At 40.0% G+C, this 62,386-nt stretch overlaps 4 protein-coding genes across 4 annotated transcripts; 2 read left to right on the top strand and 2 right to left on the bottom strand.

Moving 5' to 3' along the window:
- Positions 1-26,573: 26,573 nt before the first annotated feature.
- Positions 26,574-28,852, bottom strand: smim20 (small integral membrane protein 20). Its single transcript, XM_074662230.1, has 3 exons — positions 28,644-28,852; positions 27,196-27,252; positions 26,574-27,027 (listed from the first exon to the last, which is right to left on the bottom strand). Exons 1-3 carry the CDS (start codon positions 28,750-28,752, stop codon positions 26,984-26,986), a joined length of 210 nt encoding a protein of 69 aa, XP_074518331.1. The 5' UTR covers positions 28,753-28,852; the 3' UTR covers positions 26,574-26,983.
- A 33-nt stretch (positions 28,853-28,885) lies between these two features.
- On the top strand, positions 28,886-35,306 carry man2b2 (mannosidase, alpha, class 2B, member 2). Its single transcript, XM_074662231.1, has 19 exons — positions 28,886-29,131; positions 29,262-29,408; positions 29,606-29,711; positions 29,807-29,979; positions 30,117-30,232; positions 30,658-30,835; positions 30,916-31,114; positions 31,201-31,391; positions 31,494-31,665; positions 32,024-32,160; positions 32,452-32,729; positions 32,954-33,145; positions 33,229-33,472; positions 33,562-33,672; positions 33,743-33,935; positions 34,125-34,271; positions 34,368-34,480; positions 34,583-34,700; positions 34,795-35,306. The coding sequence occupies exons 1-19, from the start codon at positions 28,997-28,999 to the stop codon at positions 34,905-34,907; spliced, it is 3,063 nt and encodes a 1,020-aa protein (XP_074518332.1). The 5' UTR covers positions 28,886-28,996; the 3' UTR covers positions 34,908-35,306.
- Positions 35,307-36,242: 936 nt separating this feature from the next.
- On the top strand, positions 36,243-40,146 carry LOC141784318 (uncharacterized). The gene is made up of 8 exons (XM_074662132.1): positions 36,243-36,464; positions 36,767-36,838; positions 36,921-36,992; positions 37,144-37,343; positions 37,954-38,017; positions 38,113-38,278; positions 38,518-38,715; positions 38,893-40,146. Exons 1-8 carry the CDS (start codon positions 36,456-36,458, stop codon positions 39,012-39,014), a joined length of 903 nt encoding a protein of 300 aa, XP_074518233.1. The 5' UTR covers positions 36,243-36,455; the 3' UTR covers positions 39,015-40,146.
- On the bottom strand, positions 39,484-44,609 carry LOC141784319 (low density lipoprotein receptor adapter protein 1). Its single transcript, XM_074662133.1, has 3 exons — positions 44,299-44,609; positions 41,978-42,703; positions 39,484-41,042 (listed from the first exon to the last, which is right to left on the bottom strand). The coding sequence occupies exons 1-3, from the start codon at positions 44,312-44,314 to the stop codon at positions 40,957-40,959; spliced, it is 828 nt and encodes a 275-aa protein (XP_074518234.1). The 5' UTR covers positions 44,315-44,609; the 3' UTR covers positions 39,484-40,956.
- Positions 44,610-62,386: the final 17,777 nt, after the last annotated feature.

The raw sequence follows: 62,386 nt of genomic DNA, 5'->3' as shown, positions 1-62,386 counted from the left end.
AAGGAAAAATGTGTTCAGGAAGTAAAAAAAAAGTAGAAGAAATTAAAGAAAGGTGAAGGGGAGAGGATCGAGGGGAGAGGAGGGGAAAAATCAGGGGAACAGCTCGTACGAACAAGAAGTGAAGGAGTGAAATTTTGAAGGACAAATGGAAGAAGGGGTGAGAAAGGGGGAGATGGGGGAGGAAGGAGGGGAGCAGAAATCAGGATAGCAGGGGGAGGAGGGGGGAGAGAGGGGAGTTTTCTGCAGGCCTGTCTCAGACAATGTGACATGGCACACGCTATTAATTCTGGCTCAGCGGAGAGACCCTGCCTCGCCATCTGCTCAGGGTCAGGGGCATTCGAAGGGGTCGGCGTCATGTCCAACCCCCCACCCACACACACACACACACACACACACACACACACACACATTCGCAAACTCACACACACACTTGCACAGAAGATCCAGACCCCCCTTCTTCCCTCCTCTTCGTCCTCGCCTGGCAGACACCCGGCCCGGCCCGCGCGCATTTCCATAAAACAATTGCGGGCCAACCTGCTCCCGTGTCGGGTGGGCGGGGTTAAGAGGGGAGTGTAACGCCGGCTAGCCTTCCTTTAACAATGGCCTGTCACATGAAAAGGCCCCCGGTGAACTTGATATACATTACAAAAGAGCCACACCACGGCAGGCCGCGGCCCGGCCCCGACGACCTGCGGTTGAATTTGAGCTTGGCGTTTGTTCGTTCATTTGTTTGCAGTCCAGCCCCCTCAACCCCACCTCTCCCCCAACCAATTTCACACACACACAAAAGTGCGCGTGGCAGGCCAGTGTTGGGTTGAGGAGGCGGTGGGGCTCCTCCGGGAAAGGTTTGGATCAGTTAATTGGCAACAAGTTTTATTGCTGAGTAGGTCTTCGAGTAACCTGTCCTGCAAAAATATCACATATTCACCACTAAAATCACAAAAATTACAAGATTTTCTTTAGTTTTGGTTTAATATTTTGCTTTAAAACACTTTTCCAGACTTTTGCAGGTTGGCTCAAGGAAACAGAGACCTGAAGACATCTGATCCATCTTTCAGTTTTTACACATGACTTGTCTTTTTCTGTATTCACAGAAATCAAACATATTATTAATTTAAACACACTAAACATAAAAGAAAAATATTATTTACTTCATGTTTTAGCACAAAATACCATATTTTAACTAAATTTAAGACTCGCTGTTATTTGATATTTTAGTGGGCTCAATGTAAATCCCTAGGTTTGATGTTTAGGGCCTGTTTCCACTGGCAACATTTTTAAATTTTATTTATTTATTTATTTATTCATTTATTTCTTTTTTTTGTACTGGAAGTGCCTCTTTTTGATTCAAAAACAGATCATTAATTTTTTATTAATTTAATTAATTATTTATTTTAGCTTTTTTATCACTTTGCATCCAAAGTTATATAACAAGCCTTCAGGATTACTGAACCACATCACCAGCCGCTCAAATTAAAAAAAAATAATAATAATAATAATAATTAAAAAAAATTATAATAAAATCAACTTTGTCAGCAACCATAGTGCGCATCTCTCCAAAGGAGAAACTGACCACACTTGAGGTTTTCAGCTGTTGCTAATTCTATTATCATGTTTTAATCAAATGTTTATTCGTTTTCTTGTAAAAGGTCCATATGGTGGCCTATATGAGTGAAAAGTCTGCAACAGCTGCTTTTTTTTTTTATTTGAAGAACATTTCTGTTGTTTTGTTTGCTTCAGCTTTCTGCATTTGTTTTTGAAGTAAGATTAACATAACAGAAACCTGAAGTCGTGTACAAACTTCAACTAAAGCACACTAAAGAGAAAATTTCTGTTGTTGCGTTTGCTTTGGCTTTTTGCATTTGCATGTTTAGCATTGTTGGGCACTTGCAACAGGTTTCTTTTTAAGATTTACCAAACCGTTGGACAACACATTTGCTTGAACGCCACAATGTGACGTTGAAGGAAAGCAAATATGACGCATTACAGCATTTCAAAACAAACTTGAAGTGCCCTCTAATGTTGTGTCTGCTAGTGCCTCAAATGATGCCAGTGGACACAGGCCCTTAGACTGGAAGCAGATGTAACAAGGCATTAAAAACAGACAAGCAAAAGGAGACAGATACTTGACACAAATTTTATTAGCCAGCTTGGTTCGACAAGCGACCTCCATCTATTGCAGAATGGAAGGAGACCATTGGGGAGATTTATTGTATGGAGCACTTGAGATAAATTTGAAAGATACTGGGAGCCCTGGACCTTAAATGTGAACTTAAAGTGATGGAGGTGCTTGTTTTGTGGGTTTATTTGATTTTATTTCTTGTTAAAACTGTAGAGGAGGTGAATTAATTTGTTACTCAGTAACAGTGTTTTCTCTCTGAATACTCTTTTCTGAATTGCATCAGATGTTAATTTGATCCCATGAGATGTTGTCTGTTGAACCTGTAATGACCCTGCCAGCTGCTTATATTACTGTATTTTGTTTTATTGTATTGTCTATTTATGTTTTGTTCCATGAAAAAAATAAAAACAAAGTTAAAAGCCCTTCAAATTGGTTTCACCCCTCCAGGAGTGCCTCCTCATACGTTTCTGATGAGTCGTCTCGCTGTAGATAGTAAATTACACAGAAGCTTTAATGGATTGAACCTGAAAACGATTCTGTTGTGCTTTATTTGTAACCAACAGGTCTGTTGATGCAGATTAGTTAAAGTTAAAGTACGAGCTTTGTCAGGTCTGAGCTTAAGAGGATCATCGCCATGGATTGTGTCCTGCCTGCTTTTGCTCTTTTCTTTTTCAGCATACAACAAAGCTGGCTAATACATAAAGTGTTAATAAACATACGCACTTCCCAGTCCAGAATCCAAACAGACAACTTGTGTATTTTTATACCTGAGAATAGAAATTGACTGAAGTTTGTTTCACAGCCAGCACTTTGCAGAAAATGCACTTAACATGCGCTCCACAAGTCTGCTTTAGTTAAATCCCAAAATACACACATTAACTTGTGTAAGCACTGCAGCATTGAGGAGCTCCTGTTCTGTAAGCAGACCATCGCGTGCAAAACCTGGCAAAGCCACCAGCTCTGGGGTCTTTAATTCTGTTGATGCTTAAAGTTGGGATTAGCACTAAAACAAGAGAAGATCAGACGGCTGGAAGAGGTATCGACATGTCAACACACCACTTCCTTTTTTCTTTTACCTTCCACCATCACCTGCTCTGTTAGTCTGAAACCACGCTCACATCCAAACCCTTCTTTGCTGCCTGTGTTATCTTAAGCAGAAGGAAACGTCTTGATTTCTTTGTCCTCTTCATTGTGTGTGTGTGTGTGTGTGTGTGTGTGTGTGTGTGTGTGTGTGTGTGTGTGTGTGTGTGTGTGTGTGTGTGTGTGTGTGTGTGTGTGTGTGTGTGTGCTCACTAACCAGAGATGTAAATGGGTGAGGAGTTTAAGTCCCTCCTGTGCAGCCCCCCCAAAGCTAAATCCCTTAATCTGCTCTCGGACACGTCTGGAGGGCAAAACAAACAAATAGGATCCCCCTCGTCTTTCCTCCCTTCTACCGCCACTCCACACACACACACACACTTACACACACTCACACACACACATAAAACCCCCCATGAGTCTGAGCCCATCAGTGAACCTGACATCACTGGGAGGGGAAGTTGACATTAACCCTCTCAAGGTTAATGGAGTGAGGTCATGATCTCCAGGCTGGTGATTCAAATCATGATGGCCGATGTCACGGGAAAGTCCTCACAAGCAAAATTAGGGAAAAAAAAAAATTCTTCTTCCTTGTTGAGTCAGTGGAGGAACCAAAGATGAGCTGGCCATTTTTGTTCATCTTAACAAATCTTTTTAAAGACTTGGATATCAGCAACTAACAATCCCTTATGAATCAAAAATGCTTCAGATGCTTAAAATTCAGATTTCCCAGCGTCCTTGAATGCACCATAAATTTTTGGTCTAACCTCCATTCAAGTTCTTTTCTCCTCTTCTTTGTTCCCCTCCTCTCCTAAAGGCAAATCTTCCACTTTTACACTTTACAAAAGCTGATTTTAGCTAGCAAACCGTGACATTATTAGTAGGCGTGTCTTATTCTGTGTCGATAAAATGAGCAGGAAGTTGAGATGAAGTCCTCCCACTTTTGTTCCGAAATGTGAAAGTGTGAAAGCCCTCGGAGTCACATGCCCTCATTGGCCGTGCTCAAGCATCATAACAGGCCATGTTTACACAACGTTTCATCTGAAAACGCTAAAACGCAGTGAAAAAAATCTGCATTTACACAGAAACGCTGATGGACTGAAAATGCTGTAGTAAGCATGCCAGGCCTGTAGTCGGCGCTATAACTGTCTTGTCCAGAAGTTGCTTTTGGTAGATCTCCACAAAATTAGAGTTGAGCCGATCATCTGGTGTATTGGTGAATACTAAGTGTAGAAGTGGAGCAACAGATGCTTATTTTGTTGAAAGACAGTCAGCAATCCCACTGAAGCACCGACTTACTGATTACACAGCAACTGTGGTGGCAACATTTCAGAAAAAAATTCATTATGGAGGCAGTTTTAAAAAACTTTAGGTCGACTCAAATGCCATTTCCGTGTAAACTCAAGGCCTAACCAAGACAAAAATTTTGCGTTTCACTCTTAAACCGTTTTCGTGGAAACGGCCCCTTTGATCAGGATGCCTTCTCCCAAGGACCCCAACATGACTCAGCAGTTGTGTCCCACTCAGGCTAGCCCTTGAGCGGACTCTCACTCTGTTTCCTGCTCCATCCACTATCCCATCCTCTCTGAATTAAGGCAAAAAAGCTGAAAACATAACTCAAAAATAAACAACTACTTTGATTACATTAGAAATCTGAAGAGATCATCGATACAGTGATGGATATTTTTAGGGAACTGTTGTGTTTGAAATAGGTGAGAACAGAGGCGTCGAGCATGTCTGTTACTTATTTATTCATTTATTTTTTGCTTGCTGTCCTACAAAAGCACCACCTGTCAGGGAGACTAAAGACTGATCTATGAATTTCTGAATTATGAATGTGAAAATTTCTAATCTGCCGGACAGAGATGCGCGGACTTGATGGCCAAAGAACAGGGTCTCCTAGTGGTCAAGGTGCAGAAATAAAGGCATCTGTCTGACTCTTCACACAGAGATCACCGTGATAACCGAGTGGTAAATAATTTAAGGCGTGAAATTGTGGTCACTCTCGGCAGAGAAGAGAAATCAGTTTAAAAAACCTGGAAAAAGCTCCGGGACAGATATGTTATGTTGTAAACTGTCTTGTTAAGTACTCTGGAAGACGTACGTTACACCGCCCCCTGCAGTTTAGGAATGGACACCAATGAAAACTTGCCTCTTTTTCTGCTTTGTTGATAGTTTTGTTTCTCAAAAACGTACTACGGTGTTCCTCAGGGATCCATTCTAGGTCTTTTGTCTCTCTCTTTAAGGTGAAAAATTTTGCAGCCCAACAAATTTCCAAAACATAGCTTGGTGGGGAAAATACAACTTGATGTACAACAACTTCTTCTGAGTTTTGACTGACACTAAATGTAAATTAACCAACTTCCTCTGAATTTACAATATTTTCCATGATGTGGCTTTGTTTTATTAATTCAGGTAGACCTTTTCATATATTTCATTCACAAATGATATGGTGGTTATGTCTCTCACAATTGAACTGTTTTCTGCTTCTGTAAGATTTTATGTTTGCCACTCACATGTTGATCATATTTCCTTGTAAATGTGTGTCAGGTGGTCTGAATGAGGCTTGTTGGCCGTTAAATGGAAAGCAGGAGTAGGATGGTTTTAAAAAAAGGTCAAAGGGGAAAGGTGACCGCGACGCAGGGTCAGGAAAAGTGGCTGTTACATCAGCTGTCAATGTCGAGGGAACAGAAAGAACAGGGGAAGTGAGGCAGACAGACAGCAGAGGTTAAGATCAAAACAAATCCAGTCCAATAGACATTAAATGTCTGGAGGCACGGACGAATATATGGAGTCAAACTCTGTTTGAGCCAATAAGAAAATGTGTATCTTTTTATAAAAGTGTATTTGTGTCTCAGCTGTCTGTACTCAATCTGGCCTCACCCTTTACTCCCCCTTTCTGCCAATAAAATGTCTTTATTACCTTTAAATAAAAAACACATCCCCATCTTCTCCCCCTTTTCCATATTTCCTTTCTGCTCGTTTTAGCCTCTTCCTGCCTTCGCTGCGGGTTACCTCGGACTCCTGACTGGGTGGGAGCTTCGCTGGGCCAAAACAGTGATGTCACTGTTATTTTCAATATGGGTGAGCTCACTGGATGAAACCACAGAGGAGCTGGCATCCAAGTGTCAGGGAACAAGCAGCCAGGCCTCGCGCTAGCTTTCATTAGCATCACATCTGGGGAATGGATCTGGGACAAATCCTGGTAGCTCTCAATATTTAGCTCAGACATTTTATCAATGGAGTGCTCCTTTATTATATACTCTGAGGAGTGAGGGAGACAAATAGAAAATCTGAAGAGAGAAGTGCCTTTAAAAGATATACAAAGACAGAGAGGGAAGAGTTTGACTCAAAGGTGTCAAGAAACTGATATCAGCAAGCAGCAGCTACATGCTAGTTAACCTCAACATGCAAAGAGTAACACAGCCATGCAAGATGTGCCAGAGGACGGATGATTCCAGTTCAGAGACCAAGTCCTGTGACCTTTTTCTTAGATGATAGTGCAAAAGTGTAACACACTTTGAAGTTGTAGACTTTAGTTTTTCAGTAGGAGTTAAAGTTAAAAACATTCCCAAGTCGATTGGATTTCTAACTAAGCTAACATTAGCTAGCACCATACTAAAGACACAAAGCTCATCAAGTTTATAAACAAATATTGAAATGAAGAATTTGAGTTAAAAAAAAAACTGTGAAAAAAAAGGGATTTCTGCTGTAATATGTTTGTGTGCATGCATGTTTATACATATGTGTATAAATATATGAATATGTATGTGTATATATGTTTATATGTATGTATTTTTTTTCTTATAATTCTCTTTCTGTTCCTTTTTTCCCTTTTTTCCCTTTTACTTTCTATTTTCCCTTTTATTTTCTTTAAGATTTTTTTTTTTATTAATTCTTTTAATTTTTCCCTCTGCATAAATTCATGGATAAGTGAAAAAAGGAATCACTCTATTGTCAAATTACAAATGGATAATAAATGCTTGTGAATATGTGATTATAAATAAATTAAAGAAAAAAAATGGACAAAGAATCCAGATTTTGATCTTGACAAACAAACAAACAAAAAAAAGATATATCGAATAATGAATTTTTCTCCCACCATTAGTCAATATGAACAGTCTTATCCTGGATTTACACTAAAGCAATAAGAACAGTGTCAGCATGGAGGTGATTGAAAATAAAGATATCCAGTCTGAGCAATTGGACAATCCTAAAAACATTTTTTTTTGTTCCTTCTCGTGTGGCAGATGCAACCCCTTTTCTAAAACCAGTCAGGACTGTGGGACCTCTGCAGTTAAAGCGGCTTAAATTGGAAAGTAAGTCCTGGAAACCGCAAAGCCAAACAGAGCAGTGTTGTTTATTTTTCAGGAGGAATGTTCCTTTATTTTAAAGTAGAACCATTTCTTGTATACACAGTTTTAATCAAATGCAAACATCCTAAATTAAATGATATACACAGCAATTTGAGAAACAGGGGTCAGTGGAAGTGGGGCCCATTGTGTCTGTGTTACGTACAAACACACTGGGCTTCATGACAACACACACACACACGCATGGATAAAAGGAGAGAAATTATAGTACAGATGCATTTAAATACACTAAATAAAATAGAGATGAAGGGGAAGTGTTTTCGCTTTCGTGTGTGTGTGTGTGTGTGTGTGTGTGTGTGTGTGTGTGTGTGTGTGTGTGTGTGTGTGTGTGTGTGTGTGTGTGTGTGTGTGTGTGTGTGTGTGTGTGTATGTCATTTGGGCTATCTGTTCGTGAGAGTGTGTGTGTATACAAGGGTCAGTCTGGGCAGAAGTCCAGACGGCTCAGAAGAAAAGGAGTGAGTTTCACCACAGGAGGTGGGTCTGGGCACTGTGCCAATCAGCCTCACACACACACACACACACACACACACACGCACACACGCACACACACACACACACACACACACACACACACACACACACACACACAGAGAGCCCGAGGCAGTGGCCCTGTGTGCTGTGGATGCCCGCAGGCAGGCCTGACCACTCGCTGCCCCCGCAGACACACTGAGGACACAGAGCGAGGAGAGAGGAAGAGGAGAAGCGAGGGAAGAAGTGTGTGTGAGGAGTGTGTGTGAGGGGGGCAGTGAGGGGACGAGCTGATAAGGTGGTGGAGGAGGTGGGAGACAAAGAAGCTAATAAAGATGGATGGAGGTAAACAGAAAGATGAGGAAAACGGGAACGAAGGAAAATTGAAGAGGTGGAGGAAAGAGATGTTTGTGTTTGCTGTAGGGGTGCAGTGGGGGTGTTGAGATACGGGAAGAGGAAAAAAGATAAAGAAAGGAGTGGAAAAGCAGTGGAAAAGGAAAAGAGGGTGACAAGGACAGACGGAGGAAAAGAGATACGACGAAGAAGAGCAACATTCAAAGGTTAAATCTCCAGAATCCATTCACATTAAAACACAGTATCTGATAGCCTGTTAGCTACATCTAGCCACGTTAGCATTCAACAAAGTCCTGGCTAGCATTACCATGGAGGAAAAATCTCTATCTCATTGCACCATAAATCTCTAGTTCAGAGGCTAACGTTGGCATTCGGCCACACAGCTAATATTAGCATTTAATCACCTACAAGCAAACATTAGCTTGTGTTGCTGGATGCTAACATGCTTATGTCTGGGTAAGAGTCATTTAATGAGATGGGTTAATTTCCAAGCTCACATGAATGTTACAACGAGATGTTGGTTAACAACACAGTGAGCACTAAGTCTACTTTTTTTCACATCTAAAATCTCAAATAGGCTAGTTAAATAGGCTAACAGTAGCAATTGCCAACTGCTAGCATTCAACTTCTGTTTTAACTATTTTTTTCCCTGTGACTGGATGTTAACAGGAAAACTGTTCTGCTTAATGAAAATTGAACAAGTAAATCTATGAAGCAATGCTAACTCGGTAATTAGCCTATTGCTAATATAAGCCATGATTGAATATTACTGTTAGCTTCAATCTCATACCTTTCTTATCATATCAGATAAATCTTTTCTTAACAGCAACCAACTGTATTGTTCAACCACTTCCTAGCTTATGTTGGCAATTGTGGTTTGATGCTAACATTTAGCTTTACTCTGACAATAATTTAGCTTATATTTTATAACTCTCTTAATTCAGATGATTTTTTTTTCTAACAGCTATGTGACCAAGTTATGCCCTGCAAGCCAGGTCCTTGCTGGATCCTTGTTGGAACACCCACACCACCCCCAAGTTCCCAGTAAGAAATTCCGAGTTCAGGGGTTAACAGTAATTAAGCTCCTGTTATATTCTTTTTATTTAACAATTTCTGACTAGTGTTTGTTGAAATAAATCAGCCGTATATATAGTATTATTTATTGTTTATAAAGAGAAATACTGCTGTTAAGGCAAGTTTTTCCAACTTTTTGCCGACTGGAACGCTTAACTTGAAGATGACATCATCTCCACGCCCAACTTCCCAGTTTCAAGTACAAACTGAACGCTCCAACAGATCTGGTGGAAGTACAATGCTGCTACGATGCTCCCTGATTTTTTGAACTACGGAATGTGTTGAGGGTCATAATTATGGAACATATGTGCTCTAATCAGGGGTAAGAAAAAGTTGTACCAAATTCACATAAACTAGTTTACTTCAACAGCTCTAGTTTGGAGGGATTTGTTTTGAAATTGTTTCTGTTTTATGCATTTTTAACGTGATTAATTTTAACAAGTTTCAAATATTTAGGACGCATTAGTGCAAATAATAATAATAGTAATTTAAAAGAAAAAACAAATGTTTTGACATGAAATTATGTTGAGAGTGACTGCTGTTGCTCTCACCCTGCTATCTTTCAGAGGACAGAGAGGAAAGGCAGAACGAGAGGGGAGACAGCAGGGCTGAAAGAGAGAGGAAGAGAAAGAAAGAACGTCTGTGTTGGTGCCAGAGTGAGGTATAGAGTTTCCTGAGACTTGTTTTCCTGACTTAGCCGTTCTGTAAGCCCTCCATCCACTTCCCCTGCACTACACACTCACACTCACACTCACACACACTATCCTCACATCACACTACATATCGCAGGAGAAGATAGAGGCTTTCGGAAAACTGAGCCCAGTTCCCCTGGGCTATTCCCAAACCCGCGCTCCGGTTACACCACCACGTTCCAAAGCGCAATTCCTCAGTGTTGAGCTGCGTTTACTTAGGCAGACGCCTCGCTCTTCGAAAAACGCTGCACAATCACTCCCAGAGCACTTAATCTCTGTTATTGGAACTCGGCTCCTATCAGTCCTCTTCCATCTAAATATTATTGAAGGCAGAGACAATAAGAGATGCCATAAATATGCAGAATAACATCAGGAGTGCTGAGGAAGTCCATTTCCTTTTCATTCAGATTTCAGTGGAAGATGTAGTTAGATGTGACTGGCAGGAAAATTAAAGAGTCAATTGTGAGGCTTGTTCTTTGAATGTGTAGAGAGGGGGTATTCAGCTTTCTTATATCTTTAATGTGGATATAAAATAACAATGTTGGATGTTAGCATGAAATACACTGATTTTCAAACTATTACGTATTCACATGCTTTAAAAATCCATGAATCTGTTGATAAATTGACAAAAAAACAGCCCATTGTCAATGTAGAACGGGATCTTCACGTGATCTGAATGAGACTTGCTGAAATGATGAGGTCATCACATAAGTATGACCTCACTGGTTTATGACATATTGAAAGGGCAGGTATCAGCCACCAAGGTCTGCCCATAGCTCTGCCCTTAACAGGGCTCTAAAGTCCTGACCAATCAGAGAGAAGGGGGTTAGTGAAGTGGGAACCTTAAAGAGGCAGTTACTAAAATAAAGCATCTCAGACAGAGGGTGACATAAGGTTATTCTAAAATACCAGTTAGAGTAACATAGCAGCATTTTTGAGCTGTAGATCATGTGAAACTACTACAGGGGCACTGGAGGGACAAAATAAGGCAAAAGATGCATACTACTCTTCTTTAAGAAGTTACTTTTGTGTGGTCTTTGTTTTTGTAAGATTTGAAGCTTCAAATATGTAATGTCATTTATTTTGTTGGATAACTGTTCCTGAATGACTGTTTTGTATTTGCATTATTATATACGTAAATGAATAAATATTTTTTATGTATGTCTGAGAATTAACCACCTTATTTATACTTTTATATCTACATATATATTTATTTAAATCTTCCCTTTTCATTTATTTATTATTTCTATTATTATTTTTATTTTTTATTTATTTTATTATTATCATTATTATTATCATTATTTTTATTTATCTTATTTTATTTTATTATTATCATTATTATTATCATTATTTTTATTTATCTTATTTTATTTTTATTCTATTTTGTTTATTTTCAAAAATTTTGTTTAATTAATTAATTTATTTCATTTTATTTTATTTTATTTTTATGAAACAAGAGAAAGTGATTGGTAACATGACATGAACAGATAGAGTTACACATGATGTACCTGTTACAGAATGGTAAGAGTTTGAGAATGAGTGTGAGGGAAAATAGGGATTTTTTTTGCCTTGCATTAAGCTTAATTTATACGGAGTTACCAGTACGACAAGACAAAACTTGGAAAAAAAAACATCATACCCCCTCTTTAATCTCAGGTTTCTGTTGAAAAAGTTATGAAATACTCACACATAATTTGACAGCTTTAATAGGATGAGTTATTGCTTCTGGAGCTAGGGCTGGTTTCATCATCTTGAAAATTCAAAGACATATTTAATAAAGCCATCATGACTGGGATCTTGGAAATGTATTGCTCTTTGACACAGATGTGGACAAAGTCATTAAAGGTCCGATGGCTTTTAAGTTGGCAACAAAGTCCTGACTTTTCTGTGTCTTGGTTTAGAGGTTTAGGGAGGTTAATTAAAAGTTATAAATCACAGTTTGTCATTTAGTTGTCCTCTGAATGAGTTCCTCTAATTTGTTCTTGTCAGACTTTTTTTTGAGCAAAGCTGAAGCACTCACAAAGTTTCGGTTTGTGAGATAAAACCACATGACACCAAAGTTTATGTTTGGTAAATTGTTTTATCTTGGCACTACAGTGGAGTAGACATACTTTGGGTTATAACTTTTAATCCTGGCTGTCTGAGGTGCATCTGACATGTTCCACAACACCTATCGTAGGTACCAGGAGAGAGACGGACAGCGCTGTGCAGTAGTGCGCATTCGAAATCCAGAAACCACAAGTACAAGTTGGTTTTCTCTCCCTCCTGTCTTCCACCCCTCTCCCCAGAGCCAAACCGCTCTTTCTGATACCTCAACCTCTGTCCGAATGATTTATTCAACCATCCACCCACTAAAGAAACACTGAAACAAAGACTGAGCGCTGCTTAAAACAGCCTGTACTTTTCCGACCACATGCCGTCAAGTTTTGCGCACCCGCGGTCCAAAAACATAGAAGGACACGTATTTACTCATCCAGATACGAACATGCCAAATTACACTCTTATGCACCATATTCCACATCATTCCATCTCCATCTGGTTTTTCCTGAAGCCTTGAGGTAACACCATTCACTGTGTTTACATGGGGCCATTTCCCTCTGAGTGTTCACTGAGGGCTGGAAGCTCAACATCCATTCTACTGTCATACGTCTACGTCTCAGGCTCTGTGTGGGAAATGCAGTCTTAACATTAATACATAATAGTGTCTGTTAGCTACCACATGATATTTCAGCATTCAACAACAACCTAGCCAACATATTGTAGGGTAGGAAGAATCAGTATCTCTTGCTAATATTAGTATTATAGCAAATATTAGCTGTCGCTGCTGTATGCTAACATACTGTCTGGTAATGAGTTTTATGATATAATGAGATGAATGAAATTCCAAGCTAATATGACTACTGCTATAGAATGTTGGCTAACAACATAGTTAGCATGAAATGTATAGGGTTAACAGTAGCAATTGCCAACTGTTAGCATTAAACTTCTGCTATAACTATTTCAGTTCCTGTGACTGAATGCTAACAGGAAAGCAGTAATGCTATATATGATAAATAAACAAGTAAATCCATGAAAGCAATGCTAGTTTCTTGGAAAAATACCAACATTAGCCATGGTTTAATGCTACTGTTAGCTCAAATGTCAAACCACTCTTATCGTGTCGGATAACTCTGCCATAAAAATCATTTCAACAAGTCATAAAATTAGCTAATGGGTTGGTTGAACAATTTCCTAGCTTATGTTAGCAATTGTGGATTGATGCTAATATTTCTACTACGTTAGAGGTTAGCTTAAATTTTACAGCGTTCTCATAATTCAGATACTTTATCTTTTTTTTCTAACAGCTATGTTGGTATCCTGACGACAAAAAAAAATTAAGTCAGAAGTAGGTAGCGTTTAGCTTTGTCCGATTTCGCCGTTATCTTAAGATTTTGGCCTTTCTTATCACAATATATACTTTTTCAGTATGTTTTTTATCATGTCAGATAACTCTGCCATTAAAATTATTTCAACAAGTCATAAAATTAGCTAATGGATTGGTTATACCACTTCCTAGCTTATGTTAGCAATTGTGGTTTGATGCTAATATTTCTACAACAACAGAGGCTTTCATTACCTATGTTCTGACACTATGTTAGCTTAAATTTTAGGACTATATCATAACTCAGATACTTTATCTTTTTTTTCCAACAGCTATGTTGGTATCCTGACGACAAAAAAAAAATTAAGCAGAAGTAGGTAGCATTTAGCTTTGTCCAATTTCGCCGTTATCTTAAGATTTTGGCCTTTCTTATCACAACATATGATTTGTCAGCATATTTTTTAGCATTTAGGGACAACAGCTAAAATTCCCTGTAAACCATTCCCTAGCTTATGGTAGCTATTTTAGCTAGATGCTAATATGTCTCCTATTACAAGGTTGTGATTTCATAAGAAGGGTTGGATTAACTGTTTTAGCAGCCACAGTAGCTAATTTAAGCATCCATCAACATCCTATCTGATATTGGGATTGATCAATTGGCATCCAAGAGTAGTTTGTTTTTGTTTTGTTTGTTTGTTTGTTTGTTTTTTTGCGTAAAAAACCCTCTTCTTTTCTAGTTGTTGGTCTGTCAGTAGCAGTTTATACCAATAATTTGTCAGGTTTTTGACATTTAGATGACTTACAACCTGGAACACAGGATACAACATCATGAAGCTGATTGATCTTCAACCCTGTATGTAACTTAAGACAGTAATGGTCGACATGTTGAATGTGATGAATTCCTGCTGCTACAGGTCTCGGCTGACTTCCAGTGCCGACCTGACATGACATCACCCTCCTATCCCCCTTCGCTCCCTGTCTTTTTATCCCTCTGTACACGTTCCACTCCAACAAAGAGCAGCGTTCCAACACAAATCATCCAAGCCTGTCCTTAATGACAGGGTAGAGCTAAGTGATGCCAGGGGGGCAGGAGAGCTGGAGGTACTTTGGTCTGGGATGCTGCCCGTTTTGGATTCCTTCACTGAAACATGTGGTTTGCTCCCTCTCTTTTATGAATGGAGCAGCAATGGAGGGATGGATGGATGAGGAGAGCAGGAAAAACAGAGACCACAACGTAAGCTCCAAGCCCAAAGGGAGGGATATTGGTAGCTCAGGTGGGATATGACTCTTCTTTCATCTGGGGATGGTTTTCTTGTGCGGATGGCGTTAAATAGCAGACGCTTTGGACAGAATACGAGGATGAGGTTTATGCACGCAACTCAATCACTTTTGCAAATTTCCTACTGACATCAGTGCATATGGGTGCCATTTCATCCTGTGGTTAGGTTTAGGGTTATGCACACGACACGACCATGGTTTATTTTTGACCCTGCGTTGCACGTACAGCCGAGACGGCTGTACATAGAAAATAATGAAGCTCTGGAGTAGTTGTGGAAAGAAAATCCTTTCCAAGGTTTAAGGCTACTCAAATGGATACAATAATACAATTTCCACAATCTGTACTTGACTTTGTGCTGCCGTCCTCAGAGGCAGGAAGACTGTGAAAACCAGACAAGAAAGGAGCTGTTTTTAAGTTTTTTTCCAGTAACTTGAAGCTAAGCTGTCATTCCAGGTCAAATCCTATGTTATCTGCTATTAGGCTAAATCTCATCTAAAATCTTGTAATGGCGTCACAAGAAATCAAATTAATGTTAAAATCCATCAATTCAAATTACGGATAATTTGATACAAGTTGAAAGTTGTGCCTCAAACCTTGTTATGTTAAGTTTTAGGTTGTGACAAGTCAAGTGACATGTCATGTAGACGCATGTCTCTCAAGACAAGTTAAATTAGACTGCAAGTCATTTAAGATCTTGACTTGCACAGCCCAGTATCCAACTATATTGACTGCAGTTTGTCTGATTGGTCCATCCATGTTTCATACAGTCTATGGGTCATACTGGCCATCTGTACTGTGCCATACTCAAGCACAATTGCATTGTACAGAGCGATGACATTGGCCAAACAAACTGGACTTTAGGGTTAAAGCGTGCTTTGGCACGGTACGGATGGCCAGTGCAACTGTACCCTCAGTGATGGTTCAGAGTGCCATGTCCTTTACTGCTTGTGCAAGTCCACTGTGTTTTCTAAAGACCGGAATGGACAACGTCGTTTACCGGGAAACTTTATTGCCCCTTATTTTCCCTTCTGGAGATGGAGAGGCTAATTTCATTTTCTATCTGAAGTTGGCACCTGCCTACAGTGCCAAAATTACCAAGTGTTAGATTCATGACCATGGGATTACTGTGCTGATTTGACAGTTAATTTGCTGGACTTGAAGCTCGCAAAGAATCTACCATATGAAGGTCTGTCAAGAGTAAGATGAAAGACTCCAGATCCAGTGACACAGATGGGCTGAAGGCTAGCATCATGGCGATATGGCTAGGCACCACCCTGTTGATTGTGGCTGCCTGTTACTGCAGCTCTCTTCTTTGTCCGTTTCTTGTTATTGTGTCTTTTTTTTTTCATCATTTTTGTATTTGGAGTGGATCACTACTTTGTATGGTGAATAGATACCAAACTGTTTTTGTCTTCAGTGATATTTTACTACTATGGTTGCATTGTTTACATGTGAAATCAGCTGTTGGCTGTCTGTAGCATGTCAGTGCTAACTGGTGCAAGGCCTGATGTTTCCCACAAGGTGAGGAGAAGGAGGTGAGGACGACGTGCTGGTTCTCAGGTGTGAGCTAAGAAGTGACGACATGGACCTGTTCTTCCACCCATCGTTATTGGGAACGTAAGATCTATCTCCAATAAGATGGACAAGCTAGCTATGCTAACCCAGCAACAGAGGGAATACCAGAAGGCAGAGTAGCATCATGCTATTCACAGACATGGCTAATGGAGCTAACAGCAGACACCAACACCACATACACTTTCTTACTTTTGTTTTCTTGATTGTTGCTGTGACTCTTGAATTTCCCCTCAGGGATAAATAAAGTATTTTCTTTTCGATATGGGCCTCCAGAACACTTCAGTAGAGCTACAGGATGACTACCTTGGTGCCAAATCAAATTAATGAAAACAAAGCCTAGTTCCAAAGAATAGTTCCACAAAAACAGAAGTTGTTTTTTAAAATTTGTACCTTGCTGATGGTAAATTGAGGGTGTGAAGATAAATCAGCCTCTCAAAGCTGTGCCCATATTTACTTTGATCAAGCAATACCTTGTCTACTTTTCATGTTTTCTGATTTCACCAAGCCAAATCTCACTGTTTGAATGTTTTTGCATGGAAGAGAAGTCTTGCCAAGTCTTCATTTTTCACTTTAATTTGTCCTAATTCTCAAGCTCTGTAAGCAACAGTGGGAATCATATCAGTAAGTTTTATTGGGAGATATTCCAAAGGAGTTCTTGAAGCACATCCAATGTTGCTCAACGGCAAAAGAATTAAAGTTGTAGCTATTCCAAAATACATGGGACTGAGTGACTCTGTGCAGATTTTCCTCTTAGGAGGCCAAAAAGATTATGAATATAAGAGGAAGGTAAATGCGTTGAACAGATACAGTTGAAATCAAATAAACTGGACGACTCAGTTGTGTCAAATCTGCTGCAGCGCTCAGAACGATCCTGGTTTCTGTTTGATTCCAGCCACATGTGAGTCTGGCTGCCTGGTGCTGGTGCTGTAAACCTGTCATTGTTCTGGGTCAGCTCCCTACGGATGCCCCAAAGTCCTGACACCACCGCACGCTCACAAAAACACGCTGCGCACAAGAATTCCTCCTCCTCCTCCTCCTCCTCCTAAGTTAGTGGGGACGAGCCAAAAGCGGACAGCCTTTGTTCCGTCGAGGCGTCCAAAATTCCATGACTTTCCCAGAATTCCCTGCTTGGGCCAAGTCGTATATTCTGTTGTCATCCACTCAGCCTTAATGAAAACCCACGAGGAACCCGGAGGCACACGGTGTCTGATCACCCACATGAAGCCGAAGTAAAAACACACACGAAACGTGACTCATCCCATACGACGTATCCATCAGGAGCAGCTCTCTCTATACAGCTGTGGACATGGCGAAGGATATAGGTTTGACTTATTGAATTAACTTACTCCATGTTTAAACCACTAATGATAGGATACAGTTAATCTAGCTGCATGAAAATAGCAGGGTATTATGGGTATTTTCAACACTGTGAATCATTCAGCCCAGTGGTAGATCTCATCCAACGAAAACACAGCTCATATGTCTTATTAGCTCATAATATTACACATTTTTATCAATCTTTACTGCCCTGCCTGCTGTTTAAAAGCACTGTGAAATCGCATATCCTCTGTATTGTTCGCTTTAATATAATATTTAAGTGCCGCCTTGGGGTTAAAGTGTTTATTTTGATACAGTCCTTCAGACTGAGGGGAAATAACACACCGTGCCAGGAAATATGAATGAAAAGAGGCCTGCCGAGCATTGAAAAAAAGCTGTTTTTAAAGAGCTTTCCGCAGTATTTTTAATGTAAGAGACGGCTTTGATAGGCCGCAGACATATTTTCACGAATGAAAGTGTCAAGTATTAAGGTGCCTTGTAAATCACTCTCCCCCACTTGCTGCTTCGCTCTTTTCTTAGCCTTTCAGAGAGGTTTGGAGGAGCAGCGTGATTGCTTACAGCTCTGGCCCTCTCCGTCAGTAAGCGTGCCTAAAACAACAGCCGCCCTGCTATTTTAGTGCATATAAGAAATTTTTAAGGTTATAATGGGACTGTAAAACGGAAACCTGATATATAATGTGATTGACGGTCGAGGCGCAGACGGTAGTGGTGTAATGGCGTGCGTTTAGAATGGACGACAGTATTTTTTCAATCAGTGTGTGCTCACATGTGTGTGTGGTTTTGTGGGGCTCTGTTAATCAAACAGAAGATGTAATTGTGGTTTCGGTTCCATAGAATCAGTGGAACGTCGGACATAAGTGGAAAAGATGGTCTGGATGGTGAGGCAGGTCCATAACAAAGATTTTCCAACTCATTGAAGAAATACAAAATGGAGAAAATAACTTTTTTCCAATCTTTAAATCCAACTAATTGCCTTAACCTTTCCTCCAGCGTCCAGTTGTGGAGATGAGCCAAGCGACAGGCTGTTGGCAGTCCTGAAGCCATATTAAGAATTTCCTTCTCACTTCATTCAGGTGTTGTTTAAAGGTCCCATTTATGCAAAAATCACCTTATTAAGTCTTAGTGAAATTTGTTAGATCTTTGGCTTTCCCCCCCAGCCCACAAAAATGTGATATTTAATGACAAAACCTGTACTTAGTGGTGCTTGTGAGTGTAAAATCCTGACCTAAAACGAGCTGTTTGGATTTTGGGGATTTGCCGACGTCAGCGATTCCCTTATTTGACCAATCAGGAGCAAGTCTGACCTGATTGAACCTCCTCCCCATTCACTCCCCTGCCGAAGTTAAGAGCCATCACTGCTCTGTTTTTGGCTGTAAACAGCCACATAGTTCCATGCACAATCTTCCCATCTCGGAAGAAGACAAGACTACGTGGCTTGAGTTCATTTATCAAGGAAATGTGCCAGCTACAATCAGTGAAACTGTGCATGTGTGTGCTAGTCACTTCACAGCCGACTGCTTTTCCAACTTTGGACAGAACAACAGAGGGCTAGCCAATAGACTGGTCCTGAATCCAGGCGCATTACCAACCATCCACCAACAAACCTGGGATCCTGGAAATGTGAGTATTTTAAATGCTGTGGAGCAGATGTAAGAGCTTTTCCTCAGTGTCCCCATGTCTCTGTGTGAGCTTCAGGATGCTAACTTTAGCTGCAGTTAGCCTGTTGTTTTAGCCTGTAATGTTACGGTAAACGAGCTTCTCTGTTTTCTAAACATTGTGCACTCGGAGCTCGTGGCACCGCTCTCAGTGACGCTGAAGAGCGGGGCGGTATCAGCGGTGGCTCATTTACATATGAAGGCCACGCCCACTAAATCAGAGCGTTCTGAACAGAGGGGCTATGAGAGCCTGGAAACAATGCTGCTGTGCTTGATTTATTGGCTTTTTGGACCAAAACATGTTACTACAATTTCATGAAGACATCAATAATCCATATTAAACTGCAGAAAAGGGCAGAATATGGGACCTTTAATCACATCCTTTGGTCGCCTGAGGAGCTAAAGAGGAAGATCCTTCCACTTTGTTTTCCTCTAATGTCTTCTGCATGTCTCCGTGGTCTCTTTTGTGTTTATTTACTGTATATTACTGCATATTTCAACGCAGCATTAAAAGGAGCCATAAAAATGACTTAAAATAGGCCAACAGGGTTTGGGTTGAAGCAAAGTTCTGTGAATCAATCATTGTCTTGAACACATGCAAGCAAAAATAAAAAAAGACTTGTGGGCAATGACAAATAAAAAAAAGCATAATAATGAATGTCCTCCTGACATGAAACTTTTCTATTTGTCTTTGTGATTTACGCTCTTCCTGCCAAGTGATCTCAGCAAAATGTGGTAAACAAGACTAATAGTCTCCAGTCATGAAGCTCTGTGGGGCTGTATGAAGGCACAACAGTGCTATGTGCTATTTGCTAACTGCAGCATGCTAATTTCTGAACAAAAACAATGATAACATGCTAATTTAAGCATGTTAAAACACTACAACAATATGCTGCTGCAAAAGGCACAAAACCATACCAGGTCATGTACAGAGGCTTGTTTGAATGTTCTGTTCATCCCAAGGAGAATGTGAATGGATGTTATAATTTAAGAAAAAAAATGTGAATAATTTCTAAAAAATTTCAACAAATGTCTATAATGACGTGTTTGTTTGAGTGCTAGACAGAAAGTGAAGAAATGAGCATTATCTAATTGGATTCATCCTCTGGGGATCATAAATATTTGGGGAATTGCAGACTTTTGGTGGACAAACAAGGACATACAGGCAGTCCTCGAGTTACAAACCCAAAATTCTGCGCAAGTCGGGTTTATACCCTAAATACCCCCTAAATCCCCAAATACTGATCCAAATACATGTATTTTACTTTATACTCATGAGAAAACAGATCCTGCTGTCCTTTTTGTCTCCATGATGCTAAATAGGTGAGGATACCAAGAAAATTACAGAGCACAAGCACAGACAATCCACACTATGACGCAACTTGAAACAAAGTGGACGATGCTAATGACTGCGTAGCACTGTGTAGCTATGTACTCATACGCCTCAAAAACTAGTATGCATCGTAGGAGCTTATAAACTAAGCGGTGTAACTTTGAAACCTTCTCTATTTTCCTATGTACATATATTTATTGGCGTCGTAAAGACAAAACAATGTAAGTTGAGGACCTTATCCTGGTTAAAAGAAGAGATATTTTCCACAAACTTTAACAAAGTAGTGGAAAAAGAAAAGTTTGAGATGGTTGGGATTTATCCACCAGGAACCATAAGTATTTGGGGATTTACAGACCTTTGTTGGGCAAATCAGGGAAGATGTTTTCAACAACTTTAAAACAAAAAGTAATGCTAAAGCTAAGGGTTTTGAGTTTATTTGGATCTATCCTCTGGGGACCATAAATATTTCAGGAATTATAGAGTTTTGGTTGGTAGATCAAGAAAGGGTGATGTTTTTAAACTTACTCTAGGAAACACAACATAATTATCTTGCTTAGACAACCAGTTGGGGCGTGGGTCATCACCTTTATTGGTTATCAAAGAGTTCAAGAGAACATCCTCTGGAAACCATGAGTATCTGCTTATTTGTTGACAAAACAAACATCTAGGTTGTAAGATCATTTTAAAGACGTTCTGATTTACTGGGATTTACGGTTGATGGTTGATGGGAAATTGAAGGAGAACAGAATTCACTGGGTTCATCATCTTGGGATCATATTTTTTTGTGGGATTTACAGACTTTGGTATGGAAAACCAGGGAAGGCCAAATTTGCTGTAACAATCTGGAAAACCACAAATTAGCCTGGGAATCAGAGATATTTCTAACAACATGAGAATAAGAGATGGTGGAAAAAGTAAAGGTTTGACTTTATAGGGATACATCCTCTGGGGACCATAAAAATTGGGGGAACTACAGAAAATTTTGGTAGACGGATCAAGGAAGTGCTTTTTTTTCTAGATCTGGAAAACTGAAAATTTTGATGATTTTTCTGCTCAGACAACCAAGTAAAAGTGAGGCAGGGTTTATGATTAATACATCAGCCAGCCAGCAGGGGGTGCTCTACATCTTTTAGCTTCACAGACAGTCAGCCCCATAGCCTCATAAACTGTTTTTTTGGAGAAAAAATCACATAAATAGATCAAATAATGATGATTCTGAACTAGAAATCAGACATAACCAAAAACTGTCCATAATGCTACAAATTGTATAATTTTTTTGGCTTAATCGAAAATGCAGAAGAGGATCTGGAACAGCAGTGTCTGCGTCTGTGTCAGGATGATTGAGTTTACTGACAGCACTCTGCGTGCAGATCACTAAAGCAGTGACTACATTTCACCAAAGATGCAGCCAAAAGAGAAAACAAAACAAAGAATATCACAGATCATCTCTCAAAAACAAATTTTAGCCACAAGCACACAAGTGGTGCAAACACACACACTTGGGTTTTGTCCCACAAAACAAGCAAAAGTCTACATTTCACATCTCAAATACGCTGCTTAGCCTTGTAAAACAATGTACCGGAGCGCCGGCCACATTCTTGGGTCAGCAGGCGCACGGCTGTGGAAACAGATAGTATAAGGCTGTAGCAATGTCCAGGAAAAAAAGTCAGCAAGTACGTGTGCATGTGTGTGTGTGTGTGTTTAAGGGTATCACTCAGGAAAGAAAGCGAAGAAGTTCATCAAAGAGGAACTCAGTTTCCCCTGGAGGCTATGCTGTGGTTGTGGAACTTACTGGAACTCCAAACATCGTGTGTGTGCTTTTGTATTATGTTCATGTTTGCCTGAAGCAGCACCACAAATAGATAATTATGGTTTGTTTTAGGTTGCATCTCTGTTGCCCAGTCGTGAAGGCATTGCAGTTCATTACTGTGGTGTGTCAGCTTTTAGCTGGAGCTGTGAGTGTGAGTGTGTGTGTGTGTGTGTGTGTGTGTGCGTAAAGAGCTGATTCTTGATGGTCAATGATGTCATGATGTTGCACGTGCACTTGCACTCTTCTTCCTTGTTGGCTGTTATGACTTAAACTCACTCTGAAACTTTCAGTTGTTAAAAAGCAGAAAAGCTTTTTTTGCCAAAAGTCAATCCCTTGAGAATGTCACTGATTTTTTTAAGAGGGGGTATTGCGCTTTATCCAAATTTAAAACATGGATATCAAGGAAAAAATGCACATTCTTAAACCCCTATAAATTCATATGTTTTAAAAATCCCAAAATGTGACGGTAAACTAATCAAAACTATCCATTCTGAAAATAGCACAAGACTTTACCCAGCTCATCAGGAGGTCATGACAAAAGGATCTACCAACTTGGCAACTCATTAGAGGGGCGGACCTCAAACACCAAGGTCTACCCATAACTTTGCCTTACTCTGGCCAATCAGAAAAAAGGGAGAGTGCTGAGCAGGAAGTCTTAAAGAAACAGCAGCTAAAACAAATTGCAGATAGACACTGAAATAAGGGTTTTCTGAAACAACAGTGAGAGAAAAATAAGGATTTTTAACCAGCTATAAAGCATTTAGAGATGTTACCGAGCCTTAAAAAGAGCGCCCAGTGCCCCCTCTTTAACCCAAAGTTTCTGATCTATTTTTCTCAACATTCTGAATATACAGCCAGTATTGGACTTACAGAGCTATTAGGCCCTGTTTACACGACAACGTTTTATCTGAAAACGCTATAACGCAGTGAAAAAATCTACTTGAAATGCTTAAGGAACTGAAAACGCTGTAGTAAGCATGACAGGCCTGTAGGTGGCGCTATAACTGCCTCGTACAGAAGCAGCTGTTGGGAGAGCTCCACTGAAGTGGAGTTGAGCCGATCATCTGGTGTATTAGTGTCTACGTTTACACAGGGACTCCCTGCAAAGATTCTTCACAACGGTGTAGTGGCCATGCGGGGCCAGTAGTTGGCGATGTGGATATATGTGTGTAAACATGCAACTCATCAGCCATCATTGTTGTGGTTGTTCTTTCTTTTTCTGCCGGTGTATTGTGTGAGACGGTTGGCAATCCAACCTTGAGGCGCATTACCGCCACCAACTGGACTGGAGTGGCTTAATTGGAAGTTGTAGCTGCGCGCGCAGCCTTCACCCGAAACTGCAAGTGCGTATGCACTGTCGTCAGCGTTTCACCCTGAAACGCTCTGCTCTGTGTTTATGCAAGGCTGAATGGAGGAGCGTTTTGAAAACTCTCCACTCTGGAGAGCGTTTTCAAAAGTTTCCGTTGTCAGACAAAACACAACACGGTCTCAAGGCCAAAGTGCAACGAAATGTTATCGGATTTGACCATTTTTGGCGTCGCGTAAACATGGCGTAGGTGTAGAAGTGGAGCAATAGATGCACATTTTGTGAAAAGACAGTCACAGATTCAGTAGATTGAGCAGCACAAGCACAACACGGTAGTTTGCGACGATCGTAACGACGGTACTGTTGTCCTGTTGTGGAAGCGGAGTGTGACATCAGTGTTTCAGAAAAAAATTCACCCTGGTTTTCAAAAGTTTACCTTTTAGGTCAGCTAAAACGCTGTTTTCTGTGTAAACGCTAGGCTGAAATGCAACAATACTTTTGTGTTTTACCCAAGAAAAATGTTGTCGTGTAAACGGACCCTTAAAGTAATGTGAGATCTTCATAAGACTTGCTGAAATGATGAGGTCATCATATAAGGATCTCCTGAGTGGTTTACAACACATTAAAAGGGTGGGCCTCAAACACCAAGGTCGACCCATAGCTCCACCCCACTCTGGCCAATCAGAAGGATGGGGGGCCTTAAAGAGGCAGCAGCTGAATTCAATTTCTGATAGGAACTGAAATATGAGTTTTATAAAACACCAGTATTGGGGGGAAGTTTTTTTCTGAGGCCGTAAATAGTGTAAAGAACCTATAGCCAATACCCCCTCTTTAATTTCAAGTTTTGTTTTTTTTTTTCAGATTACAAAATGTATTTTTTGTTTGTTTGTTTACATTAAATGTGCTTTTGAATTGTATACTCTACCAGGTAAGACAGGTTACAGGCTTTTATTTTGAAGAGGCTAATGTGGAACCAATTATTCCATAAAAATAAAAACATAAATCTGCGACATGACTTAATGGGATGGTTTTTATGAGAGTAGACACCTCATTAATTAAGCGTGTCCTGGCATTAAATATAAAAAAGAGCAAGAATTCCCCTACAGTGTCACACTTCTTGAAATAGAAGTGAAGCCACGGCTCTGTCTTTAATTACAGCCTGTGTCATCAGAAGGCTCCTCAAAGCTCTCCAAACTTCTTGTTTTTCTTCACGTTATCTTGTTTACGTTCGACACACTTCACACAGAAAGGGAAAAGGCTGATTCCACCTTTAGTTTTATTGCTCCCTCCTGATCCTGACCTGTCTGTCAACCCTTTGTTCCCATGGTACTGAGTCAGAAACCTGTGCCAATTATCTGCTTTCTCTTGAACACACGCCTGGATCAACATCGTGCCACCACTCTTAGAAAAAAGACGCCTGAATGGCTGGGAGAGATTTGTGTGATGGGTTAATGGTCGGATAGTAAAAGTTCTGCAGAGGCGACATTGTGGAGTTCATGTCGGTTTATAGAGCGCTGTGACCCTATTGAGGGTTTTATAGTGATGGGTGTCTATCTGCGTTTCCAGCTGAATGGGACTGGACTGCACCAACAATGACGGCTTCTGAAAAGACAAACGTAAAGGGGGAAAATTGTGTTTGAAATGAGATGTCACACTGATTCAAACACAGCCAGGCGAGCCTGAAAAGCCGAGGGCCATGCTGCACAACCTGTTCCATACTTCGCCAGGCGAGCTAACAGAGATTGAGTGTCTCTCTATTCTGTGTGTAGGTGACGCGTCCCCTCAAGAATGTGCTTCTCTTCCTCTCTCCGTTCGCTTCAATTTCCCCTCTGGTTTGCTTACTTCACTCACACTGCCGAGAAGCCGTCGCTTGAGGAATCTGGAAAACACCAGCGGGAATGAGAGGAATTTTCGCCTTTTTTTGCCCCCCCACCTCTCCTCCCCTCAACCACCACCACAGCCCCCCTCATCCCTTTTGCTCTCTTTACTTTGGATCCCTCCTGCACGGCTGGGCTCTTGAGTTTCCTCTTGTTTCTGAATGCGGCCCAACAATAACAACCTCTCATAAACAATGGGGCTTGTTGATTGGGGGGTAGAGAGGGAGAGTGGCCGTTGTTGGCCCGTGCAGCCGGGTTTTGTTGGCAGCGAGCCTCGCAAACGCTCCTAAAAGTCCGAAAGTAGAGGCTAGATCGGGGGCTGTGAAAGATTTAAAGGCAGCTTTTAAAAAAATGCACCATCTCTGAAGGACCATAAACACATGCTTCAGCTTTTTCTTCATCTATCTTTCCCTCCAAACGGACTCTGACGGACCAAGCTCTGGAGGGGGGATGCTGGTCAATGTCAGGAAACCACAAAAGTACAGGGGAAAAATTGTACTTTTGGAATTCCCTGCTTTTACAGCACCCTTCGAGTCATAAAGGGAGTCTGGATCCCATCGAGTAGATTTCTGAACAACTGTGGAGCTCTGTCTCGTCCCATTCAGCCTATGGGCAAAACACAGCGAGAGTCACATGCCATTTAAAGAGCCGGGCAACAATTAAAGCCTGTGTCTGTGTCAGGGAGATGATAATACAGAGTGATGTGTCCTGGAATAACTCTGTCTCCACTGTTTCCATTTTGGAAGAGGACACCGCACATAACTGGACATTGTCCCTCATCTGCAGAACCGTTTTTTAAGACTCTCATACCAGCTAAATCAAAATAAAATGTCAAAACACATTCTTGTGAGTAGGACGGATAAACAAACCACTGTATTTTATTATAATTTCCCACAGGCTGCATACCAGAGCGAGGCTTTTGGAAATTCTTACGTTTTTCCAAAATATCTAAAATGCACAAACAAAAAAACGATCAAACTGAAAAACCTTTATACACATAAAAATGTGAGGAGCTCCCCCTAGTGGACAAATCGCAGAACTACAATCCCACATTTTTCTACAGTTTCCCCCCAAACTTTTGAGAAAAAGTCATTTAAAGAATCAATTTTAAGTTATAAGAGTTCAAAATTTTATTTTTAGACTTTTAAAGGGTCATTTCACACAAAATAAAACACATTCAAGCATTCACTCACGCTCACACTCAGCACTCATCAGAGGGTGTTCTCGCTAAAGTGTCCTCAGCAGCATCCCTTCAAGGGTTCCAGTGAAGGTTTGGCCGTCCCTGGTCTTCATTTCCCTGAAGTCTTGAATGGATCTGACCATATCTTCACACCTGTGGAAGAAAAACAAACACTGGATCATTACACAGAAGCTGAAGCTAACAGCTTTATTTTTTATCTGCTAATATGCAAACTTAATTCATGATTTACCGGTAATCAACCAGACTATAAATTATTTAAAAAATTATACAAATAATAACAAGCCTTATTTGTGCTCTTACCCACGGGTTGAATTTCTTCCTGGTTGATTCCTGTCCTGTTTATCTTCTGGACTTGTCCTAGTAAAGAAAGAACCGCTGAGTGAATGCAAACATCTTAAGCATCAAAATTATACAATTACATTGGGTTTTTGTTGTTTTTCTTTGTCTGCGCCTTTAATGTCTCTAAAAGTAAACCCGCCCATAGCTTTCCATCAACATTAGCCAGAGCTGGCTCACAATAAAAGAACAGCACGGTAATAATTGGACTGGCTGTAGAATACATACAGTAAAACCACAACCTTCATTTTAGGCAGTATGAATTTTCCTGGCATCACTCTCTTTGTCTGAGCTGATTTAGCATGTTGAAGATATTGGAAAACTGAACAGGACAACTGTACGCCCAGAAAGAAAGTAATAATTTTGTCTGTTAGCGTCAGCCACATTGAACTTGACAGTTAATTTAGACAGTCCCCCCTTTAGAGCGTCTACTGGGCAGACATAAAACCACTACAAGCCAACCTAGTTGTACTTTTTTTTTTATGCGGCTGAAAGAAATATTGCTAAATCAGGTTCTTTTATATAATTATTATTTTATTGATAAATCAGTACTTTCCACATCCTTTTGTAGTATGATGTTTTTGTTTTTCTGAAAAACATCTAGTTTTCACTAAACCCATAGACATTGTTGTATCACACCGCATTGATATCAAGATATCCGGCATTCAAAAAATATATCAATACGGTTTTCCCCTACTTTATATGACTTTTTATCAAAAGGTTTTTTTTTTGTTTTTTTTTGTCAGAGCAACCTGTCCGAGGAGTTCAAATTTACAATTTGTCCTTTTTTAAAAAACACATTTCTATTGATTTGCATGTAAAGGCAGGTTCTTCAATCTTTTTTTATCTTCAAGTTTTTATATTCTGATGTCTTATTTCCTTTAAATAGTGGTGGTTTCTATCTATGTGGTGGTTTTAATCATGTCCTCACATCATTTTTTGCTTCTCTTTTATCTATCCGTTTTATTTTATAAAGCACTGTGTAACTCAGTTTTGAAAAGTTCAGTATAAATAGAGCGTAATATCATTATTACCTTCTGAATCTTATATTTACCAAACAAAGTGAGACAGGGGGATAAGTAGCTCTTGTTGAGCTAACGCTTAGCTAGTGTTCAGTCTCACTTTGTTACCCTGTAGACTGCTGTCTTTGCACTGGCGGGTGTCGTAATTTGAATAGCTTTAACCTCACGCGCCGTGTAACTACGACAACCAACTCACTCGTCGCTGGGTGACCTGTTTAACCGAAACACCAGCTAGTTACTGTAGCTCAAACAAATAGCTTGCGATACATTTAACGTAGAAGTTAGTGTTTAGTGTCAAGAACCAGAAATGTTTCGTAAAAGACGAATAAGACTCGTTTCTAACGGTCATATTTTGTAACTGAAACATGACGAAGGCTGTTAGCTACTTACTGTATTCATCTTTGTGCGTCAGAGGGTAGAAAAATATGGGGTAGAACGCAGCGGCAACCGCCGTGGCAAAGCCGCCAAAAACTAAAAGTATTCTCTTATTTTTAGACATTTTTAAGTAGAATCCACTGAAACACTCTCACCTCCAAGTGCACACACTGTTTACATTTATTATTTCCGGTTTAAAGGTTAGCTAACAAACGCGGCGCACAGTTACTTTGGTGGTTCAAGGCTTCCGTAGTCAGCACAACTCGAGTCGTCAGAATCACATGCTGCAGCACAACAAAAATAAGGAAGTGTAGGGCATGATTTGACAAAGTGTTAAGTGGTTCTTCTCGCCTAAGCTGGGTGTAAAAATGAGGTTTTTAGGCGGTTTTGTGTATTTTCTTTGCTGCTTTTGCTCATATAGAGCGACTGACGTAAATGAGCCAATTAAAACATTTGTTATTCCTCACAGTCATATGGATGTTGGCTGGGTGTACACTATTCAGGTAGGTGTTTGATAATACAACCACAAAATGTGTTAACTTAAAAAATATTAATAGAACAGTTTAACCCTCAAATTGTGCATGACAATGTGTGTTCTCTTCTCTTTAAGCGATTTACTGGTGTTTTCCACAGGAGAGTATGCATGCTTATGCAGCCAATGTTTACACCAGTGTGACTGAGGAGCTGTCAAAGGCTCCAAACCGCAGGTTTATTGCTGTGGAGCAAGAATTTTTCCGATTGTGGTGGGACACTGTGGCCACAGACACCCACAAGAAACAGGTAAAGGGCATGTGAGTGGTCAAAGGGTGGACAACAGAAAAAAAAGATGAAGAAACTAAATTTCTCACACAAACAACAGTGGAGTAGTCAGAGTCAATTAGACACAAGCCAAGGCATTATATTGTAGTATGTTCTCACAATAAAAAGTTAGATGTATTCCTCTCTTATAACATTTTGTGGCTCTGTTATCTTTCCAGGTGCGACAGCTTGTAAAAGAGGGTCAACTTGAGTTCATCCTTGGAGGCCAAGTGATGCACGACGAGGCTGTAACTGACTTAGATGATGAGATATTACAGATGACAGGTAGTAAAGCACACTTCCTGCCCTTGTAAAAGACACTTTGAGTTATATAATAGTACTTTATTATTTCTGTTTTATATGTGCCCGTGTCATTTCAGAGGGACATGGTTTCCTCTATGAAACATTTGGAGTGCGACCTCAGTTTTCCTGGCATGTCGATCCATTTGGCGCATCATCCACTACGCCGGTTCTGTTTGCCCTGGCTGGGTTCAACGCCCACCTCATCTCCCGCATTGACTATGACCTCAAGGACAGCATGCAGAAAAACAAGGTTAAAGATGACAAACTAAAATAAGTTTTATCATGCAGTACATTTTATGAAATAGTAAATACATCTGCATATTTAACCTGAAAACAGCACCAGATAGTTTTGTTGTTTGTCTGATTTTTTTGTTGTTTTTAATCCAGAAGCTACAGTTTGTCTGGAGAGGTTCCCACTCTTTAAAGGAGAAGCAGCAGATCTTTACTCACACTATGGACCAGTTCAGCTATTGCACACCATCATACCTACCATTCTCTAACAGGTATATCTTTATTTGTCAATATCATAATACCAATTACTATGTCTTCTGTTTTAATTATAGATTTTCCACTGAAATTAAACTGCACGTTTGTGTGCTTCGCATATGATTAATTTTTAACATGTACCAAGAAAGAAAAATATGTAGATTAAACCAAAGAGAGATCAAAATGAACAGATACACTGACAAAGATGGGGATGCAAAAAACGGTCATCCAACAAAATAAATAAAATGCAATGTGTAAAAGCGTCAAATCTGAGAAACAAAACAAAACAAAACAAAAGATTTACCTTAAAGCAATTTTTAAAGAGGGGGAGGTGTTGTGCTGTTTTGGCTTTATTCTGTCCCTCTGGTACCCTTGTAGTAGATAGTAGCTTCTGCAAAAATTCAGCTTCTCCTACAGCCATGGTGGGTGTTTTCTGTTTCAGCTCTGGTTTCTACTGGAACGGAGTTGCTTTGTTTCCGGATCCCCCTAAAAGTGGAATCTACCCGAACATGAGCCTACCTGTTACCAAAGAGACCGTGCACGCCTACGCCCAGACTATGGTGGAGAACATCAAGCAGCGAGCGGCGTGGTTCAGGACGAATCATGTTCTTTGGCCCTGGGTGAGGAAAGAGAAATATTTGCACATCAAATTCAGTGAATACCTAATGAATGGGAAATTAAAACCTGTCATTTTTTTTAGGGCTGTGACAAACAGTTCTACAACTCATCAGTGCAGTTCAACAACATGGATCCTTTGATGAAATACATCAACCAGAACAGTAAAGAGTTTGGGGTGACAGTGCAGTACGCAACTGTGAGTGAATACTTCAAAGCTATCTACCAATCAAACCAAGTCTGGGATGTGCGGGGGAGCGATGATTTTCTGCCTTATTCTACAGGTGAGAATCTACAAACAAAAAGCATCAACAAAAGGACGTCTATAAGTTTCCTCATAGGTATAATTCACAGTGGTTTTGTTTTACAGAACCACATCAGGCTTGGACAGGGTTTTACGCATCTCGAAACGTCCTGAAAGGAGTGGCACGACAGGCCAGCTCCAAGCTACATGCAGCAGAGACTCTATTCACCCGATACAGAATCAGCTTCCCAGACGGACCTGTGGCTAAAGACTGGGCCCTGGATAAACTGAGGGCGCTTCGCTGGGCTGTCTCAGAGGTAAAACAACAAAACTTTTGACTCATGTCATTGGAAACACAGTGAATTCTCCTTTCCAGAAACTAAATAGAAAATTTCAACTTTAAATGTTTGTGTTTTCAGGTCCAGCACCACGATGGCATCACTGGCACAGAGTCTCCAAAAGTAGCCGACATGTACCTGCAGCATCTCACGCAGGCCATGATGGGTGTCGACGAACTTCTGGCTGCGCTCTTCCTGCTGCCCCACAATCTTGAATTACCCAGCATTCTTGGCAGCCGCCACCACAAGACAGGTGAGAATGAGTTTGCAGCTAACATTAGCATGCTAACACTGAAGGATATGTCTGAGCGACTGTACTTTTAGAATGTTTATTCTATAGGCTTGAATTAAACAACAAAAAAAGACTTCCCATGCTTCCTATCTGACATTGTGGCAGAAAAAGTCCAAAACTTTCTAACACTAACCTATTTAGCTTGGCTCTGGCTGTTTCACATCTGAAAAGGAGCGAACAGTCCTAATGTGCTTGAAGAGCTAAAAACCAGCTTTCAGAAAAACTTGTGAATCAAGCTAAATGCTAACACTTGTTTAAAGATTTAACTACAGAAGCATCTCTTAAACTTTTTTAAGTTAAAACAAAATGTTCTTTCCAGGTGTCCATCAGACTTTGGACCAGCACATCATTGTTTACAACCCGCTAGCATGGAACATCACAACGATCATCAACATCACGGCAACTTTCCCCTCTGCAACTGTCTTTGATGATGAAGGACACCCCATGCCAGCACAGGTAGATATTTTTTTTATCCCTATAAAGAAAAATAAACATGCTGACCTGTTCATGTTACAGGGTTTAATTTAAGACAAGCAGTTCAGTAGTTAGGCAATTACAGTGATAACAAGCTAGCTACAGTCATGGGAGACGGAGAGAGTGTGGCTACAATTTGCTGTGTTTGTGTATTTTCTTACAGTTTGGGGGACAAAATGTATATTTAAGATTATTTATTAGTTAAGTTCTTAAATTTTATTAGTAATGCATTTGAAAATATATCTCAACATTGTTTTCTCCTGTCCATCACAGATTCAGAGATCAGCTGAATCCAATGTGACCTACGACCTTTTCCTTGTGGTTGAACTTGGAGGACTCCAGCACAGGAAATACCAGATAAAGTTCTCAGAGAAAAAATGCTCAGGAAGTTTCAAGTGCAACTGGACGTATGAAGCTAAAGCTGTTCACTTTAAGAGGCGTAACATCGGGGAGTCGCCAAGAACAGGGAGGAAACTCCTGCCGGTTCTGAATGAGTGTTACAAACTCATGTTTGACCAGGATACGAATCTGCTGCACAGCATCACTTATCTGTGAGTCAGTGTTTTCACCAGGTTCATCTGTAGAGCTATGGGTAGGCCTTGGTGTTTGAGGCCCACCCCTCTAACATGTCACGTCAGAATTGTACATTTTTATTCATGTTTAAAATATAGGAAGCCTTAATACCCCTTATTTGAGTTAGTGAGTAATTAAGCACATCCCACTCGTGACTTCTATGCTAATTTGCCTTTCTTAACCTTTGTTGACTTTTATTCAGTCAAGAAAAGAGAAAAGTAAGGATGACCCAGGATTTCTGGGAGTACCACGCTAACGGAGATGTAAAATCAGGACCCATCTCAGATAACTACATCTTCAGTGCTAACGGTTCAGCAGTGCGAGCGTACAAAGCTGTAGAAATGGAGATCGTCCCTGGTAAGATCGTGACCGAGATTAGACAGTACTTCTTCAGGTTGGTAGCCCTGACTTTTCCTCTTGTATTGTTTTGTTTTATAAATATATTTTAACACTAATAATCACTACTGTGTCCTCCAGAGAGAAGGGTGACAAAGACTACGCCTACTCCATCACCACCCGTGTACCTGAGTGCTTTGGGATTGGACCACGGTGTCACAGGCTGGAACAGATGTATTCTCTGGGTCCCCTCAGTCTCAACACAGAGATCGTATTAAGAAGCAGCTCCTCTTTGCAGAACAACAGGACTCTGTATACTGATGATAACGGCTATCAGATGATGAAGAGGCCGTACAGGACGTTCATTAATAACACTTTAGCAAGAGTAAGACCTTGAATAAATGACTTCAGATGTCATTGAATTCTTGAATGAACTGCAATAATTGAAAACTGTTTTATCAAACGCTTTTTTAGAACTACTTCCCCATGGTCCGGACAGCGTACATTGAGGACGACATCAGTAGACTGGTTCTAGTGAGCGACAGAGCTCATGGTGTGTCCAGCCAAGCAAACGGACAGCTTGAGGTAGGCTACAAACTTTAAACTCAGCTATATCATAACTTCAGTGTGTTAATGTTTTATGATTTCCACCCAGGTGATGCTCCATCGCCGCCTTTGGAACAACTTACCCTGGAACCTCGGCTACAACCTCACCCTCAACGACAGCTCGGTAGTAAAGCCAAATCTGTGGATGATGCTTGGCTCAATCGGTGCTACATCCAAGTTTTACCAGAGGGAGGCGATAGAGCTGCAGCACAGACCTGTTATAGTGGCTATAGACCAACCACGTGAGTAGGGAACCATCACACCAGGAACCAATCCCTTTAAGGGCTTCTTTTCTATTTAATTTAATTCAATTTTTCTATTCAATAAAAAAAGCTCTGTAAGGACGTATCTCTTTTACGACAGAATATGAAACATAGATCAGTATCTGTCAATAATAGAATTAATGGATTTCTTTTCTCTTGTTCCTTCAGAGAGGCCCTGGAAGGAGAGGGAGCCAAAAGAAGTTATTCCTGTACGCTCAGTGGTCCTGCCACCCAACCTCCACCTGCTCAGCTTCAGTGTCCCGGGATGGAACTACAGCTCTAACCACAATGTCCACCTCAGCCACATTCACTCAGGTCAGCCCTGTCCTTTTGAGTTTTTCTTGATCTGATGGATAGATTTTTGTTTTTTTAGAGGGGGATTAAACTGAGTTTTTTATTACCTATATTTAGGCCAACATTTGCAGTCTAAGCCAGACTACGATCGAGTCCTGTTGAGAATCATGCATCTCTTTGAGGAGGGAGAAGACCCGGAGCTCTCGAAGCCAGTTACCGTAAACCTGAAGGTGCTTAAAGAAACTTGATTTCAAATAATGTTTATTTTTATCATTTGAAACGTTTACATCATAATTCTTTCCTTTTTCTATGGTCATTTTCTGTGTTAACAGGAAGTTCTGCAGGGCTTAGGGGAAGTAAAAGTGCTGGAGGAGCGTTCTCTGACAGGAACCTGGGACATCAACAGTCTGCAGAGGTGGAAGTGGAACACGACAGATCACTTAAACTCAAGTGAGGATGACTTGCATGAATTTTAAAATATTTGTGTTCCTTTTTTTTATTATCACTTTAAATGAATCCCCTTTGTTTGCTATCTTTATCTCAGATAACAGAAAGAGTTGGAGATCTGGAGATGCAGCGTTCACTGTCACCATCTCCCCCAAAGAGATCAGGACCTTTTTCGTCCACTTTGCTCCAAAGAACTTTCTGTTTGAATAATTTTTTGTCTTCTGTGAAGATCAACATCCATCTGACACACAATGAAAATCTTATCAAAGAACCTGTTCTGCACTATTAATGCAATTCCTTGCACATTTTGGTATAGGAACTCTGTCTAAAGAGTTTCCACTGACTCTGAATCCTGATTATTTCTATTGAAGTGTTTCAAATTAATTATTTCAGTGACAATGGCCAGTCGACACCACTCACTCCAGTAAAAGCTGCTTTCAAGTTGAAAAGTACCTTGGATGCCTCAAACACACTTGCCTTGATGTTAATTTGTCTGTATCCAATGAAAATGGGTTGAAATCAGAGGACATTTTTGCCTCGCTGGATGCAAGCTAATCTTGGCTGACTGAAACACAATGTCATAGTTGGAAAAATGTAAATAAAAGCATTTTAAAAAGTTGACTATAGGAATTATGTCCTGGGATAAACAAAAAAAGGCTTCAGGGGTATAATGTTTGTTTCCTTCCCAAAACTTTTGAGTGGCAACTGTGAGAAATGTCCTCCTAGCATACATTTACTAGCTTATCTAAATTAGCATTAACTCAAAAAAAAAAAACGTAAGATTACTGAAGCATTAGACAAATAAGTAGCTAATAATTCCGTTTCTGAAAAGACTGACACCTCTTTTACCCATGACCACTAAATACTAAGCTATAAAGGAGACAGAATATTGTACAGTGCCATTTAGATACTTTTAATTATTGCAAACGTTTGAGGTGCTGTTAGCATTAAATGCAAGGTGTGCCTGGTAAAAGTTAGCAGAAACTTAAGAAATATTATTTATATTATTTTAGAAGGTAACGATTATTAGTTATCAACAAAACCCACATTATATACTGGGAAATTTCCAAAGTCATCTAACACCAAATTCCACTGTTTTGTCAAACACTGAAAACCCTGACTAGCTTAATCTAGTCAGGGATTATTTAGTTTTGTTCAAAATTTTGAAATTTATCACAACTTAACCTAGAAGACAACAAAAGCTTTGTGACTACGTTTTATATCTTGTTAGACGAACGTAGATGGTTTTTGTTATCGGGAGTGGAAGTAGATGCTAGCACTTGGGGCGAGTTAAGCTAATTCTCTCCTAGCCCTAGCTCCCCTGGGGTAATTGGGCCCCGCGAAATAAGACATATTTGACGATAAATAAAGGACACAGCTTGGTCCAAAACACAAATTAAAATATTTAATGTGTTTTTGGTGATATTCAAACAGTAAAACTCGGTTGCCGGTTGTATTAGAGCCGTATGGCCTCGACAAAGTGTGTCATATTTGAAGTCACTTCACAGCTTTAAAACGTAGTCCGCCATGATAGCCGCTAGATGTCCCCACAAATCAATTTCTCAACTAACCTGATGCTGCGCCAGCATCAAAAAGGCAACACCCGTGAAGGAAAAGATCTCGGTCAGTGCGGTCAGTACCGTACCATCTGACCGCATTTTTATCAGATATTACAATGTAAGACTTAACCGTTGGCATGTTGTAGCTTATTTAACGCCATGTTTGCCTGAGGAGGACACGTCTAAGCACTGGGGGAACATGAGCAGTGTGAGTTGTCTCCTTCATTATTTGCTCTTTAACCAGCAATGAGGTTTGTATTTCTGTTGGGGAATAATTGGAATGTATATCACGTGTATTTTCCTGTATAACTACGTTTTGCTTCTGCACTGTTCACATTTTGTGTATTAAAGCGTAAAACGTCTGAAGTCTTTGTTGTCAAGGGGGGAATGCAGGTTGCTGGGAGGGGGCGTTACACGTGTTGCTAGGATACTGGGAGGCTGCTGATGGTGTTAGCCACATTTAGCTAACATTTGGTGTTAATTTGAATCAAATGGTTTTTGAATCAACAGAAAAAAGAGAGGGAGCAGAGGAAGAAGCTGCAGCACTTCCTCAATGACCTGGCTCTTCTTGGGTCATTACAGGTCAGTGAATGCACCACAATGAAAAACCCAGCTAGCATGGTGGAACTATTCTGTGCATTAAATTGTTGTTCCTGTTTTGCAGGGCTTTAAATACTTCCAGCCTTGGCTTAGGGGGAAAGAGGAGTTGCTGCTGACTATTGTCAATGAAGATCTGGTATGTTAATAACTACATACATTTAGCTTATCTAAGAAACTGGCTAATTTTGACACTATTTTGGGATGATTGTGAGAGAGAGTACAAACTAACAAGATCAAAGTAGTGCGAATTTTTCAGTAATTTTTCTCACTATGTATCCTTTCTACAGGGTTGGCGCTCCCCAGGTTTTTTCGTGTCAAGAGCCTCCTCCTACACCTCCACCAGCAGCTGTAACAGCAGCGATGTCTCCCCCAGCAGCAGCTCCCCAAGCCTGGACAGCCGCTGTAGCTCTCCCCTACCTGGGGAGCCTGCTGGCCCTCAAAACCCCCAGTCACACAAGCACACCAAAATGCAGCAACAAACTCCCAGGTAATTAACAGTACTTGTGCGATAGTTTTTTTTTTTGCAATCTATTTCAAACACATTTTTTCGCTTTTTTTAATGTCCAATTTTGTACGATCATGTGTCTTTTCTTATGAAAATAATTGACTAGAATTTTATAAAGCATTTAACTGCCTCCAAGTGTTCAAGTAGATGATTTTATCACAGATTTTAGACACTTGAGCACATCATCCATCCATCCATTTTCTATACCGCTTGTCCTGTTTAGGGTCGCGGGTGGCTGGAGCCTATCCCAGCAATCATTGGGCGAGAGGCAGGGTACACCCTGGACTGGTCGCCAGTCAATCGCAGGGCTGACACATAGACAAACAACCATGCACGCACACACTCACACCTAGGGACAATTTGGTGTGCCCAATTAACCTGGTAAGCATGTTTTTGGACTGTGGGAGGAAGCCGGAGTACCCGGAGAGAACCCACGCATGCACAGGGAGAACATGCAAACTCCACACAGAAAGACCCACCGGCCGAGGTGGGGATTTGAACCGGTGACCTTCTTGCTGTGAGGCTGCAGCGCTAACCGTTGCACCACCGTGCAGCCCTTGAGCACATCATTTGACCTATTTTTCAACCTTAGGGATCCCAGCAGTGAGGATCATCTACTCCCTGCTTCTCCCAGTGAAAGAGAGATAGCAGTTCCTGTAAGTGCGTAATCGAATTTGCACTCAAAATCTTAAAAATAATTAAATAAATTAAAGCACTGTTACTTATTTCTGACTCTGCTTTCTCACAACAGGAGGTTAACTGCACTCTCTTTTTATTGGCTGGTTACGTCAAATATGGCCGTCCCTACGCCTGGATACGCTCCAACCACGAGCGCCTGGTAAACATCGGAGGCACCGACTCGATGGTGAAGGACACGCCCATGAAACTCAAGTCCATCGCAGACTGGCAGACACGAGGTACGGAAACAATGCGAGGAATCCAAACAGGAGAAAGTTATTGTTTCACTGCGCAGATTCAATAATTACCCCAGTTTCCATGAGCTAAACGAGATGCAGATGCTGGAGTTGAACGTCTGTTTGAAGTGGATCAGGCTGGTGGAAAAAGCTCCAGGTGTTTATGTTATGAACTGTACCTTACAGTACTTGACACTAACAGATTTTTTTTCCTCCTGTTACTTTCTTGTTGTTTTTCTTAGGTATGCGTGTCTGGGATGTGGTCAGTGAGCTGGTTTGCCTGTGCACTGTTCCCTCTCCGTCTAACCCCTTCGCCCTGGACATGCGCTACATTAAAAACCTTCCCCTCCCTGACCGTTTCCTGGTCACGGGCGCACTCCTCAACTTCCTGGAGATGTATGTGGTGTACGGGAATCGAGATGAGATGCACTATGACAAAGGTTTGATTCAGAGCTTCTGTCCCACAAAAACACTTGCTTTGTATTTTCACTTTAATTTGCAGTTACTTCAAACCACCAGCAGGTGGTGCTGTTTAGCTTCTTTGCAAAGGCTTAGAACGACCAGCCTTCTTACTGCTCTAAACTCAGCTAATCTTTGATTACTTTTTCATCCTCCAGTGGCAGAGGAGGTGAAACCTCTGAGGCGTCTTCATGTCCAGTCCCTGCTGGAGTTGCAGCGCCATAGAGAGGGCACAGGATTGGCTGGTGGCCGCATGACTGCAGAGGAAAATAAAAATTAATGAAGAGGAAATAACTTCTGTGCACTTTTACTGACTTTATAAAACAGAAAAAAAGGCTGGAAAAAGTGCAGAATTTTCTTCGTGGGTTGTTTTAAAATTAACAACCAATCCTGAATTTTCAGGTCTGAGTGATATCTGCGTCAGAATTACTATCTGAAGGTAGTCACATGTTTTTGAGTGTTTGAAAATGTGAAAACAGCGGCGAAATAACCCTGGGAAACAAGTCACATGACTCGGATTTAACATCCCAGGACCTCTCTGGAAGTCTCTGCCCTGCCACCCCTGAATCGTTCAATCCTGCTCTCCCACACACTCTTAACGGCAGGAATTCTGCTTTACTTCAGGCCAAATATAACATCCAAAAGTCTGGAATCAGTCATCGGGGGTCAAAGCTGCACTTTGGAGCTGGTTAAATATTTGTCTTCTTGAACGTCACTCCGTCTGAGAAGAAAATGCTTTGACACAAAAATGTTGTATAAAAAGTTTTAATACTTCATAAAATACATATTTAAATATGTACAATGATAATAAAACAGCACATTTATAAAACACGCTTTGAGCAGGCACTTTGCGCCGTTTGTAGTTGGAAAAAAAAGATATGTAAAAATGTTAAAATAAGGTTTAAAAACCAAGTGGCACTTCAGGAAGAACACCTTTTCTCATAAAAAAATAAAAGGCTCTAGCCACAGGGCGTGCACCAGCGCTTCCGTCTGTAAACCGTACACCAGAGTACGCCATCAAGAGACGGCGTTATGCAATCCTGCGCACATTACACTGGAAATGAGGCCGTTAAGGCGCCTTTAATGGCTTTGATTATGTGAGTGAGCGAAGGGCAAAGAGCTGACAGCATTAATTGGCGTCACCGCTTGATATTCAAAGTCATGGTCAGACATGGGGGAGAATCTGGGGCTTCTTCGACGTCTCCGATTTCTCTCCTCGATTGGAATGCAGGTGCACGGCTGAGCATTCCACACAGAGGCTCCACATTCGGGACACAGCGTTCCCAGTGTTCGGATGCAAACAAACCCCACAAGTCATGGCCAGGGGGTGTTTTTTTTCTGCGTAAATGCAAATAATTCATTGGGAAGGATAGTCAGGAGCTGTGTCTTTTTGTGGTGCATGAGTGGAGGGTTTCTTCTTCTCCACGCACAGAAGCACTCGACCTTAAAAGATTTCATGAAACACCTGAGATTCCTCATCTTAGAGCTCAAATGTGTTGTGTTCAGGTGTCAGATTTTACAGCTGGTAAACAAGGAAATGCCCAGAATAGCTTAATTTGCATTTCATATCAGTATCACTTCACACTCCTGCGCCAACCCTCCAAAATGTGACACCAATATGTTGTCTTAGGCAAATATCTTTCAGCATATATTAGAAGAAAAAAAGAAAGGATGCTTGCTAGTGCCACAGGGTTGGAAATAAAATAAAATAATCTGTCACAAATAAAAGTTAAATAAAGTCAGCCTTCAAAAGAAATCAAGACTGTCGTCGTCTTTTTCCAGTTTTTGGTTCTAATACAGCTAAAAGATGTCAGTTGAATTGTCTCATATCAAACACAACACCTAGAACCAAACAAAAAGTGAGCAAAGGAAATGAATCAGTCCGCTCCGACAATGGCTTGCAGCCGGACACGAGTCCTGCTGTGGCTGCTGACAGGCAGACAAAAGCAGCTGTCAGCAGCGTTCAACAGACGCCACCCTGGAAAAGTCAAGAGAACTCATCTGCGTCAGAAGCCTTCAAGTCCGTTCGCTCACTGATCACAGTATCATCCAAGCAGAGTCCCCACAAGTCCAAATACTGACTGGACTGGTCCTGGTGTCGTCCCCATTGTCCACCCCTCTGTCTGGTTATACTCCCTCCCTTCACGTCAGTGCTGTCGTCCTTGAAGGTCGTCATCAGGTTATGGTAGTCCCCGTGTTTTGAGGGTTGAGAGTTCGAGTGTTCAGTTCCAGCTGTCTGAGCCGGATCCTCGTCTGCTGATGGCTCTGAGAGGGCTGCGGGACATGGAGCCTCTTTTCCTCCAGCGGACTATGGAAAGAGCAGAGTAGAGATGTTAAATTAGTAGCGGCTAATGAAAAATAGCTAATCAGTGTTCGTAACTTTTTGAAACAATTTGAATAGCTTTAATATTTCACTGAAATTCATCACAAAAAAGCAAAGTTTGACATCTTTTAAAAGAAAAAAGCTACAATAACAACAACGCTTAAACCAAATCAGCCAAACTGCTGCATCGACTCTCTAGTAAACAACCCTAGTTTAAGCTTATTCTTTCCCACCTGAGAACTAAAGTCATATAAAAATAAGTTGCAATTAAACTTGAAAATGCATAAATTGGCATTTTTTACAATTGTTATTGCTTTTGCCATAAATTTACTGGTAGCAAAATTGATTCGACTTACTCCAATAAGGTAAAAAAACTGCACTCACAATGAGCTTAGATGAGATAATAGCAGTTTTCAGTAAGGTAAGAGGAAACAAAGTTTTGGTGGTCAGGCCAATTTTTTTTCATTTCATTTTTTTTTTTTTTTTTTTTAAATTTTGAGGGTTTTTTTTGTTTTATTCTGGTTTTTTTTTGGGGGCCAGTATGGCCGAGTAGTAAGGTTGCATGCCCCATAAGGTTGGCTAGGTTCAAATCCAACTGTTAGCTTATTTCCCATCTTTAAAAAAAAAAAAAAAAAGAAAGAAAAAGAAAGAAAAAAATTAGAAAAGAAAAATCTATTTTTTTTTCTAAAACATGTTTTTACTAGCCAAACCTAAAACACTATGAAAATACAGTGGCCTAGATTCCTTTTGCCACCTAAGTGACATTGGTTGAACTTCTATGGATGTTGTGTAGTGAAGATGCCTCGATTGCCTTAGTGTTTTATTTTAGTTGCTCAAATCTGTCACTATGATAAGTAAATTAAAGTTTAAGCTAACACCTTCAGTTCCTGTGTCTTCAAAAAGCCATTTCATATTCTCACCTTTCCCCAGACTGGCTGGTAGCGTGGAGCTCTTATTGTTGGCGGGAGAATTCGATGACTCCTCCACCCGTTTCCCCTTCACATCTCCACCCTGTAGTGTCGCCGAGCCATCCTGCCAATCGCTCAGCGCCCGCTGAAAGGAATGGGCCAGGCACGCCGTCATGTCCAGCGCCCGCTCTGCCCGGCTGCACCAGAACACCCGGCACTGCAGCTGCTGCCCCTGATGTTTGCAGATGTAGAGGAAGACGTTGGGCCGGTTGGCGTCTGCTGCACAGTACGCTATGTCCTGCAAGTACGTCTTCGTTAGCTGCCGCCCTGTACTCAGCTCCTTGACCTCGACGTACCTCGGGCGTACGACCAGGGCGTGATCTTTGCTCAGTTTCTTTCCATTAGCAATGCCATCAAGCAGGTGGCTGATAGCGTCCTGCGCTTGCTCTCGATCGAGGGAGAAGATTTTCTCTGTGCCAAGGTAGTGCACCTTGAAGAGAGGGTCCCCGTGGGATAAGGACTCGGTGCGGTCTCTGCGAAAGCGGCGACGCAGCGCAGCAGGAGAGTTCTTAAGGGTCTGCATTAGGTGGAAAGTGCTGAGAGACATGGTGCGTTTGGGCCTGAGTGTGGAGGAAATTTTGGTGGTGGTGTATCTTCCAGTGGTTAGCTGATCCACTTCAGGGCCACTCTTCCACCGCTCTTCTATAAATGGAGTGTAGTTGCATCCACGGCTTTTATCTGGAACAAAGCAGAGAGAGGTGGAAACTTGTGAATAATTGAGCAGGACAGTTTCCTAAGCTTTGTTCAGAGCTTAGCGGGGTGAAACTCATCCCTTTGACATCAGGGACTTTTTTTTTGCAGTGAAGCAATTCTTCATTTGCTGCAATATTTGTGCAATCTGATTATTGCAGCTTCTCATAAAACATGCAGTCAGCACAAGCTGTGCCATAGTGTGGGAAAGACAAAAGGCCACCTAACAGGATCTGTTACGAATGTGACGCTGTGGGTGAGGTTATTAAATATTTACAGTCTGGGTTGACTTTGGCTTTGTCCTGGAAACACACAAACATACAAACTTACAAAAGAACAAACGCAGGGATGAACTGGAACAAGAGCAAAGCAAATGAAAGGTTACTGTAACACAGAAACACTCACAGGTACATCCTCTTAGACATCTTGTGATTAGTTAACGTGGACTTAAAAGGGCCTCCTTGACCTTCCTAACCTATGTCTTATGCAACCACATCTGGTCCCCCATTGTCTCCCATCCTACAAACCCACAGGGCCGCCTGTTCTCCATTGTGTCCACTGTTATTTTTCCCCCCTTTCTCTTTTCTTGGCCATTCTTTCGACATCCTAGCTCGGTCCTCAGAAGTGAGCTGCAGAAAGAAACCACCGACCGCTCCAAGATGCGGGACCATTGTTGCAGACCACCCTATGCAGGAAACAGCTTTGCATTCCCCAGCTAAATATTTCTCCCACGAACAATAGCATGCCTCTGTGAGTGTGTCACATCACAGAGGGGATGCATGTTGACCTAGAGCCTGGGCTGAAATAGGGACACAGACACGTATGGATACACGTGTGTAAGTTCTAGAAGTAGCAGAGGTGCAAATTTCACTTGGGAACTCACATGCTGACAGAAAAAAGTGTACAGACTGGTTCTCCCAGTGAAGACACATGAAGTCGAGCCAAGTATTTAAACAAATGTTGTCCAAATTTGCTTGCATGCAAGCCTCACGTGCATCTGGGTCATAACTTGTGGTTTTAACAAACAACAATCCATCAGATTTCTGACAGATGCAAATAGGTGTCATATCCCAACACTATCAATGTCTGGTCTGAGGGAGCTTCCTCTTACACTAATCCTGAACAACACCTACAAGGAAAATCATTTACAACCAAAAGTTTCATAAAAATGTGGTGAAAACGAACACAGATGCAAATTAGAAGAATTGCAACTATCTTTTTTTAATTGATATAGAAAACATTAGCTGTAATTGTGAAAAATCACTGTAAAGTTACTGTCTTACGTTATATTCACAATTATCCCATGCCGAATTAATAATCAAATTTTATGGATTATTTTAAGACCAAATAGAGTCATGTGTAGCGTACATTTATTTGAAAGAAAGCTAAATAACTTAGACTTGATAGTTTTTCTGGTGAGGTTCGGCGAGAGCCCCGAAGGGTGAATTTAAACTCCACGCCTCAGGGCAAAACATCTGCCACACGTTCAAATAACGTCAAAGAAACTGTCTCAAAGGCTAAGAACCACGTTAAGGACAAGCCATTCGGATTGTACTCTTGTTATCCAGTGAAAGTTTTCTTACCTGGCCACAGTTTCATGCAAACGATGTCCTCGTGCGACTACGGAGCTCTGTGATGTTTGAGACTCACGAGGCAGCAGGTGGAAGTTTTCTGTCCTGCACGTTCCCAGTAAAGCTTTCTGGCAGTTGGCTGTGAAAACACATAAATTTACGCTCTATTTGGCTAAAATAGCCGGTGCTTCCGTTAGCTCTGAGGTCTTCGTGCGCAGAGAAACGCAAGTGAAACGCTCCCAGTCAAACACAGTTGACGTACGGACTGATTCACGCTCTCCTGACTCTTTGCTCTTTGTGAATGATTCAGAGCGCTCGTGGGACGACCGTTTTAACCGCTAGGCGCGAGCTCGTCACACGCGGACGAGCGTTTGTGTCTAAACAGAGGGAAGGCAAAGGGGGGCCCGAGGGGGGAGAGAAGTGATGATTTACAAAAGGTGAGATTTACACCTCATGACAGGGTGGGTAACAATTAACTGACTTACAGTTTTTCCTGGATTCGCTGTTTAAGGAGAAACTGAAGGTATAAATCATTTTTCTACATGTTTACATGTAACCCCTTATCATAGTTTGCTCAGGTTCAAACTATCTTATGTCCACTGTAACCATCATTCGCTTCTTATTAAAGCTATTAAAGCTAATATGTATGTTTACATCCAGTAAAATATGGTCTCCATGATTGGCATACCTTAGGGTTACATGGAAAGTCAAACAAGCAAAACCAATGTATTTTTTCCAGTGGCATACCATAAAAACTACACATAGTTTTTATGGTATGGTACACTCCCATTGTGGCTGAATTGTTGAAAAAAGTGTGCTGAAGTGCCCTACAGGAGCCAAAACATATTCTCTATAGTATCCTCTTGGCAAAACACACTACACTAGCTAGCTAGCTAGCTAGCCAGCTAGGTACTTTATTTATCCCGAGGGAAATTCAGGTGCCCACTTTGGTGGGGAAAAAGCACATTAACTGCCTTCTTGGCTGGTTAAAACTTGATAAACTGCCCCCTGGATGGCAAAAACAAAGCCCTCTTGGGATGCAAAACCTTTTTTATCTTCTCGCCTTTCCCCTTAAAAAAGTCAGTGTAGGATACGGACTTGATGTGGAGGTTCTTTTCAGAATTTAATAAAATTAAGCTGTATAATCAAATTGAAAAGTCGATTTTTCAAGTTTTCATATTTATTTATTTAAATTTTCTTTTAATCTGCTGAGAGACAAGGAAGTTGATAGAGCAAGAAACTAAGAAACTGGGAGGGAGAACCATTTGAGGTTAACTCTAGGAGTACCGGAAACTGGAAAAATAAACATCCCACCTGGTTGGCAGATGGGCACCCTGTGGCTCTTGAGTTTAGCATATGGCTTCAAAGCTCTGTATCAGAAACAGATGACTATGTCCATGTAGTCTCTTGTACATGGGGCGCACCATCCATCCAACAATGACAAATTTGGTATCTTTTTTTTCACAGCTTGTGCTTGTGTTAGTGTTAAAACTTAAGGCGTATAACTGGGGATAACCTTAATGTGATAGCAAAAGTCATACAGCTAATAATAAAACCACTGGGAGACAGAGAATCTTGTTAAGTATGCGGAAATAACTGTTGGGAAATATTCATCCAAAGGATTCAGTTAAGTAAGGCAATGAATTCATCATTCCTGTTTTGTTTTGAAAAGGGAGCAGCAAAATACAACTATTTTTGCAACTCATAAATCAGTTGGTTCCCATCATGGACTGTATAATATATGTACATACTGTCTGTGATGTCACCCATTTGTTTTTGATACAGACTTTTGAAGCCTAGCGGAAACGCTGAACTCAACCAGGCTTTGTTTGTGTTTCCATGAGGCAAAGAGGTGACCTTTAGCTTCTTTGCAGACAGCTTCAGGGTGCCCATCCGTCAGTCACATCAGCAATGTTGTTATGTTGTCAAGCTTGATAACTTTGGAAACAGCGAGTTGCTAATTATTGAGCCTATGTTCAGTGAGTGCAAACAGAGAAATGAGCTTTTCAGACCAGGACATTTTTTTTTAACCAGACTGTAAACGTGTTGATTTCTGCATCAATCTTCAAGTGGACATTCAAGGAACTGCAGTTTTTAACATTTTTGCGTTAGACTCGTGTTTTTAGAAATTGAAATTAAACTGTCAAATAATCGCATCAACTACAATTCAAATGCCTGAGTTGTACAATGTGATGTATGACTGAAAAACAACATTGACTTTCCATTTAAGCACTCACTGAAATGTTATGACAATGTATTTCAATACAGTGTTATATTTTTGAATGCATGTGGCCAAAAAATGTTCACAATGAAGGTTTTTGTGAACATGTTCTTGAGCAGTCAACATTTTACATGCCCACCAAAAGTTTCACATTACTTTTTTGTTTTCTTTCCACTTTCACAAGGAGCCGAACAACACCAAGCTGAAGTCAAACATCTGAAACCCACTACCTTTCATTGCCTCCTCACTGCGTCATAACCTGTCTCTAATGGGGATCACTGGCCTCCCTGCTTTAGATCTGCTCCTGCTGTTTATTTTGGGGGCATTTCGAACAGTGGCAGAGGAAAAGCTTAAACGTTACCAGGTGTGTATTCATCTGTGCATCTGTAGCCCATGTATGTTTGTGTGTGTACCTCTGTAAGTGTGTGTGTGTGGTGCTGGGTGTGCCTGACATGGAGAAACAGTAGGGCCCCTGTTTTCTCCTGGGTTTGGCCCAACAACAGTTAAGTTCTTGAACGTCACACTGGCCTCGGTTCCTTGCAGGACACACTGGAACTATTCTTGGGGCAACGGTGACATAATGGAGCATCTCAGACGGGCACACACCCTCTCTGCGTACTTCTTAACGGACTGAAACAGAGTCAGCATCCAAACTGTGGCATAAGCAGGAGAGCAGCTGTGGTCGTGGGGCATGTTGGAGCATGTTGTGGTACATTGCCTTGGAGGTATAGTCTTGTTGAAGCGCCCGTTAAGGTAATGCAAATGTAGAACCCACTTGATTGGGAGACTGACCTCTTAGAGATCCCCTCAGACAGCAGTACAACAGAAACCCAAACTAAATCACCCTTAAAGTATTATCCGTTTGGTTCAATGATGGAGGTAAACTATGGGATGGATTCACTTGAAATTTGGTGTGACCATTTATAGTCCACAGAGAATGAATCTGGATGTGACTCTAGCTCAAACAACCTTGTCTTATGTTGTCGTTTTTAACCTCCCATAGTAAATGTCAAACCTGTATTTAACCATGTTAAACCAATATCTAAGGGACACCTTTAGGGAACTTCTTCAAATTTGGTACAACCACCCAATAATGTCTAAGTACAGAGTATTTGGAGTTTTGTGGAAATCAATCAAACATAACAGTTGCTGCTGCCACAATTTTACAAGCTGTATGTTTAGCTAGTAGGGGTGGGGGAAAAAAATCAAAAATTGGTATATCAGGATTTTTTGTTTGACAATATCAAAATTGGGATTCTTTGTCAAAAAAATGTTTGTTTCAAATTCTAATTCTCGAATCGAATCTTTTAGTTTTTGCCTATAAACTGCATCTGTAAAAAGTTACCACTTTTCTCCAGCAGGGGGTGAAATGTTAGTCTGTAGACATTATCATCATCATTTAACTTTTTCACAAAGTAAAAATTGCAAAAATTGGAAATATCAAAGAATCGCAAGTTAAATTAAATGGGCACCCCAAAAATTGTTATAGAATTGAATTGTGAGAATAGCATATCGCCCCAGCCCTACTAGCTAATGCAAATTCACCCATTGTCTTATCAGATAAAACAATAAAGTCATTAGTTTGGTAGGGAAAAAAAGCCTGCCAACATCACTTTGGGTAAATGGTGCCCTTAATAATTATGTTGGGAGTTGAGTTAAATCTGCTTTAACCTCTCAAAATGTTTTTGGGCACATCCTAAGACATTAAACGCTAATTTGACGAAATTTAGGATAGTGTATTATAACAAAATAATGACGCAACTACTCAGTACTCGGTTGTACTTACCATCTCCCTCTTGGTAGCCAAATATCTCAGAACACCTCCAAGATACCTGTCAAATTGGACTCAAGGACCAGATTAGATTTTGGTTTTGAAAGCTAACCCTGACCTCACATACACCAACTTCTAGTGAACTTGATGATTTTTTTTCATCTCAAAGTAGTATTTTTTATTATTCATTTATTTATCTTTAAATCAAAATCTGCTGTTAAGCTAAGCTGCAAAGACGTTCCAAACAGCCTGAGCTGAACTTGGTATTTGGTGCTACGCTGTCTCAAGCTAACACATACAACTAAGAATTTGCAATGTTCAAAATATCAGTATATGTGGATGCTTTGCTACAATATTGAACAATTGTCTTTATAAGATTTGCATTGTGTCCACTTCAGTTTGGCAGCTTCTTTTGTGATTACATTTGCTTTTCAGTGAATGTTTAGCACTTGGCTTAGAGCGCAACAAACTACAAATTACAGTCTGTAAGTTGTCACAGCTCGCATGGATGTTGATAAACAGGGACCTGGTCCAGTCTATGGTCCTTGAATGGAAGAAATTCGAAGAATTAATCCAAAATAGGTATAACTTCTTCAGATTCTGGGAGCTTTGCTGTTTTTTGGTCTCTACAGTTAGCCAAAAGATATTATCATAAGTGGGTGTGCCGCTGCTGGAGACACACCCAGTTGAAACTAATGGATGACCATTAATTCAGTGCCTTGGCTGCTACTCGAGACTGAAACTGCAAACCTCTTGGGGGCTGTTAGAAGTCAATGTGGGAAAGAAAAGTCTGTGACTACAGCTACAAGCAGGATTAGGGTAATTCAAGCAGTTCGAGAAAGAACATTGTCTCACTTCATGAAAAAAACAGCTCCTTTAATGGTCAAAGACAAAATGTTTCACAGCTGAGCTGGGGTCAAATTGGGGATTTGTGGGGACACAGTCACAAAGTGAACAAGACAGGAGCTTTTGCTGGAAAAGAATAAAATGAGGCTTTTGTTGTTGGATTAGTGTTTAATTCAGAAGGTTATTACAACTCAAGAACCAGAAAGTCCAAAAGAGGCTTGATTCAAAGGTTTGCTGAGTTTGCCTCTCAAAAGCCATCAGATTATCAAGGTTATAACCTCTGTTTTGATGAAACATGGGCATGGTGGGAAAAAAGGCAAAAAACAGTGAATTTAGGAAGTGAACTGACCCCAGGTTGAGTTGCCACCCATTCGCTGTAGCAATCTCTTACGCCCAGTTCCCTTTTTGTAAACTGCTGTAAATCAGAGCGGCTGATCTACAGTAGTTACTCGTGTCAACAATGAAGACAGCATTCCAGTTAGCTATCAGTGAGTCCCTTTGAATCTTACAGCACATAACAATCTGTACCTGGCACCATTACAAACTGTACTATAAAAAGGATGTCATGAACTTTTACCTGCTTATTATAGTTACCGGAACTGTCCATCCCTTTTTAACTTTGATTGATCACTTTGATTGTCCCCTGAGCTCACCTTTATTTGGCCAAATGCTACTTGTTTGCCTCTTGTTGGCGCCATCCTGAGGCTACAAACTTTTTTTTTTTTTTTTAAGTAAAATCTTAACTTCCAGTTCTTTCTACTCATCCTAACATGCCAAGCTAAGATAATGACCATTGGACTATTGCACATGCCACCAATATCATTCTAGCTAAAAATTTGCATGTTAGCACTGGCACTTTGAGATTGTTAGCTATTGACTGGATAATTACCAGTAGACCCAGAATTTTTTTTTTTTTTTTTTTGGTGTGTGTGTGCGTGGCAGAATTATCAAAATTAAAGACAACAAATGTCGCTACTTTCTTGAAAATAAAAAGACATATTATGTGACTACTCGTATAAAGTAGCATTTCCCATTTTGTCCTCTTTGTGAGTTTTTTTCAAGTCAGGATTAGAAGATAGAGTCCGTGATATGATCATATGAGCAATTTAACTAATTTTAAATTTAGTTAAATTTAAAGCTCCTGCGAGGAATTTTTCTGTTTGAATTGATTTTGGCGCCCCCTCTGGACAGAGCCGTACCACTTACAATTTTCCTAATGATGTTTTTCTTTGTGTGTTTCCTAGAAAATAAAATCTCGTCATGCTGTCTTTTCATATCCACCAGTGTTACTCTTTTGTAAATATTTTCTGTTTTTTAAAAAAATTGTATCTACAGCAAACAGCAAATAGTGTCGTCTGACACCTAGCACGGCCCAGTGGTTAAAAGCTTTAAAAACAACCTGATAGAAATAGTCAGTCTTGGTTGTGGTGTTCAATTTTTGCTTTTACAGCTCACAAATATATATTCCCATGTTTTTTAATCTGTCTCATAATGGTAAAAAAAAAAAATCCTTATAGGTGCTTTAATTTTAACTCTAGGCAGCAGCAAACTGTGTAACATGTAAAAAAAAATACTCTGTGCGTGATTTAGTCTTTTTGCGGCAATGGGACACTTTAAATCATATTTTGTCATGTTAATTTGAACATACTACTAGAAACATATAGAATTTTATATATATATATTTATTTATTTATTTATTTATATAAAAATAACAAAAAATAAATATATGGAAATTTAAATACATCTAACAGCTACACCATTCTAGTGCCCAGGATTGAAACATGAATACCATTTGTTTTTTGCATCCATGCTTTCACCACATCTGAGCTTTTGTTATTGTTTACCTGCATGCCACACATGACTCCTTCATGTTCCTGGGTTACCTGTAAGAGGAAGTTTGATAAGGTGTGGAGATATGAAAAACAGGAATAGCAGCTGTAGATTTATGTGTCACTGTGTACTCCTCAGTTATTTACAAAGATAGAAAACATGATTTGGGTAGACGGTAAGTCATGTACTCGTGTGTTAAACTGTCATCCAAACAGTACTCATGATGAGTGCAGCAGATATTAGTTACATAACTTTGTTTGTCAGTCTTCAGATGGTATTTGTTTTGATGGAAAAGTACAGCAAAAAGTATCTTGTTTTTCTGTTTTTGTTTAAAATATGCCAAGAAGTTAAGGTAAGCAGGTACTTTAAAGAGTGCATACTAAGATTATGTTGTTCACCAGTGTCTAGCTGTGACAAAACTTTTGTTGAGTGGTATTAAAGCAATAGTTTGTATTACAATGAGCAGAATGGAAGGGATTATTCCCACATTGTCCTGAGTGATAGTTCCTGCTCTTCCAGTAAGATTGAGCAGATTTCATTGTGTTTGTCCTGTTCTCCATCCAGTCCCTGGTTACACCTTCTCAAACAAGTACAACAGGCCTCTGGTTTCAGAGAAGGAAATGGCTCAGTTACTCAAAAGAAAAGTCATCAGTGGGGGTTCATTGTATCGGGTGGCCTCATAGTGAAGTTTTCCTGTTTTTCGCCTCAATTCAAAGGAATCAAATCTGAGGAAATTACTCAATAGGAGAAAGAGAAGAACCGGGAGTCTGCTGCTTCAAGTACAAAGAGGAAGTTCAGAAGCACTTCTTATAAGATTTGAGTAAATGGTGAAAGAGGTTTTAAATATATTTACAGGAATTTCATTTCTTCTCAAGAAGCTACTTGTTCTAACAATCATACCCCAAAGTTGGCTGCAGTCCCAACCTTTGAAACCTCATTTCTGTGAAGATTAACAGGAGAGGTGGTTTCCTCAGGATGCTGTGTACTTCTCTGTGTTTTCAATATGACTTTTGTGGCGCAGGTGTTATGCCTTCTGTTTGTTAGATATTTGTGTACTGTTAATATATTCTTGTTTGCAGAGTAGACAGAAAGAGAGTGAAGGTCAACTTGAAGTAAAGCAGCAGGATTTGGACACATTCTTAAAATAAGAAGTATGGTTGAGCCTGATTTCTAACTAGTTACCTGCCTGAAATTTCAGTTAAGTATCATTTTTTATGATTTATTTGTGTTTTGTTTGTACTTTAGCCATACCAGCAGCAACCAGTCCAGGTCACAAAGCACTGATGAGGGAAACGTTTCTAAAAATAAAAAAAACATAACTTTTCAAAACAGCATGTTTTATCCATTATTGTAAAAAAAACTAAAACAAAAGAGGTTTAGGGGTGCAAGTGGCCTTGCATTCTAAGTTGTGCCCCTACGAGGTTTGCCCTGATGCTGGTGGCCTGGGTTTAAATCCAGTTTGTGGCCTGGTTCCCACATCATATCTTAATGTCACCCTGTTTCCTGTTCAATCCACTGTCCTATCCTCTCTTATCAAAAGCACGAAAAAGCCCCCCAAAAAAATGTTTTAAAAAAAGGAGGTTTAATTTTATATCAATACATACAATACATACAAATCAATACATTTCCAATTTTCAAAGCAAGATTTATTGTGTTTGTAAGTGTGTTTAAATTTGTACTGGAGAAGAGAAACTGAAACTTAAGTATCAATCTGTACACCCAAACACTGATCAACGCTGAACCCAACGTTGGCAATGATCAGCACACCACTACTTTAACTGTATATATATTTTTATTAACGATTCGAAGAGCCGCACGCTGAAAGGCAAAGAGCCACATGCGTCTCATGAGTCTCCTGAGCCGCAGGTTGGCCACCCCTGGCCTACTTCATTGAAACAAATGGAACAAGGGTCGAAATATAAAAGTTAAATACACATTAAATATATTTTTCTAATACAAAGTTTCTGATGTTATAGATAGTTCTTATCATGCTGAATCATGGGCAAATGTTCAGTTTCCTGTTCGTTCAGGTCAGAAAAGATGGATGACTGACGGCTAGGCTAACAGCATGTCAGATTAGCAGACTTGAGGAGGAACGGCAAACTGCCTAACAAGATCACTTACAGAGGCTGTTTAACTTTCCAAACCCTAACCAACACCAGAATCTGTTCTGACTGTTTCTGTAGGATCTTTGACATTTAATTGGTCAGTTTCTTGCTGGCTTGGTTAGCACAAGTGTGATGTCATGTTTTTTAGGTTTGACCCAGCAGCATCGCCAAGGCTTTATTTTGGCTTCAGGGGGAGAGGGTGGTGTGTTGTCCATTTTATATGCAGTCAGTAGTTATGTTTGGTTAGCATATTAGCATGCTAACATGCTAGGGTTAAATCCTACTGTAACCAATTTTTTCTATAAAGTGTTTGAAGGTGGTTATGAAATAGTTGATAGATACTAAAGACTTTATGTAATGAGAAGAAATGAGACCTTCAGCAATATAAGGGACATTTCCACTATGTTGCTTTAATAGCTGTAAAACTCAACAAAGAGCTGGTACAGTGCCAAAACGTCTTGTGTCAGTCAAGATTTACTGTTAGCATGCTGTATTATTTTGTGAGAAAAAAAATTCTTACTCTTGTATAGGACAAGATCAGCTGTAAGTAAAGAGGTACTGCTCTGGCCAAAGGGGGCGCCAAATCAATGCAAACTGAAAGCCCCTTACAGGAGCTTTAAGATGTGGCCTTACGAGCATGAACTTTGACTTTTTATGTCTCTTTGCTCAATATTTACTGTGTGTAAGCAACTCATAGCACAAGAAAAAAAAGCAAAGTGATGAAAGTTTTCTTCCTCAGAGTTTGGAAAGGAGGTGCCGATCTGTGTGTTTACCTGTGTGCAAATATGCTTCACAGCTACACATTCACAAAGTAGCCCCTCCAGCTTTTGGAGTACTATTATGTGTTCAAACAACTCCACAGTAAGGTGTGTTTACAGTAGCAACAGGTTTACACGTAAATCTGTGTTTCAGTGGGTTCAAGAAAGGGAAGTGGTGTCCTCAGTGGAAGTGTTATCAGTCAAATAGAAATATGATGTGTGTAAATGACAGTTTTGTGTTTGAACTGTGGTTCAAAGAGGATCATTTATCCCAGATTAAACAAACAGATGGGATGTTTGCCAGAAGCTTCCGAAAAGTGGACCCAGAGTGTGGACACAGACATGGAGCTGTGCCAGAACTAAACATTTCTGTCTCATCCTAACGGGAAAGCTGCTTGTTTATTTATCCGAACGGAAAAAGTACCTGCAGTGTTATTGTTTAATGTCTTACTACGCGTCCCCTCTCAGCCACGGTGAGTGAGGCCAAATGACCTGATCCTCACAGGAGTCACATGACCCCGTCTCAGGGCAGTTTTCAGAGACAACGAACATAAAAGCCTGCCTGACTGCTCCTTTCACTCCAGCTGTATGTCCTAATATGGCATGTTAATAGGCCCGTGTGGAGCAGAGAGAATGACAGTGTGTCTGCTTTTTCTTCCTAGTTATCTTTACACCAAGGTTGCGTCAGTCTGCTGATGAGCTCATTTCCTTTTTTTTCTCTGAGTTAGCTGGTGAGTTTGAGACAGGGGGTAGGATCTGTCTGGGGGAATTCCTCAAATCATGATCATGAGACGTGTCTATAAATTAATATGTGATGTGATGAAGACTCAAATTGAAACGGCCTTCTGTTGCAGGAAATATGCCAAAAAGAGAGACCCAGCAGTTATGCAACACCCTTGAAGAAACCCAAAATGTACTATTCTCCTGTGGCCCACTGTTCCCAAAACGAGCTATTCATACCAAGGTCTTTGAATAGTTGTTATCACAATGCTCTGCTTTGCTTTCTATTCATGTTCAGACACACTCTGGCTCCTGGGTAATTATACCAGGCACTTATTTTGAAAGCAAAATAATGTCCTAAAAAGGAAATGATGGCAGCTCTAGGAGGGTGGAAGCTGTCGACAACGATTCCTCTTTTGTTTTGACTGTATTTCAGTCCCTTCCAAGGCCTCTTTTTCACCACGTTTAGCTCCTTTTAGCAGTGGATAAAAGTGTTGACTGTTTTGTTGTGGAAATGCTCCCCAGCCCAGGGACCAATCAGAATCTAGACTAAACAGGAAGAGGAGGTGGCTTCCTGTCCAGGCTTAGAGGAGCTGTACTGGATCTCAAACAATGTCTCTGAGAATCAGACGGTTTGAAGGACATTAGCTTGACTTAGTCAAAAGTAAAGCTCTAAATCATTAAAATTTGCTTGATAACTAAGCGTTAGATGGGGGCATTGATAGCTAGCTGGCTAGCTAGAAATCATCTCCTGCTAGCTAGGTATCAATAGCTTGATTAAAACAGCAAAGGCAAAACATATTTCAATCCAACCTTTAAGTTACATTTCGACAAATTTCTTCACTTGAGAAAAATAATTAAGAGCTCAAGATCTTGAATTACAGAGAGCCCATCATTATGCTAATATGTAACAGTAAAACTTTCAGAAAAATAATCACATAAAAAACAATCACCATCAAAATGCCAAGTCACAATAAGCAGGACTAGATCTACAAAAAGAAAAATATGCTTGAGCTAATTACTTAAATAATTAGAGTTAGACAGAAACATAGATAACAAGCTAGCCAGCTAATAACCAGGTAGCAGAAAAACTGTTGCAAAAACAGTTATCCAAACAAAATAAAAAGTTGTAAAGGTCAAAAAGCATGTAGACTACTCCAGTTATTCTGACTAAATGTTAGACTATGATACTTATCTCTTTAGCTATGTTAGGAACGTTTACTTAATTACCTCAAGCTAAATGCAGATTAGCGAGGTTAGCAACAAAGACTTAAAAAAAATCTTCTCTGTGCAAAAATTGACTACAACAACTGTTAAAAAAGGTTTTATAAGAAAAAAAAAATCTTTTTTGGGGTAAAACACAAAAAAAGGTTAAAAAATGTTTTTTGGACGACTGTCTTATTGCTATGCTAGCTGTTTTCTTCTTTTTGTTGTTTTCATTCCAAGCTAGCTATTTCCATGCAGTGTATTGTCGGATAAATGCCCAGTTACTTTTTCCCAAAGGGTCACACTTTCTGATATAAGGTATTTTGTCTTCTCACCTCCCTAAAAAGTTTGCATTTCTTCAGAATTATCACAGCTGAGCACTTTACAGTGACATACACCCAGAAAAAAAACAGCTAAATCAAGCGTTTCTCTTCTGATGGAGTGCTGGGACAGTTAGTCTAGGTGCATACTGAAATGTCTTGATGATACTAACAGGAGCTGGCTGTGAAGTAAAGTTTGTAAATTGACCTTCTAACGTCAGAACACAGAGCACCTCTTAAATTCATTTCTTAAGAGGTGTGAATAATGTCAGTGTTATGTAATGAGTGATCTTTTCATAAGAGCTGAATAGGAGTGACGCTACCTTGACTTGAAGTGTTTGCCAGCTCCTAGAACCAGCCTGCGTTATTAACTAAAGGCAGAAAATGATGACAGCTTTCATGAGGCTTAAACATGGAGAAAATGGGACAATCAGCTTCCTGTTGTCACACTGAAAACTTACAAGGACATTTCTCAAGTCTTATTTGCCTCCTCGATTGTTCTTGTTTTTATGAATGGGACAAAAATTCACTCAATTGAAAAAGTTTTCAATGGAGTAGTCAAACATTTTGGGAGTCATTTCTGCTCTTTTATGCTTCCTTTGTGTGCTAAATAAAGATCTGTGTGTTTTAAACAGCCACTAGAGAGTTTTTGAACAAACATGTTCTGAATGGACCACCACTTTTTTTTCCTTGCGATCCCTTAAAGTGGGAACCTCCAGTCCCAAAATATATACCAGTTCCAAAGTGCTCAATGCTGCAGATTTTCAACTGTCCACCAGAGGCTGGCTGCAGAAACAAGGAAACCACAGGCACATCCATACACAAAGTCTTTTTTTCTGCTACTTTTTATTTCTTTATTTTTCTTTATTTTACAACTTTTATGGCTAACTTGACTGACAGGCAGGCACCTTTGCCTGTCTGCAAAGAGGTAAAAGGTAGGGATGGAAATCAAAAACAGGTTCCTGCTGAGAATCGATAAGAAATGTTTCAATCCATCGATATCGTTAGCCTTTGTGCTTAACGATCCCCTTATCAATTCTTTATGTTGTGCTGGAGCTGCCGGGCCTTACGTCGACTAGTCTGCTGCAACTATCTTAGCTTAGCAGTAAGATAACGTTTCCCAAGAAAACTCTGATTCAGGATTTTCAGCTTGAAGTTTTACTGAAGAAGTGACTTCATAAAGAAATGTACATTACTCTCTCTCAGGAGATTCATATTCAGTACATTCGAAATGGTATAAAACCTTATTCACCAAAATAACAAAATAGTGTAAGCTTGACGCTAACATATATGAGAAACTGCGTTGATATGCTAGCAGTTAGCATATATCAGTATAATTTCAACTTTCATCACAGAAACATATCACATCAACTCTTTGTAAAAAATACTGAGAATTTCAAATGTCAAAAGCTAACACACTAATGAAAGGCTCATGGCTGACTTCATAACTACGGAAAGGTTCCAAACAACTTAAACTATTGCTATAACCACTTTGAGACACAAGATGGCCTACTTGAATTATTAATATCTTACAACACAGTACATCAACGTCACATTGTGTGCAATTTTTACCTGTTTCTGTACAATTATTCCCAGAAATATCCAAACTCAGGGACCAATTACATTTTATTCACTTACAGTATAAACTCAATAATTGTTGTTGACACAGAAAACCTGTAAAGCTACTTTTTGTACCAAGAAAATTTACAACAGGAATTGATAAGGGAATCAATAAAGAATCAGATCGATAAGCAGAATCGATAAGGGCATCGGTATTGACAAACTCTTATCAATCCCCATCCCTAGTAAAAGGCGTCTAAGTTCAGGATTTCTATTTTGGCTCCTGTTGAAGACAGGCTTCAGGACCCTCTATCAGAAACAAACAGGTCACACTTCGGACACTGCGTCTATTTATTATACAGCCTATTCTCTGTACGTATATGTAAGTGAAAATAAGGCATACACTTGGGTCACAAGTATCATCTAGTTAGCTTGTCTTAGGATAAAGGCTGAAAACTAAGTAAAGAGGAGGCCTGTATAGTCCAAAGGTTACAAAAAATTATTAGCACTTCTTTATTTCAATAATTAATCTTAAAAACTTTTCGAAACAATTTTTTTTAATACAATTTGAAAGTGTATTTTTGATCAATTTCTCATGACTCAGACCAAACAGAAAAACATTTTTACCCTGTTGTTGTTTTTGTTGTTGTTGTACCATGCTAGGTTAAACAGTAGCTAGCTAAGGCACTAGCATGAAGATACAACGATGTGAGAATGGTATCGATTTTCTGAGCCAGCTCAAAAATCTTTGACAACAAATATGAATGATGATAATAATTTGGTATTTCAGTCATCACCAGACTCCGGTCATGTGGGGTTACCCGTCTTTCAACATCAGACATCCTCCCTCAAAGGACACATGAGCCTCTTCCCACAATATCACACAAATATAGCAATTTCACAATGAGCTCTGTAGCAACAGTTACTGCCTACATGTACAAAGAAACTCTATCAACTGCTTCAACCTTCAATTTCTGAGGGTTTTTTGTGAGAAGCACAAAAACCCAAAGAGAGGCCTCACTGTCTTACTCACCGCCCTGACTAATATCGTCTACAATGTTACTGCCTCTCACTCCCCGTCCCTCATGTGCGTCTGTTAAACCTGTAAGGGGTGTTTTACGCACGTCATCAGCCGAGCTGGTGAGGCCGCTGATGAAAACAACAGCAATGCTCTGCTTTTTCTGCTGGCGCTGTATGAAAAAGGAGCCATTAGTCAGTCTCATAGAGCCTCACCATCCTCCTGGAGCTATTATTAGCAGCACAGGCAGCCTTAGGTTTTTTTCTCCAGGAGAAAGCTGGCTGAAATCCCCCCTTTCCCTGCTCATTTCCTCCCCACCCTGTGCTCTGCAGAATGCCGTGTACTGTGACAAATCTCATAAAGTTATTTTTAGCCTGGAGCAACCACATATTGCTATTTATGCTGTGATTTACGTATAGAATCAACACAGAGAAGCAAAGGCAGAGCTCTAAACCTGTTTTTAGCTATCACAAGCATCAGGGTGTAAAATCCTGATGAAAATGCCAGCCCTTGGATATTTGGCTGCTGAGTCTTTCGCAAATCATTAATTCCAAGCAGACATAACATGTGGCTATGCCAGATGTAGTTGGTCTGGTTTCACTTAAAGTCATTATGCCAGCTTTTAACTGAAGATCTCTCAGGGATTACCTAAACCAAAGCCCTTTGGATTTATGAAGCAGTGCAACTCTGAGAACACACTGTTTTATTGATATGATACTAAAAAAATGTATAAAACTAAACATTACATTAATACATTATGATACAGTAACATATACAGGGTATTGCTTGGTATGAAAAGAATTGCCTATAAAATGCAATACAGTCCAAGATAACATACTACAGTGTGACATAAAACCATATTTATATATTATTTTATTTACTTTTTTGTTTGTGTTTGAGACTATACATATATATATATATATATATATATATATATATATATATATATATATATATATATATATATATATATATATATATATATATATATATATATATATATATATATATATAAAGCATAATGTGTTACAGTACAGCACAATATAGTACAGGATATCACAATGTGTTGTATTACACTAAGATATGATACAATAAGACTATGTTAAATTAAGATATAATATAACACAATATGATTTGAAACCATATAATAGATAAAGTTTGATCCGATGAAAAACTAGAAAAGCACCCAGAGAGCGCAGACCTCTACCAAGCATATTGTGATTGTCACTCAGCACTTTAGTCCGACTTTAATGTTATACTTTCTTTCAGCAGACTGTCTGCTACAATTTGGTGTTAGTTGCAGGTTTGTACGATAGTAGTACATATTTCAGATTCCAGATCTTAGTATCCAGAATATTGCCAGGATCTGGATCGTACTTTTACATCTGTCAGAAATTATGGCGACCTTGTCTTGTATTGTTTTCCAAAGCAATCCAACCATTTATGGTGGAGTTATATACACATATGGTGAAAACGGCCTTATCTCACAATGATAAAGTATCCTTTAAAAAGTTCTGGATCCAGACGGTGATCCAGATCAACTCCAAAAATTAATCACTTCTTCCTTATCCCATTATGAACATTTCCTGAAAATTTCATCTAGATCTGTTGGTTATTTTTTAAGTTATGTTGTTCAGAGACAGACAGATGAACTCTCCCAAAAACATAACCTCCTTGGTGGAGGCAATGACACGTGACAAAACACAATACAGTACATTATAGTACTTTGCCTTGTTGTTTTGCGGGTAAAATTTTGTACAATACAAAAGCTTCTCCATAAAGAAGTTTGACTTGTTTGTATTACCTTCAAAAGAAAAAACAACAATAGTCCTATAACAATCACAACCACATGATTCTCATGTCCCATACTGCACTTTATTCGTAAACTATACATCAACATTAAATGACAACAGGCAACAACACCATTCAGCTGTCACGGCCCAAGTACAGGTTGTTTACTTGGCCCTGAAAACATATACTAATGATACAACTTCAAAACGGGTCACACATAACAGAGTACAGAGTTGAACGCAACATTTTTTCAAGGGTGTATCCATGGCCTTTTGATAAAACGCATTCCACGTAATCACAACATCCCCATTAAAACCAGCTGGGAACATTTTTAGCATAGTAAGAATCCCTGTTTCTCTCCTCTCTTTCATCTGGGTTTTCTTATTTAAGAGGGCTTTGTTGGAAAAGTTAAATCTGCACACAGAAAAAAAGAATGTATCAATATTCAAAGTGTTTCACAGTGAAAACGTTTGAATGGAAAAGATGAAACTGAGTTGGTTTAATTTCATTTTTGATCCCACAAACTACATCCTTAAAACTTTCTGTTTCACATTCTCAAGAAAAGACTTTTCAACTTTCACAGGAATAATAACATTTTAATTTCAACATTCATTTCTGTTTTTTTCTTCCTTTGTCTGTTTCTTCTGTTTCCTACAGGGAATTCTCAGTTCCTCAAACGTCGCCCTCTGGTTGGTTTGGGGATTTGCCTTGTTCATGAGATCATTCCTTTTTGTGGCGCTAAAGTTCACAGTTTGATGACATATCCACAATGTGCGTCAGGGACATTTTTAACTCCTCATGGCATCTCCATCTCTGACACCTCACGCAGGCTGCAACTGTTCTAGGTTCGTGGATTTCTGGTGGAAAAAACTCTACATCTATTATAGTTTTAGGGATGAAGTTTGAATCTAAATAATAATTCCGAGCATGTGAGGGTAAGAAACGACGGAAGTCAATTTCTTTCTACTCATCCCACAGGCAAGCAGACAGATGGCTGACTACACAGAGATTTACCAAGACTAAAAGTCTTCTCAATAGTGCCCCTTAGAGGCCTAAATTTGTATTACACTCTTCAAAACTTGAGGTAGTGATAAAACTCCCATACAGCAAAAAAAAAAAAAGTGTTATTTCAAGAGTGTTATTTCTTTCAAAACAAACTCTTTCTTTAGGATCAAGTAGTTTGTTGAAAAGATTTCACAGATGTAATTCCAGAGGAGGGGTTGGGGCAGCTTTGGACAGCTCACTGGTTTGTGAGTCATTTCAACTCTGTATTTGATTGAAATTCAAATGTTGGGGGAAAAGGTATGATCTTTAGAAAAAAGCCATCGGTTTCTCAATGGTTTTCCACCATCTCCTATATATAATATAAAAGATTCAGAGATCTTGTGCAAATCTAAGTACAAAATAGACCAAGCCTAAACTCAATATTGGAGAGATGTAACCTTTGGGCTCTCAAGTGGCTCTGCACTCAAAACAGACATGACTCTGTAGTGGAACTCATCACATGGGCTTAAAATTACTTCTAAAAAACAAACAAACAAAAAAAACCACACATAATCTAGAAATGAATGAATGAATGTGACTTCTCCAGGCCTGATCATTGGGGACTGAGGTGACAATGAAAAGTGTCCTGTAGTTTGGTAAATCAAAAATCAAAATCTGACACTCTTTTTGGAAACCATGGAAGCTGCCGGTGTTGTTAGCAAACACTTAAAAAGCTAGCATCAGAAAAGAGTAGATTCATCTAAGTATTTTTAGAGACTCTATAGCAGGAGAAGGCAACATTTACCATGCCTTCTGCCACTTCAAAATACACTTATACCCAAAGTGCCAAGAGTTACTACTTTCATAAAAAGACAGTTGATAAGAAAGTCTCCTTGAATGGTAAAACCTCCTTCCATTGCCTGGTTTTTCACATTACATCAAGTTTTGAATGTGTTGCTTTGTTTCG

Source organism: Halichoeres trimaculatus, unplaced genomic scaffold (assembly GCF_033239565.1).
Source record: "Halichoeres trimaculatus isolate MK-OKI-2021-1 unplaced genomic scaffold, fHalTri1.1 fHalTri1_scaffold_22, whole genome shotgun sequence".
Taxonomy (NCBI): Eukaryota; Metazoa; Chordata; class Actinopteri; order Labriformes; family Labridae; genus Halichoeres; species Halichoeres trimaculatus.
This window is presented reverse-complemented; position numbering and strand designations above follow the sequence as displayed.

Coding starts and splice junctions, on each gene's coding strand:
- man2b2 (XM_074662231.1), top strand. CDS start 28,997: ATGAGGTTTTTAGGCGGTTTTGTGTATTTTCTTTGCTGCTTTTGCTCA. Junction 30,233..30,657: donor TACCTACCATTCTCTAACAG/GTATATCTTTAT, acceptor TTTCTGTTTCAG/CTCTGGTTTCTACTGGAACG. Junction 34,272..34,367: donor CCTCAGCCACATTCACTCAG/GTCAGCCCTGTC, acceptor ACCTATATTTAG/GCCAACATTTGCAGTCTAAG.
- LOC141784319 (XM_074662133.1), bottom strand. Junction 41,043..41,977: donor ACCAGCCAGTCTGGGGAAAG/GTGAGAATATGA, acceptor CTCTTTCCATAG/TCCGCTGGAGGAAAAGAGGC.
- LOC141784318 (XM_074662132.1), top strand. Junction 37,344..37,953: donor ATGCAGCAACAAACTCCCAG/GTAATTAACAGT, acceptor TTTCAACCTTAG/GGATCCCAGCAGTGAGGATC. Junction 38,018..38,112: donor AAAGAGAGATAGCAGTTCCT/GTAAGTGCGTAA, acceptor TTCTCACAACAG/GAGGTTAACTGCACTCTCTT.
- smim20 (XM_074662230.1), bottom strand. CDS start 28,752: ATGTCTAAAAATAAGAGAATACTTTTAGTTTTTGGCGGCTTTGCCACG. Junction 27,253..28,643: donor GACGCACAAAGATGAATACA/GTAAGTAGCTAA, acceptor TTTCTTTACTAG/GACAAGTCCAGAAGATAAAC. Junction 27,028..27,195: donor GGAAGAAATTCAACCCGTGG/GTAAGAGCACAA, acceptor TTTCTTCCACAG/GTGTGAAGATATGGTCAGAT.